This window comes from Procambarus clarkii, chromosome 2 (assembly GCF_040958095.1).
Source record: "Procambarus clarkii isolate CNS0578487 chromosome 2, FALCON_Pclarkii_2.0, whole genome shotgun sequence".
In the NCBI taxonomy this organism is placed as follows: domain Eukaryota; kingdom Metazoa; phylum Arthropoda; class Malacostraca; order Decapoda; family Cambaridae; genus Procambarus; species Procambarus clarkii.
This window is the reverse complement of record NC_091151.1, coordinates 29,394,250-29,466,338: the sequence shown is the minus strand read 5'-3', so window position 1 is coordinate 29,466,338 and position 72,089 is coordinate 29,394,250.

Here is a 72,089-nt window from a genome sequence, read left to right as displayed (position 1 = left end):
CCGCAAGTCTCCCAGTGCTGCTGGCTCCAGAAGTTGTGTTTCCCGCATTCAGTAAAAATGCCTACTGGCTTTTCCTGAGTGAATGCTTAACTTAAGGATGCTAAATGCTATTTAAATGCAGGTAGTGATTCGATTAGATAGAAGAAAATTGAAGTCTGGTATGCAATGAGGCTCGTACTCAGAGTCCAAACTAAATTAAAAGATCTATACCAGAGGCTATAGTCATTATTTGTTATGAATATAGAGACACGCGTGTAAGTTCCCCTCCCCCTCCCCCCCCCCACAACCTCGGAAAGGGAAAGTAAACAGACTTGAGGGCTAGGTGTATGGCGAGGGGGTGGGGGGCCTGCTGGTGCGTGAGTATAATGTGCAATATCGCTTCATTTAGCCCAGTTATGTGTCAAACTCCCAAGAGGCGAGCCGCCCCCCGAAGGCTCGCTCCCCACCCAAATTATATATAAAGGGTTTACGCCTTAACTACTTATTGACTGATGAAAGACATACACGACCACAGGCTGACACGTGCCCCTCTCCTACTTACCCACATATATATTGCTTTAAAACACAACAGTAAATATTCACCACAACATAATGTTTAAGTTCTATCTGTTGTGAGACAGGACTGACTATCCTTTCAAAAAAACAAGACCGATCAAACGGTCAGACCGCCCAAACGCTACCTATACACCTCTGAGGGGCGTCAAGTGATGTGGAAGGGGGAGAGGGGGGGGCCGGACTGGGTATGGTAGTGCCTAATGTTGTCATTCACCGCAGTTGCACCTCAACCTTCAAAGAGGTAACCCACCATGTCCCATGTGCTCATGTCAGCGATTTGCTGAGACACTCTGTTTAATGCTGGGTTGGAATGTATGTATGTAGGTCCTTAAAACTAGACTACCTAAATAGCTTGAAAGTGTAAACTTAGTAATATTATTGGATTCGTGATAAAAATGTAGACGGACTAACCCAAAACTTTGCTTTTTTTTTATTTTATCTTTGTCCACCCTGTCATTTTCCCTGAGAATTTTGTAGGTGGTCTGGCATAAGTGGTATACAGGGTCCTGAACGATTCCTTACACATGTTTCTATAGGCAGTTCTTATGTTCGCTCAAACCTAGCATATGCCGCTGATGATATCCTTTTGATGTGGACCTCTGGGGATAGGTTCCGTGTGATATCAATCCCATATTATTAGTATTATCGTTTAAATGTCTTAGAGTTTAATAAAATAATAAAATTTATATACAAATGTGTTTACACCCTTTTACTACTACTAATTTTGTTCTGAATACAGAGATGAGATATTTTAAATGAATACAGAGACATATATAAGGTGTTTAGCGAAATTAAAAAGAACTCTTAACTCAGGTTATAGTCATTTATTTGATATGAATACAGTGACAAATATATGTTATGTGTTTACTATTTTTTTGCCTCGTTTATGGAGGACGGGGAAATGTGAAGTGGGGAATTGTCGACTAATTGATAACTGTCACCTGCATGGGAGGGAGGGAGGGGAGGGGGAGGGTGTTACACACGACACCTCCTCAACGTCAACACAGTCCACTCCTGCGCTGGCCGTTAAAGACCACACACACACAGGGACGCGCGACATGGAGGGGAGGGGTGGGCTGGGCTGGCTATGGTAGAGCCTAATGTTGTCAGTCAACGCAATTGTGTCTAGACCTTCAAAGAGGTGACCTGCCATGTGCACATGCATTCATGTGCTCATGTGAAGAGTATGTCCTGCCACTCTTTACCACTCTGGAAGCAAGGTGTGGGTTGGCCCTCCTCCACTCCCCCCTCCCCTCTTTACTGAAACTATTATGGGTCATTCCCACCATTCATTTGCTGCAGTGACGTCCTACCGTGTACACCCCTCGACTCCAACTTGAAAATTAATCACCTGTGGATGAAGATATTGGAGACCCACTCCACAGGCAGATAATTGGTAAAATATATACACTTCACTACATAAAACAGAGACCTGCGCTGTCAGTCAGAGCTTCCAACCGCTCCCCTCCATTCCCCTCTCCCCTTAACATCCTTCACATGCCCTACCCCGAACCACACATCTTAAAAAGCTCAGTCTCCTACCCAGGCATGGGTAGGGCGCCCCCCCCCTCTACATCCCCAAAACATATCCTTCCAACATACTGTTATTTAACTATATATCAACACACGATTAACTCTACGGCACATACTCATACATATTCATCTACTAAAACTACTACTACTATTGCTCACCTGTTCACCTGTTCCTATACTTACAATTTGCCCCCCCCCCCCCCCCCCACAACTCTCTAACTCCCACGAAACAACGACCCCACGCTTCCAGACACCCGACACCTCCCACAATTACACCACGCGACAACGCACGAGCCCCCCCCAGGGCCCCCCCCCCCCCCCGACCCCTTTGAGACTACGGACGTGAGAAACACATGTGCAGGGGCCTAATTGGGTCACCTGCTCAGGATAATCACAGTATAACAAACGACGGGTGAACAGCCACAATGGTACAACTCAAAGTCTCCACTCACCTGTTCCTGAAGAAATTAAATGCCCGTTGATAGTATACATCTTTGACAGGACTTTGCCCATAAAAATTTTGTACGTGAACGAGGTAGTCGGTCCTTCGCACGTGGACGGTGACTATGGTGGCGTTGCTCATGGTGGTGTTGTTCAGGGTTTTAAGAGCGGCAGCAACCTGGGCCTTAGCTTCACTGAGAACCCGCTGGTTGAAGGTGAACTCCTGGCGAAAGTGATCTCTCATAGTGATGAGAATGTGAGAAGGACAGGGGAAGTCGTTGATGTAGACAGACTGCTGGAGCGGGTACGGGTAGAGCTGGGTGTCGTAGAGCGCTCGATCACTTCTGCCTGCGCTCTTGGCAAACAGCTTCATGTATAAGCTTGCGAATGATTCCTGCTGAGTGAGTCGAGGATAACACGCGCCGGCAGCAACTGGTAGACTCAGCTTGGGGAAGATCGCCACCAGGGAAGCATTCATGTCTTGAGCAATGGCCGCCTGAAGGAAACACACATAGGTCTTAGTATTGGATATACTGCAGTGTTAGACTCACTCAATGTACACTGGTCCCCGTTCTTAGTGATGGGACACAAACATTTAGACGTACGGACCAATGTACACTGGTCCTCGTCCTTAGTGATGGGACACACACATTTAGACGTACAGAGCAATATTCACTGTCCCCGTCCTTAGCGATGGGACACACACATTTAGACGTACTAAGGAATGTTCACTGTTCCCGTCCTCAGTGATAGGACACACACACATTCCATATTCGTTCATCATAGTTATCAACTATATATAAATGAGAGTGAAATCTCTCTGGATCCAGTTAACTATATATCTTCAGAGATATTTATGTTATATATAATGTTTTGAATATAAGAGGCCTATGGCAAGTTTTCCTCCAGTAGGTCAAAATGGAAGACCTATAATTATTATTATAATATAATTCGTCTTGTTGGAGACAGAATGCTGGTGTATATATATACTTTAAGCTTGTATGGAGGTCTTCCCCAAGGTTGAACTGCTATTCAGTCCCATACCAGTTTTATATTTACTGCTAGGCGAACAGGTGCATTAGCTGGAAGGAAACGTGCCCAACCATTTCTGTCCCGGCCGGGAGTTGAACCCACGATCCCTTATTGTTAGTCCAGAACGAAGCCGCCTGTAGTACGTATTTGAATTATATAGTGAAGAGAATGAACATTTCACACAGTATAATAATATAATGGTGCCAGCAGCCAACCCCTCTCACGCTTCGAGCAGTTCCTAATTACACACTAGTCATTTCATGCATTTAATTATTATGCGCCCCATACCCATCCCGTGGGTTTGGAGCATTCCATTATGTAATGACGCAAAGTATGCGAATACTTTTGCCTACAGAGTTTACATTTAGTCAAGTTTATATCAGCAGATGATGCAAACTCCCAGAGGTACTTGCAGCCGAGCCTAAGTCTAGCAGTCTTGGCTCTACGGCACCTAAAATTGAAGAACGTTGCGAAAACAATTATATCCGAGAAAATACAGGGAAGAAGCCTAAATAAACTGTCACACACAAATGACCTATGGATGTGCGACAGATTTGCACCAAACCATTATTTGCTGGTTTTGGGTCAAAATACATCATTTGGGTCCAGTAGACTCAACTAGAAAAGATAACACACTAGACCTATTTTCACAAATAACGATGAACTGAACAGGAACATAATGATTACAAATGTAATCTTGTTACTAGTTACTCAGATCACAATTTAATTGAAGTTCAGGCAAGTATGGGCAGTAGACCTATGCAACCAGTCCCGAATTCTAGAGGTGGAGAATTTAGCAAATTTAATTTTACTAATAAACAGATTAACTGGGAACAAATAAACCAAGACCTCACAGATACAAGCAGGGAAGAACAAGTAGAAAATACAAACCTGAACCACTGAATAAGCTCGAAGGCACTAGAAATGTGTTCAAACCGCAAACCTCTAAGAAAAAAGAAGAAGAGATATAGACTGGAACGGGAATGACGTTCACTCTATAGACGAAGAAAACGAATCGCAGAACTACTTGAACGCCCCCCCCCCCTCCTTATCTCAGTATAGCTGTGTTAGTGCAACAATGTACTCATGAATATGTCACATTGCTGGCAAAATGTCGAACAAGGAAAATGGAAAGATTTAGAGATCTTGTGTGTCTTCATCCTCCATATGGTAGAAGACATTTCCGTAGAATGCAAAATATCCTACAGAAAATTAATATTAGTCACAATGGATGTGTGTTTAAGCTCAAACACATTCGTCCAAATATGAAATATAGTGAAAACTGTTAAACAAATCTCACGTTATTTGTCATCAGCGTCGTGAAAATTTCATCCCAATATGTTAAGAAATTGATTGTATACGAATTAAAAAAAAGTGTGCAACCAGTACTGATAATAAAAATAACACCTCTTAGCGGAACTCATGGATAATACAGGGAATAAAAGATGCAAGCACCTGTCTGACGCACAAAGAAGAAGAGTAGTAGTGACCTCGAGTTTGCCCTCGATTTTGGTTAGGTATAGGCACGTTGATGATATTTTATGCCTGTGGCCGGTTAACCATGACCAAACTGATTTTCTCCATCAACTTAATTCACTGTTTCCAGCAATTAAATTCACAATTAAGAATGAAATGAATGGTGTCCTGCCTTTTTTTAGACATCATGATTCATTGAATTGGTAGGAGTTTCAAATTCAGTGTGTATAGGAAACCTACCAATGTGTGCTCGTATGTTCATTTTGACTCAAATCGTCATATTCAGGTTAAGCGGGCAGTTTTTTCGGCTATGTTTCTTAGAGCCTTGAGGGTTTGCAGTCCGGAATTTTTTGATGAAGAAATAGCAAATATATTTGAAATTGGGAGGAAGTTAAAATACCCCAAATCGGTCTTGGATCTTGCGTTTGGTCAAGCAAAAAGGACGTCCTACAAACAAAATCCCAAGTCTAAACCAGAACTGAAAAACTCGTTGCTATTACTATATTTTGATGGTCTAGTACCCCAGCCCTGAAAAACCTTAATATTAACCCATTGTTCAAAAACGATAATACAATTAAGTCCATGTTAATAAAGAACCCGGTAGGGCAGGGGCTCCATCAAGGAACATATAATCTCCTCTCACACCCAGACCTCACCAGAGAAATCTTAACAAGCAATACAGAAATCATCGATAAATACAGCGATAACAGGAGACGCGACATCAGCGAGGCACTACACATCAAAAAGTCAACACCAGCAATCAACAGCCAATTAATGCACAACTATATTCTATCCACTTCAAGATCCCGAACCAACATAGAAGCAGCAGGAGGAAGTATGGAACAATATACCTTCTGCAATTACTTCCATTCTTATGTTTTCATACCTATTGATTCGTGTTCTGGCATAGCTCTGTCACCTCACCCAAAACGAGTATAAGTATGATGTATTTTATGTGTAAACTAGTATTTGAAAATGTAATATGCATTACGAAACGCGTTCAGGTGTCAGACCAGAAATAAAGAATGAATTTTGGAGAGTTGCTTTTTCAATTACCCTCGACAGTGAAGAAAAATGTAAGAAATGTTGAGAAGATTCGTGTTAGAATTATTAATCCTACCCTTTCGGTCATATTCAGCAGCATATGTTTACAAGAAAGACTGCTACCAATATATATATATATATATATATATATATATATATATATATATATATATATATATATATATATATATATATATATATATATATATATATATATATATATATATATATATATGTTATTTTCTTGATTATCTTGGTTTCGGTGCTATGGTGATGTCGATCTATGAGGATGTCGAAGTGTTGCTCGATTCGAGTACGGAGGTTTTCATTGATGTTGCTGTTTTTCCATTGGATTGTGGCGTGAAGTAGTTGCATTTTGTTGTCTTTGATTTCATTTTCTGCCTTGTGTATCTGATTTCGAAACAGATCTTGGCGATATTTTATCGTGAAGGCTCAATTTCTTGCTGCTTGGTCGTGCATTTTAATATTAGTATATTTTGGTAGCAGTCTTTCTTGTAAACATATGTTGTTAAATATAACCGAAAAAGTAAAATTAATTAATTAATAATTCTAACACGAATTTTCTCAATATTTCTTATTTAGCTGAAGGAGGCATTCGAGCAGAATTCTGTGATGAATTTCACTTAAGAGATGGAGAAGGATGGGAAGCTGCCTTTTCTAGATGTAACAGTCACGGAAAGGAGCGGAGGTTTCCACACTGCAGTCTACACTAAGGAAACAAACATAGGAATGTGCCTCAATGCTAACAGTGACTGCCCAGACAGGTACAAGAGAAGTGTTGTCAACACTTACGTCGACCGTGCTCTCAGCCACAGTTAAGGATGGAAGCAAGTCGACGAAGTCACTCTTGTCTTGTTGTAGGGTAAGGCAGGTCTTAGACAACAACGGCATCTCCAATGGTTTCGTTGAAGACATCATAAAAAGGAAGGTGAAACGCCATGCAACCTCTGAAGAGACAACTAACACAACACCTCTACCCCCTATTAGACTATTTTACAGGAACTTCTTTTCCACAGCTCATAAAATGGAGGAAAGGGTCCTGAGAGATATTGTTATCCCTACAGACAAAAATCAGAAGAAACAATTGACCATTTATTATAAAACCAAAAAAACGGCCAACCTATTCATGAAAAACTCTCCAGACACAAAGCAGAATGCTTTAAAAGAAACCAACGTCGTCTATGCCATCAAATGTCCACTTGGGGACTGTGAGCCCCAAAGAACTCAGTATATAGGCAAGACAACAACTTCTCTTTACAGGCGATTAACAATGCATAAGCAACAGGGCTCCATTAAGGAACATATAATCTCTTCCCACAACCAGACCATCACCAGAGAAGTCTTAACAAACAACACAGAAATCATCGATAGATACAGCGATAGCAAGCGGCTTGACATCTGCGAGGCACTGCACATCAAAAAGTCAACACCATCAATCAACAGCTTACTAATGCACAACTATATTCTACCCACTTCAAGACTCTGTACCAATACAGAAGCATCAAGAGGAAGTATAGGCCAATAGGCCCTTTGCAGTTACTTCCATTCTTCCCTTTCATTTATCCAATTTATACCCATTGAACCGTCTTCTGTCATGTGTTGGTCAAAAGTTTGTTAACCTCATCCAAAACTGTTTCAACATATCACCTCACTCAAATGCGAGTATATAAGACAAGCTGTTTAGCGTTAGAATTAGTAAAACTCTGTTAAGTGTTTTCAGGTTACAAGTTGTGTGTGTGTAAACTAAAGTCTTTGAAAATGTAGTACATTATTACGAAACGCGTTCAAGCGTCGCGTCAGACTAGAAATAAAAATGAATTTTGGAGTATTGATTTTTCAATTACCATCGACAGTACAACAAAACATAAGAAATATTGAGAAAATTCGTGAATATAAATTTATATATATATATATATATATATATATATATATATATATATATATATATATATATATATATATATATATATATATGTCGTACCTAGTAGCGAGAACGCACTTCTCAGCCTACTATGCAAGGCCCGATTTGCCTAATAAGCCAAGTTTTCCTGAATTAATATATTTTCTCTAATTTTTTTCTTATGAAATGATAAAGCTACCTATTTCATAATGTATGAGGTCAATTTTTTTATTGGAGTTAAAATTAACGTAGATATATGACCGAACCTAACCAACTCTACCTAACCTAACCTAACCTATCTTTATAGGTTAGGTTAGGTTAGGTAGCCGAAAAAGTTAGGTTAGGTTAGGTTAGGTAGGTTAGGTAGTCGAGAAACGATTAATTCATGAAAACTTGGCTTATTAGGCAAATTGGGCCTTGCATAGTATGCTGAGAAGTGCGTTCTGGCTACTAGGTACGACATATATATATATATATATATATATATATATATATGTCGTACCTAGTAGCCAGAACGCACTTCTCAGCCTACTATGCAAGGCCCGATTTGCCTAATAAGCCAAGTTTTCATGAATTAATTGTTTTTCATCAACCTAACCTACCTAACCTAACCTAACCTAACTTTTTTGGCTACCTAACCTAACCTAACCTATAGAGATAGGTTAGGTTAGGTTAGGTAGGGTTGGTTAGGTTCGGTCATATATCTACGTTAATTTTAACTCCAATAAAAAAAAATTGACCTCATACATAATGAAATGGGTAGCTTTATCATTTCATAAGAAAAAAATTAGTGAAAATATATTAATTCAGGAAAATTTGGCTTATTAGGCAAATCGGGCCTTGCATAGTAGGCCAAAAAGTGCGTTCTGGCTACTAGGTCCGACATATATATATATATATATATATATATATATATATATATATATATATATATATATGTCGTACCTAATAGCCAGAATGCACTTCTCAGCCTACTATGCAAAGCCCGATTTGCCTAATAAGCCAAGTTTTCATGAAATAATTGTTTTTCGACTACATAACCTACCTACCCTAACCTAACCTAAGTTTTTCGGCTACCTAACCTAACCTAACCTATAAAGATAGGATAGGTTAGGTTAGGTAGGGTTGGTTAGGTTCGGTCATATATCTACGTTATTTTAACTCCAATAAAAAAAATTGACGTCATACATAATGAAATGGGTAGCTTTATCATTTCATAAGAAAAAAAATAGAGAAAATATATTAATTCAGGAAAACTTGGTTTATTAGGCAAATCGGGCCTTGCATAGTAGGCTGAGAATTGCGTTCTGGCTACTAGGTACGACATATATATATATATATATAACTTTTTAGACACTCAACCCACCAGGGGACTCGAACACTGGCCAACAAGGTGGCAGTTGCATGCTGTATCCACTACGCTATACTTCAAAGCCATAAGAGAGGTAGGAATTCTGGGGTATTTCTCTCTTCCTCTCTTATGGCTCTGAAGTATAGCGTAGTGGATACAGCATGCAACTGCCACCTTGTTGGCCAGTGTTCGAGTCCCCTGGTGGGTTGAGTGTCTAAAAAGTTATAAACTTCAGCTACAGGAATAGGGTAGTCTGTGCATATATATATATATATATATATATATATATATATATATATATATATATATATATATATATATATATATATATATATATATATATATTAGCATATTTTGGTAGCAGTCTTTCCTGTAGACATATATTATTAAATATGACCGAAAAAGTAAGATTAATAATTCTAACACGAATTTTCTCAATCTTTCGTACATTACGCTTCACTGTTGGAGGTAAATCAACTCCTTCAAATCAAATCCTTCTTATGATGTCTTCACATCATAAGAAGACATCATAAGAAGGAAAGTGAAAAGCCATGCAACCTCTGAAGAGACAACTAACACAACACCTATACCCCCTATTAGACTATTTTACAGGAACTTCTTTTCCACAGCTCATAAAACGGAGAAAAGGGTCCTGAAAGATATTGTTAATAGAAACGTTATCCCTACAGACAAAAATCAGAGGATACAACTGACGATTTACTATAAAACCAGAAAAACGGCCAGCCTACTCATGAGAAACTCTCCAGACACAAAACAGAACGCTTTAAAAGAGACTAACGTTGTCTATGCCTTCAAATGCCCACTTGGGGACTATAAGCTCCAAAAAACCCAGTATATAGGCAAGACAACAACATCTCTTTCTAGGCGTTTAATGATGCATAAGCAACAGGGCTCCATTAAGGAACATATAATCTCTTCCCACAACCAAACCATCGCCAGAGAAATCCTAGTAAACAACACAGAAATCATCGATAGATACAGTGATAGCAGGCGGCTTGACGTTTGCGAGGCACTACACATCAAGAAGTCAACACCAGCAATCAACAGCCAATTATTGCACAACTATATTCTACCCACCTCAAGACTCCGCTCCAATATAGAAGCATCAAGAAATATGGACCAATAGGCTTTCTACAAACACTTCTATTCAATACCCATTGTTTGTGTTCTGTCTTGTGTTGATACTTTTAATACCCTATTAATATTCCCTCTTTTTCTGTCTTGTGTTAATGCCACATCACCCCTCCCACCTCACTCAAATGTAGATATAAAATCGGAGATACGTAAGTTCTATTCAGTTGTGTATTTGTGAACTAAAAGTCTTTGAAAATGTAATAAGTTTTACGAAACGCGCCCGTGTCGCGTCAGACTAGAAATAAAAATGAATTTTGGAGAATTAATTTTTGATTTACCTCCAACAGTGAAGCGTAATGTACGAAAGATTGAGAAAATTCGTGTTAGAATTATTAATCTTACTTTTTCGGTCATATTTAATAATATATATATATATATATATATATATATATATATATATATATATATATATATATATATATATATATATATATATATATATATATATTTATATATATATATATATATATATATATATATATATATATATATATATATATATATATATATATATATATATATATATATTGTGACGATAATCTCCTTCAAGAGATTGAGCCTGCTCTTCCCTCCAAAAGACGTCGACATAAACATCTATATAAAACAAGTATGGAAGAAAAATCCAACAACGACAACACTAGCAAGGTTTGCCAGAGCGCAAAACGTATGCAGCCAGGAACACCTGCTCCACCTCAAACCGCCAAACTACCTGTCTTGTCGCCGGCTCCTCGCTGATTGGCCGCCGGTCCAGCTGCTACTGCACTCTACCCACCATACTACTTGATGTCTGGGGCCGCCACGACCTCAGTCTTCAGAATATTCAGTGCTTTCATAAGGTTAACACGTCTTCTTGGTAGACTAAGCTGTGGCTTACGTGTACTAAGAGAGGTGATAGCTTAAAGCCAATATTCCTGCACCTCTCATTTGATTGTATATTGCACAGCTTGTTATTACTCACTTGTCTAACGTAACTTTTCATTTGGTCATTTGATTATTCTTATTATTTTGATTGATTGATTTTATTATATGAATTTGTATGTCCATTTTATTCATGTTTTGATTTCTTTAACGTAATTAAAATTTCATTGTTAAAATTTACTTGTGTTTTCTGTGTCTTCTCCTTACCTTACCACAGACGAAGTTCCAGATTTTCTATTTTTTTTTCTATATGTGACGAGGCCATACCCCTAGCTTTTGAACAGCCGAACACCAACGCGTTACCGTCACAATATATATATATATATATATATATATATATATATATATATATATATATATATATATATATATATATATATATATATATATATATATATCTTGAAGACCTACCATATGACAGAGAGAGACAGGTATTGTGTGATCATTTATGAAGAGAACATTACAACTCACCCGTACACCGAAGACCTTCCGTATGACAGAGAGAGACAGGTATTCCGTGATCTTGTTGCCCAATCTTCCGGCCGAGTTTATAGAGACGTAAGGCAGCGAGCAGTCTGTAACACAGTTATGGGCTGATGACTCGCATCTGGGCTGACACTTTTATTATTTCGGGTCCTGACACTCTATTCTTCCCCCAGCTGACTGACACTGTACTATCATCCCAGCTGGCTGACACTATACTATCAGCCCAGCTGGCTAACACTATACTATCAGCCCAGCTGGCTGACACTATACTATCATCCCAGCTGGCTGACACTATACTATCATCCCAGCTGGCTGACACTATACTATCAGCCCAGCTGGCTAACACTATACTATCAGCCCAGCTGGCTGACACTATACTATCAGCCCAGCTGGCTGACATTATACTCTCACCACAGCTGGCTGACACTATACTATCAGCCCAGCTGGCTGACACTATACTATCAGCCCAGCTGGCTGACATTATACTCTCACCACAGCTGGCTGACACTATGCTATCAACCCAGCTGGCTGACACTATACTATCAGCCCAGCTGGCTGACATTATACTCTCACCACAGCTGGCTGACACTATACTATCAACCCAGCTGGCTGACACTATACTATCAACCCAGCTGGCTGACACTATACTATTACCCCAGCTGGCTGACACTATACTATTACCCCAGCTGGCTGACACTATACTATCAACCCAGCTGGCTGACACTATGCTATCAACCCAGCTGGCTGACACTATACTATCAACCCAGCTGGCTGACACTCTGTTATCACCCCGGCTGGCTGACACTATACTATCAACCCAGCTGGCTAACACTATACTATTACCCCAGCTGGCTGACACTCAGTTATCACCCCAGCTGGCTGACATTATACTCTCACCCCAGCTGGCTGACACTCAGTTATCACCCCAGCTGGCTGACATTATACTCTCACCCCAGCTGGCTGACACTATGTTATAACCACAATTGGCTGACACTCTGCTATCACCTCAGCTGTCTGACAGTCTAGTCAGACAGACATACTCCAGCTGAGAATTTGAAGCAAGGAAGACTGTGAAGCAAGAGAGACTGTGAAGCAAGAGAGACTGTGAAGCAAGAGAGACTGTGAAGCAAGGACTCACTGTGCTGGTTGTCAGGTGGCAGAGGCAGGTATCGTGGCTGAGGAAGGCACAAGTTGGCCTTCGTCAGGGACGGGATGAAGCCGGCATCTGTTACACAAGTTACGATACTCTAAGATGCATGTTTACGCAATGTTAATGGTTCTCTAAATCCTAACTCATACTGTGACATTCGTTTCTGGGTCTGTACACATGCACCTTCACACTGTGTGTACAGGTCTGTATACATGAACCTTCACACTGTGTGTACACACTACACCTGTAACAGCCAATACAGGTCTATGTCTCTACACTTACTGCACTTGTACTCGGCGTTTACAGGCCGATGACTGCACATAAACTACATCTGTACACAGTCTATACAAGCCTATGATTATACATATTCCTCAGCTTTACACAGCCTGTACAGGTGCAAAATATTACGCCAGGATCTAGTCACGAGTGATCCCAGAGTGCTACAACTGTGTCACTCTGGACACCAGTCTATGATCCCAGAGTGCTACAACTGTGTGACTCTGGACACCGGTCTGTGATCCCACAGTGCTACAACTGTGTGACTCTGGACACCAGTCTGTGATCCCAGAGTGCTACAACTGTGTAACTCTGGACACCGGTCTGTGATCCCAGAGTGCTACAACTGTGTGACTCTGGACACCGGTCTGTGATCCCACAGTGCTACAACTGTGTGACTCTGGACACCGGTCTGTGATCCCAGAGTGCTACAACGGTGTGACTCTGGACACTGGTCTGTGATCCCACAGTGCTACAACTGTGTGACTCTGGACACCGGTCTGTGATCCCACAGTGCTATAACTGTGTGACTCTGGATACCAGTCTGTGATCCCAGAGTGCTACAACTGAGTGACTCTGGACACCAGTCTGTGATCCCAGAGTGCTACAACGGTGTGACTCTGGATACCAGTCTGTGATCCCAGAGTGCTACAACTGTGTGACTCTGGACACCGGTCTGTGATCCCAGAGTGCTACAACTGTGTGACTCTGGACACCGGTCTGTGATCCCAGAGTGCTACAACTGTGTGACTCTGGATACCAGTCTGTGATCCCAGAGTGCTACAACTGTGTGACTCTGGACACCGGTCTGTGATCCCAGAGTGCTACAACTGTGTGACTCTGGACACCGGTCTGTGATCCCACAGTGCTACAACTGTGTGACTCTGGACACCGGTCTGTGATCCCACAGTGCTACAACTGTGTGACTCTGGATACCAGTCTGTGATCCCAGAGTGCTACAACTGTGTGACTCTGGACATCGGTCTGTGATCCCAGAGTGCTACAACTGTGTGACTCTGGATACCAGTCTGTGATCCCAGAGTGCTACAACTGTGTGACTCTGGACACCGGTCTGTGATCCCAGAGTGCTACAACGGTGTGACTCTGGATACCAGTCTGTGATCCCAGAGTGCTACAACTGTGTGACTCTGGACACCGGTCTGTGATCCCAGAGTGCTACAACTGTGTGACTCTGGACACCGGTCTGTGATCCCAGAGTGCTACAACTGTGTGACTCTGGACACCGGTCTGTGATCCCACAGTGCTACAACTGTGTGACTCTGGACACCGGTCTGTGATCCCAGAGTGCTACAACTGAGTGACTCTGGACACCAGTCTGTGATCCCAGAGTGCTACAACTGTGTGACTCTGGACACCGGTCTTCAAACCATCAATAGGAAGCGGTAAGATGCTTGTTGTGGTGTGATTGGATCTACTCATAACTTATTGTGTTATTTATCACTCCAGCTTTCAGTTGAAGGTTGTTATGAAGTTGGTCCCCGAGACCATAAACAGTTAGTATCTCCTTTTATTAGAGTTTGATTATCATAGTATTTAAGATTCTTGTCTGAATATGTTAAATTACAGAATTGTCTGTCATGATTGAATCTTTTCATGCATCTTAACAATAATTAAGCAATAGTTATCAAGACTTTATAATTGAATATCATGTTACAGCTATCACTATATAATTTTAATGATAGTTTAAAAACAATCAACTAATATTATCATACAATCAAATAATAATGATATAATAATAATGATATACAGCTAAGTCATTTGACTGACATAATTACCGTTAGTTTAATCAAATATTTATAAAGTAACGCAAGAACAATAGTAAGGCTATGGCTATGTTAAGCTGAGGCAGGTTATGTGAACCAGTTTAACTACCTATATTTGGACTTCTAATTATTATAAATAAAATAATAATAAATCATTGTGTCGGGGGACAGAAGCCAGAGTGTAGTTATACACGCTAGACTTATACCGAGACCCCCCCCCCCAGGGTCGGTAGTACTGACCCCGCCCAGGAGGCAACCCCACAACAAGTTGACTAACTCCTGAGTACCTACTTACTCCTGGGTAAACAGACGCATTAGGTGAAAGGAAATGATTTTTTTCTCGCCTGGGACTCAAACCCAGAATTCTTGATAGTGTGTCGAGAACGAATCCGAGTGTACTACCGTGACCCTAATTAATTAATTTTATTTATATATTGTATTAATGTGGTCAACCTGCCACAGGTAAATGGAAGCAGCTAGAAGCAGCCTGTATAACACTTCACTTCCAGGTCCAAGCTGAAGGCTTGGCTCACCCAGACCGTCTTGACAACACTCCATAGCTTATCTTACTTATGTTTTGTATATACTCTTTTTAGTCCATGCTAATTAAATTTCCATTTTAATTAATTTGGTTGGGTAGCGATATATTTATACCATTGAGCTAATAAAACGGGGAAAGCAGATTTTTTAATCTAGAGCGAGATTTTCTTAATATATTTTGGTCAACATAGGAAATAACAGGCATAAAGCTGAAGAACCCTTAGACTTTAGCAAATAGTATCGACATATGCAGAGAGTTAGATAATAGTGTTAATAAAATAATTAAGATTACCATAGTATGGAACTGGTGAAGTTTCTGGGGTGGATGGTTATATCCTTCTGTTGACGTGGGGATTGTATGGGGTGGATAGTTAGACCATTCTGTTGACATTCGGATTGTATGGGGTAGTTAGTTAAACCATTCTGTTGACATTCGGATTGTATGGGGTAGTTAGTTAAACCATTCTGTTGACATGGGGAAGTTTTGGGATGGATGGTTAGACCATTCTGTTGACATGGGGAAGTTTTGGGATGGATGGTTAGACCATTTTGTTGACATGGGGAAGTTTTGGGATGGATGGTTAGACCATTTTGTTGACATGGGGAAGTTTTGGGATGGATGGTTAGACCATTCTGTTGACATGGGGAAGTTTTGGGATGGATGGTTAGACCATCCTGTTGACATGGGGAAGTTTTGGGATGGATGGTTAGACCATTCTGTTGACATGGGGAAGTTTTGGGATGGATGGTTAGACCATTCTATTGACATGGGGAAGTTTTGGGATGGATGGTTAGACCATTCTATTGACATGGGGAAGTTTTGGGATGGATGGTTAGACCATTCTGTTGACATGGGGAAGTTTTGGGATGGATGGTTAGACCATTCTATTGACATGGGGAAGTTTTGGGATGGATGGTTAGACCATTCTGTTGACATGGGGAAGTTTTGGGATGGATGGTTAGACCATTCTATTGACATGGGGAAGTTTTGGGATGGATGGTTAGACCATTCTATTGACATGGGGAAGTTTTGGGATAGATGGTTAGACCATTCTGTTGACATGGGGGAAGGGATGTGAGTAGTGTGAAAGGAGACGTCGACTATGTTTTTTTAAAGGTCTGTCGTTGTCTCCATTTTTTCGTGAATAGCGTCAAACGCCGGTCGTGGTTTCCAATTAAATTTCGATCCCTTAACAATGCTCATATGCTGTAGGCAAATATTTTTCAGTTTATTTTCAAAGATTGCCAAATTTTTGCCAATTATTTCTTTCTGGCTAGTTAAAGATTAAATAATTGAATGAAATATTTTTGTAATGACTAACCAAAAGATAGCTTATTTGTATCACTTAACTACTACCATTCATTAGCAGCTATAAGCTATTATGTTTTTGTAGTCTTAATATAGATTTTACTAAATGGCAACTTCCACCTCCTCCTGGTAGTTTAACATTTGAGGCAGGTAATTAGTGCTAATTTCTTCCCTATAATTTAATCTCTCTTACCTAATTTTACATTTCATCATTGTCCACAGCTACTGGGTTGGTTACCATCTAGAGTGCCCCTTGTGCATATGATAGCTAACACTTTATCAGCATTGACCTGAGCTATTTGGTTATAATCACCCATAGCTCTACTGTTCAACAAATCTATAGAGTGTCACACCTTCCCTGATTTCCTCAAAAAAGCAGGAGTAACGCCAGTCCATAAAGGTGGCAATCCGGCGGACATAAACAATTATAGACCAATATCAAATCTACCCATTCTACCAAAAATATTTCAAAAAAATTATTTACAAACAGCTCTATTCCTACCTCGTAAAATTCGACATACTCAGCCCCTGCCAGTATGGCTTCCGGTCCCAAAAGAGCACCAATGATGCAATCATTAGTCTCCTTGACGTAATCTACTCAGCCCTTGTCAAAAATGAGTTTCCAATTGGACTCTTTATTGACCTAAGAAAAGCCATTGATACTGTTAATCACAAGAACCTCACTTTAACTCCAGCTTTATGGAATCCGAGGCCTTGCCCTTGGCTACATCCGATCCTATCTTAGTGACAGACATCAATGTGTAACCATCAATGATACAACTTCTTCCACTCTACCAATTACTGTTGGAGTGCCACAGGGCAGTATCTTAGGACCTCTTATATATATATATATATATATATATATATATATATATATATATATATATATATATATATATATATATATATATATATATATATATAAATGATCTGCCTAATGTCTCTAATATTCTTAAACCTATATTGTTTGCTGACGATACTACCCTTATCTATTCAGACTCCAACCCACATACACTAAATAATGTTGTGAATAATGAATTAAAAAAGTCCACTTATGGATGTCAACTAACAAACTAACATTAAACATAGAAAAGACTTACTACGTCTTATTTGGAAGCAAATCATCTAATGCAATTCAGCTACAGATAGACAACATTAACATCAGTAATAAAAATGATGGCAAGTTTCTTGGCCTATTCCTAGTCAAGAGACTCAACTTCAGCACCCACATTCAAAACATAACTAAGAAAGTCTCTAAGACAGTTGGTATACTCTCTAAAATAAGATATTATGTTCCTAACTCTGCTCTTCTCTCACTATATTATGCACTAATCTACCCCCATCTTAATTATGGTGTCTGTGCATGGGGGTCTACCACTGCAAACCACCTTAAGCCCATCATCACCCAGCAAAAATCTGCTATCAGAATAATAACTAACTCTGCTTTCAGACAACACTCAGCTCCCTCGTTTAAATCCCTAAACTTGCTAAATATTAACTCCCTCCACACATTCTCTTGTGTCAACTACATTTACAAAACCCTGTTCTTAAATGCAAACCATGCTCTGAAACTCTCCCTGGACAGATGTAATAAAACCCACTATCACCACACCCGAAATAAATATCTCTTTGATATCCCCAGGGTCAAACTTAATCTGTGTAAACACTCTATGCAAATTAAGGGACCTAGTCTATGGAACTCACTCCCTAGTGAATTGAAAAGCTGTCAAACTTTTGCCTTATTTAAAAGCAAAACCAAAAAGTACCTAATTTCATCTTCTTAGTTTCCTACGCTGAGCTTTAAATTTGCTCTGTACCTAGTGTTACCCAATCTCCCAATTTTTATGTACTTAACCCAAACAACCTTATCATTGTGTTCATTGCTGTCTTCTTTTATGTGCTAGCCATATGCTGTATTGTGCCTACCAATTTTTGTCAACTACCATTCACGCTGTCATTGCAATTAATCTGAACTACCTATGTGCTTTAATATCTTGAGAGGTTATCTTGAGATGATTTCGGGGCTTTTAGTGTCCCCGCGGCCCGGTCCTCGACCAGGCCTCCACCCCCAGGAAGCAGCCCGTGACAGCTGACTAACTCCCAGGTACCTATTTACTGCTAGGTAACAGGGGCATTCAGGGTGAAAGAAACTTTGCCCATTTGTTTCTGCCTCGTGCGGGAATCGAACCCGCGCCACAGAATTACGAGTCCTGCGCGTATCCACCAGGCTACGAGGCCCCCTACCTACAATTTTCTCTCATCTTTTTTTCCTGCTTGCCTTGTAACTGTTATCATTTTTTATAAATTTTGCAAGTATTTACCTACTTAAAATTTTCTTAGATTAAGGACCTGCCGGAAACGCTGCGCGTAGTAGTGGCTTTACAAGATTGTAATTACCATATTATGTATCCTCACAATCCCAATGTACCGTCTTGTATATACATAAATAAATAAATAAATAAATAAATCAGTATTACCTCTTTTATATGTATTAGCTCTCCCTCTACTCTGGTCAGCGATATTTGGTAAGTTATCCTCTATGTGTGCTTACCAGTCGTTCACCACAGTGCCCCTTACACGGACTGATCATGGTTACATGATCAGATATCATCACTATAGCTTGTCTTCTTCATGGCCTAATCATAGCTATATGATCCAGTATAATCACTATAGCTTGTCTTCTACATGGGCTGATCATAGCTATAATATCAGGTGTCATCACTATTGCTTGTCTTCTACACGGACTGATCAGAGTTTTAAGGTATTTATTACCACCGTCACTTGTTCTCTGCAGAACTCAATGGACACAGTGTCCAAGGGCAATGCCAATTAAACGGCGAATTAACGTCATCAACGTTGAAAACGTTGAATCAAAGTCACATGAACGCCACTCTAGGATATTGTACCCACTGGTAAAATGACACTAACAATGAAACAATGACACTAACTCAGATACAATGTAAAGCTCACCTTTCATTTCTGAGTCGTTGTAGAAAGGCTTCATTTGCCGACAGGACTCCAGATGAGGCGAGACGGAGACTGGGTGAGACGTCTGGGTAACCGAGAGAAATGTGTTACCAACCGGAGGAGGCCGCCTAGGAACCCCGAAAAAACTGTAATTGTTCAGCTTTATGCAGTAGATGAAGACGGAGGCTAAGGCAGCCATCATCAGCACCAGCACGCACACATTCTTGGGCGTCATTTTGGAGCACCTGCGGAATATTTCAGGGATTTGATGTTTGTCTGTCTTGCACAGGTACAGGTGTAGACAATTTCTGATTCATATTAGCAACCTCTGATGTAGTGGAGCTGTACCTACAGGTGAATAATCATTCATATCATATAAAGACTTCAGTATACAGAGTTTTATGTATACATTCTTTAGGAAACTAATTTTAAAATAAGCATCAGAGGAGCACATATTTCATAGGCCTTTGTTGTGCATGTGCGAGGTGACAAACAACTAGAAATCGGAAGACCTTGGTAAATAGAAATATATTTTGCCATAATATCGTAATGAAATTATTCAGCGAATATGTAGTGCTTGAAAATGATGGAAATATGAAAGCCCTATGAACTAGCTAATAGGGGATACTTAAGTAAATAGAGTAAAGATGACGCATGCATTGGAGCCACACAGTTGACATGAAGGGAGAGGAAGCCGGCGATGTCCTAACAATGGAGGCAGGATGGGACTCACAAGATCCCAAGTTATGTTCATATTTTCAAGAAGAGACTCGTCTCTTCCCCAGTCCACGGGGTCTGGTGCAAATTCAAATTCATAACGTTGGTGCTTCTCATTTATATGCCTTAGATTATGGTAAACAGTCTATGATTTTAAACTTTTTTGTAGAAGGCAAATCATTGTTCCGTGTTACACACCTGGAACCTGCCCCCCCTTGTTACACACCTGGAATGTTGCCTCGTGTTACACACCTGGAACGTTGCCCCATGTTAAACACCTGGAATGTTGCCTCGTATTACACACCTGGTGCCCCATGTTACACACCTGGAATGTTGAATCGTGTTACACACCTGGAACTTTGTCCCATATTACACACCTGGAACATTGCCCACAGAAAACAAGCACTCAATTGAAGCATCATAGTTGTGCAGTTGCTCAGGAGAGTGAGTATCTAGACCTCCTGGAGGGGGACGCCCTAACGGCTTCTTGTTGTCTTGCTCGCCTAGCGGCTTCCATCTCTGAGGTCAGTGGTTCTACGGCCGCTGACACTGTCTTACTCTCATTCTCTCACAGGAGTAAGAGTTGAAATTCAGGGAGTGCCTGAGGTACGGGATGTCATTACAGACAGTGAAATGTGTAAAGTGAATGGTACATATGTTCAACCTTACTGGCATGTAGTGCAGGATGGTACTGTTTCATTGTACGTTGCAAATACTAGCAGTGCCGACATCCGTCTCCAATCAGGCACCCACGTTGTAGATTTTGACCATTACTCTTTACCGGAGCGAGTGGTGGATGATGTCTCTGTGGAGCATGGTGTGTGTGTGTGTGCACTCACACCAAGAGAGCGTGGATCTCAGCAAGAGGTGCAAGCACAACACCTCAATCCTACTGATTTCCATGACTCCATGGTTCAACATTTGGAATTTTTGAAACAATAGAGCAGTTGTAGCTTTACCAGGAGAATAGTTTAATCTTACACATCTTATTACACATAAAACTCCCATTGAGCCAGGAACTAGGCCAATTTATGTACCAGCTTACCGTTTACCACATTCTCAGAGAGCAGACGCTGATTAACTTAGAGGAAATGCTAGAGGATGATGTAATAGAGTCAAGTAATTTGCAATGGAACGCTCCACTGATTCTTGTCCCAAGACGAGATGGGATATGGAGACCGGTAATAGACTACTGGAAGGTGAACAGTGTAACTATACCTGACCGTTTCCCACTTCCAGTCGTAAATGATTTGTTGCAAAGCATAGGTCGAAAGAAGGAATTCTCAACTTTAGATTTGTTGCAAGGATTCTGAGAAAAAAAAACCGTGTTAAAGAAAGTAGACAGTTGACAGCCTTTAGTACGCCTAACGGCCATTTTAATTTCAAAAGAATGCCATTTGATTTGCGGAGCAGTCCTATAACCTTTTCCAGGCTCGTGGCGAACCTCTTTCATAGATTGATTGATAGTACTCTTCTGGTGAACCTTGATGATCTCATAATAATGTAGCAAGATGTTCAGACTCACTACTAGAACCTTGAGAAAGTACTTGCAAAGCTTGTGGAAGCAAACTTAAGGATAAATCTCTCGAAGTGCTCATTTTTAATGGGGAAGATTAACTTCTTAGGTCATACAGTTACCCCCTTCAGGATTCACCTGAATGAATACAAAATTATTGCTGCACGTTATTCTCCAACACCATGTAATGCAGAAGCCGTAAAACAGTTCAAAACGTCTTGTAGGATTTATCGAACATTTATTGCTGGTTTCTCTATCATGGCAGTCACACATTACAAGTTACAAAGAAAAGATGAATTCTTTGTTTGGGAAGATGGTCAATAACAGACATTCAGTTAATTCATTGCAAAATTGATCTCTTCACTGGTTCTTAGGCACCCAGATTTTCTAAACCTTTTGCGTTCATCACAGATGCTAATGATGTAGGCTTTGGTGCAGCATTACTTCAAACCAATGTTCAAATAGATCATGCAATAGCTTATGCTTACCGCTCATTATCTGAAGAAGAGGAAAAATTATTGTGCAACAGAACGTGAAGCTTTAGCAGTTGTATGGGTTCTTAAACAAATCAGGGATACAATTTATAATTATCCTGCCAATGTTCTTTCAGTTTATCAACTATTAATTTTTCGAAAGATTATTTGATATTTGCTCACAACTCAAGAGCTCAGTCACACATTTGGTTATATTCCAGGAAAGCAAAATGTTGTAGTAGATGTTTTTTCTCGAAACGTAGCTGCAATTTATGTAGATTATCCATCATTAGATGCTACAGAAGTTCACACAAAAGAGAGAACAACAGTTAGAGTAGTGTAAATGGAGACTGCGACCGTCCCAAACCCGAAGAGAATCTCGGGGATCGAACTCGGTAATAGTCAAAAAGTGAGACTGATGTCCGTAGATTGAGACGGTTGTCGTCCAGGGGGACGTTGAGGGTCACAGAGGGTAAAATGGGTAAGAGGGGGAGGAAAGGATAAGTATGTGGGCAGGTGTACATCATCAAAGTTGATAGTGTGAGGGAGGGAGGGTACCACCTAGTGTGTGACGGTCATCGGCAGGCCGGACATTGTGGGTCATGTGGGGGTAGAAAGGGTAGAAGGGCTATGTAAGGGAGAGTGTGTACAAGTTGAGTAATTGTAAGATGAAAAATATGAGTATGTGCCGTAGAGTTAATTGTGTGTGTGTGTGTAGATATATAGTTAAGTAAGAGTATGTTGGATATGTTGAGGGACATTGATGGGACCCCCTCTCATGGCTGGACCAGCCCTAGGAGATCGGGCTTAAAAGATGGGTGGTTAGGTGGACAGGTGTACATCAACAAAGGTAGAGAGAGAGGGGAGAGGGAATGGTCGCACATGAGGCGGGATGGGTGACGTCCCCCGAGACGTTGAGGGTCGCTGAGGGTAAAAGGGGGAAGCAGTGAACTGAACAGGTGAGCAATAGTAGTAATAGTAGATGAATATGTAAGAATATGTGCCGTAGAGTTAATCGTGTGTAGATATATAGTTAAATAACAATTTGTAGGAAGGATATGTTGAGGTGGGCCTTGAGGGGGCCCCCTACCCATGGGTGTGTGGGGGTAGGACACCGAGCTTTAAAGATGGGTGGTTATGGGGTAGGGCATGTGAAGGAGATTAAGGGGAAAGGGGAAACGAGAGGAGTGGGCGGAAGCTCTGACTGATAGCGCGGGTCTCTCATTCTCATGTCTGTTTTATGTAGTGAAGTGTATATATTTTACCAATTCTCTGCCTGTGGAGTGGGTCTCCAATATCATCATCCACAGGTGATTAGTTTTCATGTCGGAGTCGAGGGGTGTACACGGTAGGAGGTCACAGCAGCATATGAGGGGTGGGAATGACCCGTAATAGTTTTTGTAAACAGGGTGGGTGGGCCTCTCCCCTCACTCCCCTTCCCTAGCTTGCTTCCAGAGGGGTAAGGAGCGGCTGCACATAGCTGCCTCATTGGCCTGAGGGGGCATAACCACATGCCCGCATACCCACATGGATGTACTCACCTATTTGTGTTTGCGGGAGTTGAGCTTTGGTTCTTTGGTCCTGCCTCTCAACTGTCAATCAACTGGTGTACAGATTCCTGAGCCTACTGGGCTCTATGATATCTACATTTAAAACTGTGTATGGAGTCAGCCTCCACCACATCGCTGCTTAATGCATTCCACCTGTTAACTACTCTGACACTGAAAAAAGTTCTTTCTAACGTCCCTGTGGCTCATTTGGGTACTCAGTTTCCACCTGTGTCCCCTTGTTCGCGTACCACCAGTGTTGAATAGTTTATCCTTGTCTACCCTGTCAATTCCCCTGAGGATTTTGTAGGTAGTGATCATGTCTCCCTTCACTCTTCTGTCTTCCAGTGTCGTAAGGCGCATTTCCCGCTGCCTTTTCTCGAAACTCATGCCTCTTAGTTCTGGGACTAGTCTAGTGGCAACCCTCTGAACTTTTTCCAGCTTCGTCTTGTGCTTTCAAGGTACGGGCTCCATGCTGGGGCCGCATACTCCAGGATTGGTTTTACGTATGTGGTATACAAGATTCTGAATGATTCCTTACACAGGTTCCTGAAGGCTGTTCTGATGTTGGCCAGTCTCGCATATGCCGCAGACGTAATTCTCTTTATGTGGGCTTCAGGAGACAGGTTTGGTGTGATATCAATTCCTAAATCTTTCTCTCTTTCCGTTTCATTAAGTACTTCATCTCCTATTCTGTATCCTGTGTCTGGCCTCCTGTTTCCACCGCGTAGATTCATTACTTTGCATTTACTCGGGTTAAACTTTAGCACCCATCATTGGGAATGTTGGACCATTCACTCAGTTTGTCTAGGTCGTCCTGTAGCCTCCTACAGGACGACCTCCTATCCTCTGTTTCAATCCTTCTCATAATTTTTTGCATCATCAGCAAACATTGAAAAAAAACGAGTCTATACCCTCTGGGTGATCATTTACACATATCAGAAACAGTATAGGTCTGACCCCTGCGGGACTCCACTCGTGACGTCACGCAAATCCGAGACCTCATCCCTCACAGTGACTCGTTATCATCTGTTGCTTAGGTACTCCCTTATTCAGCGGAGTACCTTCCCTTTCACTCCGGCCTGCATCTCCAGCTTTTTCACTAGCCTCTTGTGTGGTACTGTATCAATGGCTTTCTGGCAATCCAAAAATATGCAGTCTGCCCACCTCTCTCTTTCTTGCCTGATTTTTGTTGCCTGGTCATATAATTCAATTAGCCCTGTGAGGCAGGACTTGCCATCTCTGAACCCATGTTGATGCTGTGTTACAAAGTTCTTTCGCTCCAGATGTTCCACTAACTTTCTTCGCACAATCTTTTCTATCAGCTTGCATGGTATGCAGCTTAGGGACACTGGCCTGTAGTTCAGTGCCTCCTATCTATCCCCTTTCTTGTATATCGGAACTACATTAACTGCTTCCCAAATTTCTGGCAGTTCCCCTGTTGCCAGTGATTTATTATACACTATGGAGAGTGGTAGGCACAGTGCTTCTGCACCTTCCTTTAGTATCCAAGGGGAGATTCCATCTGGGCCTATAGCCTTTGCCACATCCAACTCTAGTAAACACTTCCTTACTTCCCCACTGGTAATTTCAAACTCTTCTAATGGTTCCTGGTTAACTATTCCCTCTCCTATCTCTGGAATCTCTCCTATCTCTAAGGTGAAGACCTCCTGGAATTTCCTATTCAGTTTCTCACACACTTTCTTGTCGTTTGTAGTGAATCTTTCTGCCCCTATCCTTATTTTCATTACCTGTTCCTTTCCTGTTGTTTTTCTCCTTATGTGGCTGTGCAGCAATTTAGATTGAGTCTTTGCCTTGCTTGCGATGTCATTTTCGTATTGTCTTTCTGCCTCTCTTCTCATCCGGACATATTCATTCCTGGCACTCTGGTATCTTTCTCTGCTCTCAAGTGTCCTGTTATTCCTATAGTTTCTCCACGCCTTTTTACTTTGCTGCTTAGCTAGCCTACATCTCTGATTGAACCATGGGTTTCTCATCTTCATTTCAATGTTTTCCTTTTGGACTGGGAAACACTTGTTTGCTGCTTCCTTGCACTTCTGCGTGATGAAGTCCATCATGTCTTGGGCCGTCTATCCCCTGAGCTCTGTTTCCCATGTTATATCTGTTAGGAATTTTCTTAACTCCTCATAGTTTCCCTTTTTGAATGCCAGCCTTTTGTTTTCAGTACCCCTCCTCGAGTTTAATAACCCTTCCTCAACCAGATACTCAAACGCCAGTACACTGTGGTTGCTCATTCCTACTGGGGCCTCAAAGCCAATTTCCCTTATGTCGGAGTCGTTCAGAGTAAAGACTAGGTCGAGTGTCGTTGGTTCATCGTTTCCTCTCATCCTAGTGGGTTCCCTGACATGTTGGCTTAGAAAGTTTCTTGTTGCCAGATCCATTAGTTTGGCTCTCCATGTACCCTCTCCTCCATGCGGTTCCCCGTTCTCCCAATCTATCCTTCCGTGATTGAAGTCTCCTATGATGAGCAGATGGGATCTATTTCTACAGGCAGCAGAGGCTGCATTCTCAATTATAGTGTTAACTGCCATGTTGTTGTTGCCATACTCTTGCCTTGGTCTTCTGTCATTTGGTGGAGGGTTATATATATTACTGCTAGTACTACTTTAAGACCTCCCATTGTCATGGTGCCTGTTATGTAGTCTCTGAATCCCTCGCAGCCCGGGATGACCATCTCCTTGAAACTCCATTCCTTTCTCATTATTAGGGCCACTCCACCTCCTCCCCGTCCTTCCCTCTCTTTCCTTATTTCAGTGTAGTCCTTGGGAAACACTGCATTTGTCATGATACCTGAGAGTTTTGTTTCTGTGAGTTTTGTTTCACTTCTTGTGTTCTTTCCCGTAGTTCACTTGTCTTGCCTGTGATCCCATCTATGTTCGAGTACATCACCCTGAAGCTGACTCTCTTCTGTCCTTTCTCAGATCCTATTGCTTCCCCTGAAGCAGGGAAACAGGGAGGGACCAAGATGGGAGGGCCAATGAAGGGGGACCTGGGGGGTCTGGTGTGTGCGGGGCCTGGGAGGATCTTGTATGGAGAGGGTGGTGTAGGAGGAAGAGCTTGGAAGGGGGGGTTGGGGAGAAAAGAGGGCTTCGGGGGTGTGAAGACAGGGAAGGCTTGGTGGGGTGAGAGGGGGAGGCTTGGGGGAGTAGATGAGAGGGGGAGGCTTTCGAGAGTCTGGGAGAAGGGGAGGCTTGGAGGAGTATGGGGGGAGGGAGGGCTTGGGGGAATGGGGAAGGGGAAATGGGGGACTTGAGGGGGGCATAAAAGGAAGGAGGGCTTGGGGGGGGGGAGGTTCGGGGATAGGGAGTGCCGAGGGGGACGAGGAAAAAGGGAGGGCTGAGGAGAGTGGGGGAGAAGGGATGGTTCGGGAGAGTACTCACCTAATTGTGCTTGCGGGGGTTGAGCTTTGGTTCTTTGGTCGTTGGTTAGGGTGGAGGATACTGAAGGGTTTAAAGAGGGTGGGGGAGAATGGAGGGCTCAGGGTTGGGGGAGAAGGGAGGGCATGGAGAATTAGGGAGGGTTTGGGGGCTGGGGGAGAAGGGAGATCCTGGGGAGGGGGGAGGGTGCCCAAGGTGGTCACCTTGGGCACCAGGGGCTGGGGCAGGTAGGCCGTCTATTGGGTGGAGGATGGGGGAGGTGCTTCTCTCACTGTGTCTGTTTAACTGCTTGTGGAGGGTTCCCCGCTCCCCTCTGGGATTGTAGGGCTCGGGGTTTTGGCTCCCTGATTCCTTTCTTTCTCTATGTGCTCCCTCCTCGCGGCTGCTGCTGATGTGTGTGGGAGCGAGCGTTAATACTCGCTATAGCATAGCTCACATCGCCACATAGCAGCAGCAGCAGCAGCACTTAGTCTAGTGATTTTTCCACCACCACATGGTAGCAGAACACTCAAGACCGGTGTGTGGTCTTTGACGGCCTGCGCAGGAGTGGATTGTGTTTGCGTTAAGGAGGTGTCATGTGTCACCCCCTCCTCCACCCCCTCATTCCCCTCCCATGCAGGTGGCAGTTATCAATTAGCCGACAATTCCCCACTTCACATTTCCCCAGTCCTCCAATAAACGAGGCAAAAAATAGTAAACACATTATATATATCACTGTATTCATATCAAATAATGACTATATCCTCAGGTAGAGATCTTTTAATATCAGTAAACACCTTATATACATGTCTCTGTATTCAGAACAAAATTAGCAGTAGTAGTAGTAAAAGTGTGTAAACACATTTTTATATATTTTTATTATTTTATTAAACACGAAGACATTTACAACGATAATAATAATAATATGGGGTTGATATCACACGGAACCTGTCCCCAGAGGTCCACATCAGAGGATGTCATCAGCGGCATATGCTAGGTTTGGGCAAACATAAGAAAGAAACATGTGTAAGGACTCGTTCTTAAACATGCCTAAACATACGTTCTAAAGGAAACATGTGTAAGGAATCGTTCAGGTCCCTGTATACCACTTATGTCTGACCACCTACAAAATTCTCAAGGAAAATGACAGGGTGGACAAAGACAAAATAAAAAAAAGCAGAGTTTTGGGTTAGTCCGTCTACATTTTTATCACGAATCCAATAATATTACTAAGTTTACACTTTCAAGCTATCTAGGTAGTCTAGTTTTAAGGTCCTACATACATACATACATACATACATACATACATACATACATACATACATACATACATACATACATACATACATACATACATACATACATGCATACATACATACATACATACATTCCAACCCTGCATAAAACAGCGTGTCTCAGCAAATCGGTGACATGAGCACATTAGAGATGGCTGGTTACCTCTTTGAAGGTTGAAGCCCAACTTTAGTGAAAGACAACATTAGGCGATACCATTCCCAGTCTGGATCCCCAACACTTCATGCCCCTCGGAGGTGTATAGGTAGTGTTTAGGCGGGCTGACCGTTAGATCGGTCTTGTTGACCAGACCACACACTAGAAATTGAAGGGACGACGACGTTTCGGTCCGTCCTGGACCATTCTCAAGTCGATTCAATCGACTTGAGAATGGTCCAGGACGGACCGAAACGTCGTCGTCCCTTCAATTTCTAGTGTGTGGTCTGGTCAACATACTTCAGCCACGTTTTTGTGACTCATCGCCTGCATCGGTCTTGTGTTTTGAAAGGTTAGACTGTCCTATCTCACAACAGATAGAACTTAGACATTATGAAATGGGTGAATAATTACTGTTGTGTTTTAAAGCAATATATATATATATATGTGGGAAAGTAGGAGAGGGGCACGTGTCAGCCTGTGGTCGTGTATGTCTTTCATCAGTCAATAAGTAGTTAAAGGCATAAACCCTTTATATATAATTTGGGCGGGGAGCGAGCCTTCGGGGGGGGGGGCAGCTCGCCTCTTGGGAGTTTGACACATAACTGGGCTAAATGAGGGGATACTGCACATTATACCCACACACCAGCAGGCCCCCCACCCCCTCCCCCTATACCTAGCGTTCAAGTCTGTTTACTTTCCCTCTCCGAGCTTGTGGGGGGGGGGGAGCTTACACGCGTGTCTCTATATTCATAACAAATAATGACTATAGCCTCTGGTATAGATCTTTTAATTTCGCTTGGACTCTGAGTAATGAGCCTCATTGCATACCAGTCTTCAATTTTCTTCTATCTAATCAATCACTGCCCGCATTTAAATAGCATTTACCATCAGTCAGTAAAGCAGTCACTCAGGTAAAGCCAGTAGGCATTTTTACTGAATGTGGGAAACATAGCTTCTGGAGCCATCAGCATTGGGAGACTTGCGGGTAAGTGTTTCCACTACTGAATGGCTATATGTAATTTAGATCTAACCCTGGGAGCTTCGCCATTACACACATCTGGGGAGGAGGTTTAAGGTGTACTGAGATGAGGGGAGTTATTGGGATGATCATACCCTCACCCCCATTCACCCCCATTCATTTGTTCTGTGCAAAAAGCCTTTAGTATTATTTCTGATCATATGTTGAGTAGTGAACCAGTTCACAAACATACCACTAGGGTTGGAGACTTAAAACATTACATTAAGCGACGGAAGACTGTCAGGACTCCATTGGAACAAGCACAGATGCCAGTCTATTCCAGCCGTGTTTAGGTTTAAAGGTCCCCGTTCGCTCTCTTCCATAGGTGAGCCATGTTCCCCACATACAAATTCCAAGCATCGCACTGTTAGCAAAGTAAATACTTCACAGGCTTTTAAACTATTACAAGTTTTTTTCTAGCAAATAAGCTTCCTTTAAGCAGTTCAACACATCTAACATAATGAGTGCAGATATAGTTTTTTTCACATTTCTTACCGAGTGTGTAGATTTAGTTTAAACAAAGGTGTGCCACTAGTCCATAAACTATGAAGGGTGAGTTAGGAAGCACGACTTTGTGAAATATGCACCACACCACGATGGAAGACAGAAGAGTTTGGGGAGACGTGATCACTACCTACAAATTCTAATATTTGTTTGTTAACTGTGTGATAACAATACATACTTCAGTCTCTTCTTCTGCCTCTCACTAGTCAATAAACACAATTTTTGTATCATTTCTTGACTAAAATAGAACTCCAATACATCTTTGCTCATCTTCATTTTCATTGACACGTGCACAAACCGTCAATTACGTTTCATGCCATGAAAGGGAATCTCACTACTGCATGGATGTCTTGTGTTAAATAACCCATCTTTACCTAGCTTATCATTCCTTTGAGAAACTTATATGTGGTGATCATATCTCCGAGTCCGCACAAAACTCTCACAACATGCAAGTTTGTTTTCATATCTCATCCAGTTATTTTACTTTGTATAAAAGAGAGAAATATAGTGAGCTAAAACATAGCTGATGTTTTTTTATTCAATGCAAACTTAATGCAGTGGCTTTTCACTTTATGTAAGTTAAATTCATTAATGAGGGAGATGTGTGTTTCTTTATTCAATGTAAAACATACCATAGTTGAGAAAAGTATTTTTTCCAAGTAGCCTTAGTTTTAAAGATTCTACACATCTCAATTCGGCTTATTCAGAGGAACAATCTAACGATGAATAAACGCTCGGTCTTGTCTCTCCTTATCGCTGAGTTGTCACACAGCTCCACTATTCTTGCATACCCACATTAGTGGTCGAACCAGCAGGTGACTAATCTTCACCTTAGAAATTCTCAATGGAATAGTCAATGTGTGTTGTTAACAGAGGAACATAGTTTTTAGTTTAAAATACTTACAGTTGATAGCCGTTAACTACGTAGGATTGGATAGACCGGTTGTTCTGTGCAAAAGCCTTTACATATGATCAGAAATAATAGTAATAATACTAGAGTAGGGACCCAGTTCACAAACGCACCATTAGGTTTGGAGACCTAAAACGTTACATTAACCGAAGGAAGACTGACATGTCTCTATCGGAATAAGCACAGAGACCAACCCATTCCACACGTCCTCAGCAGGGGATGGAAGACTAACGACAATTTTCGACCCCCCCCCCCCCCGCACTCTTGGCCTTTTAACCTTGAAACGGAACGTGACCAACATGGTAACATTATTCTTCGCCCAAATAACATTTTAAGAGTAACGAGTGTCGTAAGGTGGTCTTCAATCTTATTATTATAACAAATCAAAATCACTGTTACTATGTGTTTCATACTTTGTAAAGTAACATGACCAACATGATACTGTGTGTTTTACACCTCGTTACGTAACATGACCAACTTACACTCATCATTCTTTCTCCAAATAACTCCTTTTAAGAGTAACGAGCGCCGTAAGCCAGTCTTCAATCTTATTCTACATATAAATATTACTGTGTCTGTTTTAGGCCAACTGTAACACGCACAATGTAATTTAACGCAGAAATCCGCGTTCTGTCGTCCAAATATATATAATTTTGAAAGGTAAAGTGTATCTACCTAACGTAACGTGACCAACATGCAAACATCATTCGCTCATTTTTTTACTCTGTGACTGTTTTAGACCTTGTAAGACACAATGTAATGTAAGGTGTAAAATGATAGACTCGATATTATATTTTAAAACTGGCTTGTTCATTATCTCTGAGTACAAGCCATTTATGGGGTTTTATTTCAATGAGTAGCTGTTTGTCGCTGACTGGTGGTGGTTGCTCGTTGCTGTGGGGCGCCAGCTGACTGAGGCGGAGGTCAGTAATATGGCGGCGGCTGGTGGTGGCCGCATCCGCCGTGTGAATACTGCTCGGCTGGAGTTCTCTGCACCGGTGGATTGGGAACTAGTGGCGGCTGCGCTTTTGGATGTCCTTCAGGTGGATATTAAAGATCTCCTTGGTCTCGAGAAATTTTCTCCCACTCGCGTGGCGGTGACGTTTGCCACGTCACCTGGATACGAGCGGTTTGTGGGGTGTTGGAACGAGCGGACGACTCCCCTTCCTCATTCGGCTGTGTCTGTGACTGTCTCTGATCCGTGGGGTCCACTGACCTTTGTGAGCGTGCACGGGGTACCTGTTACGTTTCCAGAGGTGGAGCTTTCTTCTGTGTTTACGAGGTATGGTATGGTGTTGCGTCATCGGTACAACTTGTTTAGTGCCGGGCGACTGCGGGGCCTCCGGCTGGGTACTCGCACGCTGCATATGCGCCTCAAGGAGCCCATCCCCTCCAAGGTTATGTGCTGTGGTCTTCCGCTCCGAGTTTTCTATCCAGGGCAGGCCCGCACGTGCTTCCGCTGTGGGGAGGAGCGCCATGACGCTGCCCAGTGTGAGGTTCCTCGACTGGAGACTGCTTCTGTATTCAGTGTGGGGGATTTCCCCCCCCCCCCCCCCCTCCGTGAGGATGGTGCATCCCTGGCTGGTCCTCGGCGTGGGGGTGTGAATGGTGGGGCACCTGTGACTGTTGTGCCTGGTGGTGCACCTGCGACTGTTGTGCCTGGTGGTGCACCTGCGTCTGCTGTGCCTGGTGGTGCACTTGCGACTGCTGTGCCTGGTGGTGCACTTGCGACTGCTGTGCCTGGTGGTGCACCTGCGTCTGCTGTGCCTGGTGGTGCACTTGCGACTGCTGTGCCTGGTGGTGCACTTGCGACTGCTGTGCCTGGTGGTGCACCTGCGTCTGCTGTGCCTGGTGGTGCACTTGCGACTGCTGTGCCTGGTGGTGCACTTGCGACTGCTGTGCCTGGTGGTGCACTTGCGACTGCTGTGCCTGGTGGTGCACCTGCGTCTGCTGTGCCTGGTGGTGCACTTGCGACTGCTGTGCCTGGTGGTGCACCTGCAACTGCTGTACCTGGTGGTGCACCTGCGACTGTTGTGCCTGGTGGTGCACCTGCGACTGCTGTGCCTGGTGGTGCACCTGCGACTGTTGTGCCTGGTGGTGCACCTGCGACTGCTGTGCCTGGTGGGGCACCTGCGACTGTTGTGCCTGGTGGTGCACCTGCGACTGTTGTGCCTGGTGGTGCACCTGCGACTGCTGTGCCTGGTGGTGCACCTGCAACTGCTGTACCTGGTGGTGCACCTGCGACTGCTGTACCTGGTGGTGCACCTGCGACTGTTGTGCCTGGTGGTGCACCTGCAACTGCTGTACCTGGTGGTGCACCTGCGACTGTTGTGCCTGGTGGTGCACCTGCGACTGCTGTGCCTGGTGGTGCACCTGCGACTGCTGTGCCTGGTGGTGCACCTGCGACTGCTGTGCCTGGTGGTGCACCTGCGACTGTTGTGCCTGGTGGTGCACCTGCGACTGCTGTGCCTGGTGGTGCACCTGCGACTGTTGTGCCTGGTGGTGCACCTGCGACTGTTGTGCCTGGTGCTGCACCTGCGACTGTTGTGCCTGGTGGTGCACCTGCGACTGCTGTGCCTGGTGGTGCACCTGCGACTGTTGTGCCTGGTGGTGCACCTGCGACTGTTGTGCCTGGTGGTGCACCTGCGACTGTTGTGCCTGGTGCTGCACCTGCGACTGTTGTGCCTGGTGGTGCACCTGCGACTGTTGTGCCTGGTGGTGCACCTGCGACTGCTGTGCCTGGTGGTGCACCTGCGACTGTTGTGCCTGGTGGTGCACCTGCGACTGCTGTGCCTGCTGGTTCGTCTGTGCCTGTAGTGTCTTCTGTGCCAGCTGTGGTGGAGGACGTGGCTGCTCCTGATTCCCGTCTTCTACTTCCGGTGGATGTGGAGGTGCATCCTGTTCCTGGTGCTTCGTTGGTGAATGGGCGTGGTGTTGGGAGTGTCGTCTCGGTGCCTCCCGTTGTAGGCGATGCTTTCACTGAGGGTGATGGAAGCGTCGTCGTTGGTGCCGGTGTTCCTGTTGCATGCATTGCGAGTCCGCTTTCTGCTCCCCCTGCGGGTGCGTGCCATGAGGGGGCGTTGACCTCCCTTGCTCCTCGCCGGAAGCGCGTTGCGGGGGCGCGCTCACGCAGTCGAGAGCCCCCTGGCAAACGGATTGAGGCTTCGTGGAGTTGTGCCTTGGGTGGTGCCCCCCCTCCTCCTAATTCTCCTGTGTCTGATATGGATTCCGGAAGTGATGCAGTGCCGGTTGGCAGCAAGAATTCGTCGTCGGTGGTGGACGTTGGTGATACCTGGTCAGTGGCAGCGGGGTCTCGACGTGCTTCGCTGGGTGATGCCGGCACTGTCCGCCTCCTGCGGGATCAGAGGCCTGGCATTATGGTGGATTCCCCGACGGTGGGGCGGCGGCAGTTTGAGCCTCAGGATGGTGACGGCGCCTCTGCAGTGGGTGGCTCTGTGCCCTCTGGTGGTCCTGGAGGGGCTGGGGGTCATTAATGGGTCCGATGGCGCCTGCTATTGTTTGTGCGTCTTTGAATGTTCGTGGTCTGAATGCTTTGGCGGTCCAATTGGGCCTTGTGGATGTGCTTCGGGAGCAGCGGGTGGATGTGGCTCTGATCCAAGAGCACAATGTTCGGGATGTGTCTGTGTTGCAGGGGTTGTGTGCTGAGTATCATGTTGTGTTGAACCCGCCGAGGACGTCCTTTGGGGGAACGCTGATGTTTTTTTTCGCGGAGGGCATCCATTTCCGTGCTTCACACGGAAATGGATGAAGAAGGGCGGGTCTTGTTTGTTCGGGCTGAGTATTTGGGGGTTGTGATTCCGTTCTTGACAGTGTACGCCCCTTCTGGGGTGGCGCATCGTCAGGACCGGGAGCTGTTTTTTCGGGAGGGGCTTTTGCCATACCTGCGGCATGATACGCGGGATTTGATCTTTGGGGGGGGATTTTAATTGTTACGTGTGTGAGGGATTGCTCTAGTGCTCACCCTCGGAATGTTTCGGCCGCTTTAATTGAGGTTTTGCGTGCGTGCGGGTTTCGCGATGCGGCTGTTTTGTGTGGCGGCTCGTTGGAGTATACCTTCGCTGCGCGTGGGGCGAGTTCTAGGTTGGATAGGTTCTATGTTTCTGGTGGGGAGTGTTCGGTTTTTTATTTTCGCACGGTCCCGGTGGCTTTCTCGGATCATTGTTTGGTGGTTGTCCGGGTTGGTGTCCGGAGTCAGGTGCGGGTGGGGCCTGGGTGGTGGAAACTCAATTGTCGGTTATTGCGTTGTCCACGTATTTGTGCGCAGTTTCGGGCCTGGTGGGTTGGCATCGTTGCCCAGAAGGCTGATTTCTCCTCTTTGTTCGTTTGGTGGGAGTGGTGTAAGGTGGAGTGTCGGAGGTTTTTTGGGATTGTTGCTAAGCGGGAGGCTGCCGGGAGGTTTGGTCTGCTGCGGTTCCTTCAGGCGCGTTTGTCTTCTTTATATGTGCGGTTGAATGCTGGGGTTGACTGCTTTAGTGAGATTGCTGAGTGTAAGGAGCGTATTTGTGATTTGCGTGCGGTGTTGGCTGACGGTGTTCGCGTGCGTGCTCGTGTAGCTGAGCGGGTGGATGGGGAGAGGCTCTCTCCCTTTCTTTTAGGGAGGGAGAAGGCTGCTAGGGGTTCCGTTCTTCTCAAGGGCCTTCGGCGGCCTGATGGGTCTGTGATTTCTAGCACAGAGGGTGTTCTGCTTACCGCGCGGCGGGAGTTGGAGGCACTCTATGGGGAAGTGCATGGTGATAGTGTGCTCGCGGGTTCCTTTTTGGACAGGTGCTTCCCCGGTTTGTCACGCTCGGAGTGTGACCGGTTGGTGCAGGATGTTTCCACGGTGGAGCTCCTGGAGGTGGTTCGGTCGTTTCGTTCTGGGAGAGTGCCGGGTGCGGATGGCCTGCCCATTGAGTTCTACCTTACCTTTTGGGATGTGTTGGGAGAGGTGCTTTTGGAAGTGGTGCAGGCGTGTTTGCATTTGGGTGCTCTGCCTGATTCCTTTTGTGACGGGATCGTGCGGCTACTCCCGAAGCCGGGCGATTTGCAGTTGTTTTCCAATTGGAGGCCTATTACGCTCTTAAATGTTGATTATAAAATTCTTTCTAAGGTTTTAGCGCGTCGATGTCGGGGTGTCGTTGCGTCGGTGGTCTCTATGGAGCAATTTTGTGGTGTGCCTGGCCGTGCCCTGATGCATTGCAATGCCTTACTTCGTGACGTGCTTCTCTATGCGTCCGAGTATCGGCTTTCGGCGGCTATAATCAGCTTGGACTGGTCCAAGGCCTTTGATCGGGTGTCTTTAGAGTTTGTTTTTAGTGCTATGGAGAGGCTTGGTTTTCCGGTGGTGTTTGTGGGGTGGGTCCGTTTGTTGTATGTCCGGAGTCGCAGTCGCGTTTGTGTGAATGGGTTTTTTAGCTCATTTTTTCCTATTTGCCGTTCCGTTCGTCAGGGGTGTCCCATGTCCATGCTTTTGTGTTTGATTTTTCAGGAACCTCTTTTCCGGGCGGTGAAAGCGTGTTCCTTGATCGTGCCTCCTTGTCTGCCGTCCGGTCTCCGGCTACCCGTTTGCGGGTATGCTGACGACACCATTCTATTTGTAGCTTCGGAGGATTCTGTTGAAGCTGTCCAGGACGTTCTCCTGCGGTTTGAGTCCGCTACGGGGGCCGTTCTTAATCGGGCGAAGTCGGGGTTGATGGGGATCGGTGAGTGGGCCTCCCGCCTGGTGTGGGATAGGTCGTGGTTTCCGGTGGTCTCCTCGATTCGGGTTCTTGGGGTTACTTGGTTTGCCTCCTATGACCACTCCTTGGAGTGGAATTGGGGTGCTGTCTCTCGGTCGGTTGGTGTTGCAGTTGGCCTTTTGTCGCGTCGTCCCTTGACGATTTATCAGAGGGGACTGCTTGTTGCGTGTAAGGTCTTGTCGCGTGTCTGGTTTGTGGCTCGATGTTTCCCGTTGGATCGTCGGAAGGCCTTGAGTTTGGAGAGTGTGGTGTATAGATATGTATGGTGTGGGCGTTATCAACCGGTGCGCCGTTCAACGTTGGTGTTAGGGGTGAGAGATGGGGGTGTTGGCATTCCTGACGTCTTCACGAAGGCCAAGGCCCTCTTCTGGGTCTCGTTGCGTCGGGGGCTGGCTCTCGGTGGGGGGTTGAATACGCTGGGTGTTTTTTTCTGCTCGCTTCGCTTCAGTTTTTTGGTTGATTTGGGGGTTTGTCAGGAGGTGGCCTTGTTTACCCCCCCTGTTTATTCTTGGGCCGTGGGGATTCTTCGGGAGCTCTGCCGCCATCCTGGGTTTCTGTCTTTCTCGTGCAAGGCTGTGTATGGGGTGTTGTTGCCCCGGGTGCGGCCTCGAGTGGAGGGCTTGTTCCCGTGTTGGGATTGGGGTGGTATCTGGTCGTGTTTGGGGGCACGGTTCTTGGCACCTCAGCAGCGTGAATTGCTGTTTCGGGTTCTGCATTTGTCGCTGGCGACAAATGAGCGGTTGTGTATGCTTGGCTTGCGTGATTCTGGGGCGTGTGTTCATTGTGGTTTATGTGAATCGCAAGTGCATGTATTTTATTTTTGTGTCCGGTTACAGGGGTTGGTGGACTGGTTTCGGGATGTCCTGGAGGTGTTTTGTGGTCCGGGTTGTCGGGGTGATGTTTTGCAGTTTTTGTTTTTGTATTTTCCGGCTTATCCGCTGCGGGTGCGTAATACATTATGTGTTTTGGTTGCTGATTATGTGTTTTATGTGTGGGTTGGGAGGCGGGAGGGTTTTGGGATTGCCTGAATTTTAGGATTTTTACGGGGGCGCATGCGGTTTACCTGGTGGTGGTTGCAGCGCGCTTTTCCGGAGGAGTTTGGTCGGTGGTTCACAGATGCCTATGTTCGTGGGGTTGCCTTTGGGTCGGCGGGTGCCTTGGTGGCAAGGTGATGTTCTCGTCTTGGGTGGGGTTGGGGTGTTGATGGGGGGTTTAGAGGGGTTGGGGGGTTTCGGGGTTTGCTTTGCTATGCGCTCCCTTTCCGCTTCTTGGGGTGTCCTTGGCGGGGGTTGCGTGTGTTTGTGTGTCTCCCCCCTTGAGATGCTGCTGCTCCTGTGTGTGTGTGGTGTGTTTCCGTACCTCCGGGTGCCGGTTGTGTCCGTATGCGTGTGGGTGTGTGGTTTTGAGGGGGGTTTTGGCTCCTGCGTGGGCCTGGGTTTTCTGCTGTACTGTTTTCTACTGTTCCTTTTGTGGCCGTGTTTCGCTTTGGCCTGTAACCCATTATTTTGCGTGCTTGGGTGCAGTGTGGTGTGCCGTGGTGGTGTGGGTGGTATGAGTGTGTTTGTCTTGTTGTTTAGAGTGTGTTTAGTGTGTGTGTACATAATTTCTTCTCATTTAGTGTATGTCATTTTCCTGGGTAGCGCGTGTATGGTCCTATGCTCCTTTGTTCTTCTGTGTGTGTGGTAGGCGTGGTTTTGTGCACGTGATTCTATATCCACGTCTGTGTATGTTTATGTTATTGGTTCCAGGTGTGTTTAAATGTTATTTATGTACTTTATTGTTTTCTTTATTTTTCATGTAATTTTCTTGGCCATGTTCTGTGTTGCTATGTAGATATGAACTGTTTAGCCTATTGTTTCCATGTACTGGTTTAGCACTTATTTCCCTGTACTGTTTAGCCCATTGCTTCAATGCGTTTTTATTTTGTTCAGCGCTTGTGTTTGTTTTGCGGTTACTGTTATTGTTTAGTGTACAGACTGTTTATTCCTGTGTACTGTTCCTTCATTGGTGTACTTGATGTGTACAGGTTTGCGTTGTTTTGTGTGTTCTTGTATTTGTGCAATTTATAAAAAAAAAAAATAAAAAAAAAATGTGTTTCATACTTTGTAAAGTAACATGACCAACATGATACTGTGTGTTTTACACCTCGTTACGTAACATGACCAACTTACACTCATCATTCTTTCTCCAAATAACTCCTTTTAAGAGTAACGAGCGCCGTAAGCCAGTCTTCAATCTTATTCTACATATAAATATTACTGTGTCTGTTTTAGGCCAACTGTAACACGCACAATGTAATTTAACGCAGAAATCCGCGTTCTGTCGTCCAAATATATATAATTTTGAAAGGTAAAGTGTATCTACCTAACGTAACGTGACCAACATGCAAACATCATTCGCTCATTTTTTTACTCTGTGACTGTTTTAGACCTTGTAAGACACAATGTAATGTAAGGTGTAAAATGATAGACTCGATATTATATTTTAAAACTGGCTTGTTCATTATCTCTGAGTACAAGCCATTTATGGGGTTTTATTTCAAGGCTCGCTTCAACATTAGTTGAAGCAAGTATTTACACCCCTCGTTTTCATATCTACCAACCCAGCTGACGCATTAATGAAATAGACGGTTTAAATTTTTTTCCTAGGATCAACACGTCAAGTCCTTATATGTTGTCTCTTAGAAAGTCACTCAGTTTCAGACCGTTGGACCTTGACTCCCATGATGATGGGGAAGACAACCTTGAGGCGTTTAGCACCGTGTGTTTGACATTTGGCTCGTTAGCCTTCGACGTCATGGCTTTACTGTCACCGTCTAATCAGCGGTTGTCTCTCCCACCCCCACTCAACTTACGCGTTAACAGTGATATTAAGGGGATAGACTACATCAATCCTATGTGGGAGGATGTATTACCTACAGAATATGTACCACTCTTAATACTTTATTCGTCCAAATATCATTTTAAAGTAAACCTGTATAGTCCGTCTATATGTTGTTGTCAAATCTTATTCATTTATTTTTACTTTGTATAAAAGAGAAATATATCGAGGTAAAAATCACATTGCTGATGTTTTTTTTATTCACTGTAAACCTAAATGTGGCAGTCTTTCACTTAATTTAAGTTGAATTCATCAATGAGGGGATGTTGGTTTGTGTTTCTTTATTCAATGTAACACATAACATAAAGACCCAATGTATCAATAACTGAAAACTTCCACCAAACCACATGTATATTGAGAGGGAGAGAGACAGTGATGCTTGACATAAATATTGTATTTGGTTTTAAAAAGGATTTGAATAAGAAGTCATATTTCATAAAATTCCTACATCCACCATTATCTATGAGCAATAAGAGGAGGACCTGTTCACCACACATAAAATTCCATGCATTACACAGCAATGTAAAACATAACAAAGTCAAAATGTAGCAAAACGCTAGTAGTGTAAAGTGCGACTAGAACCGCGTGCACCACCTGCCAGGTGGCACTCAGGTGAGTGCCACCCAACAGGTGGCGCGCGGGTGTCTAGTCGCAAGGGGGGGTTTTGGGGGATTTTCCCGGAAGTTTGGCGCGTTTCGGACGCGTATGAGCGTCCTGTGTTGGGGTATGTGGTCAGGAAAGAGAGTAAGTTATGTTGTAGGATGGCTAGTTGGTGCGCGTCGTTGCCGTTGCGGCGCGTCGTCGTCGTCGCAGCGCGTCGTCGTCGTCGCAGCGCGTCGTCGCAGCGCGTCGTCGTCGTCGCAGCGCATCGTCGTCGTCGCAGAGGGTTTGGGAGGGGAATTTCCCGGAAGTTTGGCGCATGTCGGACGCGGTCTTGAGTGGTGGGTGAGCAGGTGCAGCCCCTCGCTCTAGTCACAAAGGGAATTTCTGGGAAGACGTATGAAAATAGAAGGATAAGAGTGGGATATGAGGAAGGAGTAAATGAATATGTATGTGTGTGTTTGTCATAGACTTAATCCTGTGTGACGATGATCGTGAGTAGAGGATGAGAGGGGATCCAACATAGTGGATATGTTGTTTGGGGAGGGGGGAGGGAGAGGAGAACCTCCATACCTGAGAGGAACGCCAGGAGGTCCATTAGCTTCCCTTACAGGAAGTCGTAAGTGTCGATGGGTAAGAGAGTGAGAGAGCACCCTCCTGCGGAAGTGACCCATTTCGTCTTAAAGGGTTTTCAATGTTCATCCCACGGCGGGTCCCCATACACTGTGGATTCGTTAAGGAGGGGCGAGGTACATTGACCCACAATGGATTGGCGATGGACAGACAGACCCACACCTGTCACCCATCAATCACTTCTCATTTGACCCGGGTCGTTTCACTCCCCTCACACACAAACGCGCCGCCAGTTCCCTGCGAGACTTCATCCGCTACACACGCGTCATACAGCTCCATGTCATGGAAAGGCGAAGCTCTACAGCATGCATGAAATGCGGAGTGTTTTATATTCCATCACCGAATCAACTGTGTCGGCTGCAATGTGCAAGCTGTGAAAAACCGCCCCTAGGACATTACGACATCAAATGCAAGCGATGTCAGCAGATTTTCTGTGATAACCGTGAGTGTTATTCATATTTAATATTCCACAGTTCATTTTATGGCATCCACAGGTGAAATATCGCGTGTGTAAACTACTATAGTGTGAGAATATTTTCTCATTCGGGCTATTACATTCCACACAGTTAAATATGTTCTTTCCAATTTCAGTTTACAAAACCGTGAAGTGTCCTTATTGCTCACCTGCCCCGCGAGGAGGTCATCGTCGGAATGAAACTTCACATAAACGTAGGTAGCATATAAAATACACTTCTCATATCTGTATTTCATCCACTTGCAAGCGAACACTCATGCATAATAAACATATTTTCCCCATTCACCCATGCTGAATATCATTTATTCCATTTCAGGTTATAATCCATACCTCAATCGACGGAGGGAACAGATCGACGTCATCGAGCCTATACCCCATTCCTCACACACTGAGCTAAGGAGAGCACATCTCACTCGCCAGGAGTCACAGCCCCTTCATCAGGCTCAGCCACGCCGCCAGATGGGGGGGCTACGAGACCATATCTTATCCTGTTAACACGATGTTACGAATTCATACCCACTCACCTGCTCAACCCCTTCACCAGGACATAAGTAAGTTATTACTGTCTGATTTCAGTCTATTTCCTAAACATATTAATTCCCACTAGTCTGTTCCCTAACCTCATAATATATAATATATATATATATATATATATATATATATATATATATATATATATATATATATATATATATATATATATATATATATATATATATATATATGTATATATATATATATATGCTTTCTAGAGATAATGTTTTTCTTTTTTTTACAGACGACACACCGCTGTGCATAGATTTGACATCCAACAGCATCAGCAGTGGCTGTGAGAGTGACACAGCAGGGCAGACAGTGCCCACATCCGGGAGGGGAGGACTCATTCACGCGCTCACTCAACCCCCCGTTCCTCCCCCAGCCCCATACCCCAATCAATCAGTGACAGCTACGACAGCAGCAGCAACAGCATCAGCAGCAACAGCAACAGCAGCAGCAGCAACAGCAACAGCATCAGCAGCAGCAGCAGCAGCAGCAGTGGTGAGAATCGTACCATTTTCATCTCAGACAGTGACTCAGACGACAGCTCAGTAGACCGTGACCTTGACCCGCAAGCGTCTGTCAATTCTGACTTGTTAGCACCGTCTGGCGTAATAGCTGACCCTGCGGCCTCCCCCATTCATCTCGGAGGGGGAGGGTTATCACCACCCCCCACCCCTCCCAGCCCTATCCCATCACCCCCGCCACCTCTTTCCCCCTCTCCTCCACATGCTCTAGAAATTCAACCTCAGCTACTGGATCGAATTGATAACTATAACGGTAGTTATGTCCGGCTTTCATTCTCCATACCAGAACATGTTAACACCTCCCCAGGAGTATATCTGAGAACATACAGGGATTTTTTCATTAATGAGATACGCACCCTCTTCTCTCCACAACACCCATTCCTCCTAATTTACCCAGACGTCACTCTAATTGTGCGGAATTTAAATGTACAACAAGACGGGGAGGATAATCTATTGGATCCTATAAATAACGACGGCTTTCCCATACGAGGTGAGGGGCGAAGAATTACTCTAGAGGAAGTAGAAACTCTTATTGATTTTTGGGCTGATGAATTGACAGAGAAAATATCCCAGTACCTGGAAGCGAAGGAAGGGTCCAATGTCTTGGTTGAGCGGCTCACCGGGTTTTACATTAACTGCGGTCGGATTGAACACCCGATAAGATTAGGCGCGCATGTAGACTATCCTAAAGGCTTGCGTGGGAAAAAATTGGTTTTCAATCCAGAGGGAGAGGCTGATATTTGCCTTATGCAGTGTGTTGCAGCTTATAAATGTTTAGCTAAGGGGATGCACCTAGATAATATTCGCGCTAGATCTGTGAATGCTAGTTGGTGTCTCAAACACATGAAATGGCCAGCAGATGTCAATTCTGCAGTAACATTCGAGGATATTCACAAGGTAGAGAAAATGAATAAAGTCAGTATATTCATCTATTCACTAGAAAGAGATGAAAATGCTAGACGACAACGGCACTACATTACACTAGCTAGGAAGGGAAGAGGAGGATATACAGATGTCATACCATTGCTGATGTTGGAAGCTCAACACTTAGTATTAATTAAGGATTTTAACCAATATGTACGTAATATACGAGATCATGGTGATCGCATCCCAAGTCATCAGAGCTTTTGTCATTGTTGTTTGATATCACTCCCAGCAGATAGCATGCAGAGTCATGAAAGTACATGCAAAGTACATCAGACTCTCAAATTCTACCCAGCAGAGAGGAAGATTACTTTCCATAACTATGGACGGGGGTATGGTCCTAGTCACATGTGCTTTTATGACTTTGAGTGCATGTTAGACCGCTCGAACCCTAAGGGAATGATAGAAACACGTCACAACGCAGTGGCGTATGCGTACATTATCATTGACAGACAGAAGAATATTGTTGAGAAAGATACTTATTTGGGTAAAGATGCAGCCAATCACTTTGTAACCACGCTAGAAGCGTCATGGGCACGAATCAAGAAGGGGTTAGTATCCTATGAACTTCACATGTCTCAGCAACAACAGACACTATTTGAGACAAAAACTGCTTGTGAACTCTGTGATGTACCTTTTAACGGAGAAGATGTAATCAAAGTCCGTCATCACGACCACACAGTAAGATTCCACAATTATCAAGCAGCTTACTGTGATAGATGTAATTTGCAATGTATAAATTCATACAAGTTCCTATACACTTTTTCACACAACGCTTCCTATGATTTAGGAGTAATCCTAAACGAGATGAGAGATAGACCAGGGAGTGAAATAGATATATTAGCTAAGGATGGATTTAAATTTATGAAAGTCGATGTGAACAACTTAAGATTTTTGGATAGTTTAGTCCTTCTCAACGGCTCGCTAGGAAGAATAGCCAAGGATCATATTGATAGTGGGAAACATTCACTTTGGCTATGTTAAAAGGGGTAAATAAAGCGGCCATCCCAAAACTACTCAAGGGTAAACAATCATTCTGCTATGATTATTTATCCTCTATGTCTGTGTTAGATGAACCACAACTCCCTTCTCGTGATAAGTTTTACAATACACTAAAAGACGAAGAGTTGTCAGAAACAGATTATAAACAAGCCTTAGAAATTTTTGATTTGGCTAAATGTCGCAACATAGGGGAGTATCTGCTCCTTTACCTCAAAGTGGACACAGGTTTGCTAGCTGATGTGTTCACAGTCTGGCGAGACACCATGCTTGCTCTCTACAAATTAGACATTTCACACTACATTTCTTTACCCTCATTTGCTTGGGATGCGTTCTTGCTTAAATCGAAAGTTCAACTTGATGTTGTGTCAGACCCATTGTTATATGATTTACTTCGTCGGAATCTCCGAGGTGGGTTCACCAGTGTGACGAGACAGTACACGAATGTGGAGAACAGGCACACAGGCTTAGATCTAGGGGAAGATAGTAGCTACATCATTTACTTAGATTTTAATAGTCTTTACGGGGCGTGTATGACTGAACTGCTCCCTCGTGGTGGGATTCGGAAACTGACACACAATGAGCGTGACGTACTGCTGGAGCAAGGCTTGGAGAATATCCCATGTGACGGGTCCAAGGGATATTGGGTGTTGTGTGATACACTACAGGTCCGACCTGAGGTAGCTAGGTATACAGATGAACTGCCCCTAGTTCTTTCACATACGTGCATTACTGAGGAACACATTTCACCCTACAGTAAGAATATTCTTACAGAAGAAAGTCGCGGGCTGCCTAAAAAAACACTAAATTAATTGCTTCTCACCTTCCTCAGAAAGACTACCTCGTTAGTCTGGACTTGTTACAGTTGCTCATGCGCATTGGATTAGAAGTGGCTAAAGTTCACGACATCTACGAATTCGAGCAGGAGACCTACCTTAAAGACTTCATTGAAACCAATGTTCGTGAACGTGCCAGCACCAAATGCGCGATAAAAAAAAGGCTTTCAAACTTGTATCAAACTCTATATATGGAAAGAGTCTCACAGATGTATCTAAATATGGGAACAAACACTATTTGGTCACAGATCGTAGTCGTTTCCTGAAACACGCTCGAAACCCGTTCTTCAAGCGGAGTCTTTTGTTAAGTAAGGATCGAGTGATATGTACTATCAAGCAGAAGTCTCTCCTAGTCAACACTCCTACGTATCTGGGTTATCATATACTTCAAATTGCTAAGAGGCGACTCTATGAGTTCTGGTATGATGTTGTCAAACCTGCGTATGGGGATAAAGCGAGTCTGTTATATACAGACACAGACTCTTTCATCATTAAACTGGACTGTCAGGATGTGTTTGAAGAGTTGAATAAGTCTCCTCTCTTCGACTGTATGGATTTTAGTAATTTTAATGGCACACATCCATCCTACTCTAAAGCGCGAGAAGGTGAACTAGGATTGCTCAAGTCTGAAATAGGCTCTAAGATTATTAACCAGTTAATTGCTCTCAGACCTAAAACATATTCGTTCACCACACATGATGGGGAGCACACTTGTAAGTGTAAGGGCGTACCATACCATCTACAAGAGAAACTCTCACATGACTCATTTCAACACACTCTTGAAACAAACACTTCAATCAGGTATGTGTCGAGATCTATACGCAACGTGCAAGGAAAGATTTGTACATGTCGCAGTACCTGCAGAGGATTGTCAGCATTTGACGATAAACGCTACATTTTAAGCCCCACACAGTCCCTAGCGTATGGCCATCCTGATATTCTCAATAACAATGATGATGATGAGATGGATGTAGAAGTGAGAGAGGAGGAGGAGATGGAAGAAGAAGTGTTTATGGAGGAGGAGGAAGTAGAGCAAGCACAGAGACTCTACCCAATATTCCGTCCCTGGAGCAAACGCGATGCTACAGCTCAGAAACTATTCAACCCTCGCTAGATTTTATGTTGTACAATTGTTAGGTAGTATTAAGATGGAGGCCTCATATGACTAGAACTTTGTATACTAAATGAATAGGATGTTTAATATTATTGTTTGTGAACTGTAAGAACTATGTTTAGTTTTAAAAATGATGTTGCTGTACATAAAATATGTGAATAAACACCTGTAAATGACTATGTTTGTATAAATACCACCTCAGTTCCTTAGTTTTTAGCAGTCTTAACGAAGCATTAATCATGGACAGTTCCTATGATATAATCCATGCGGAACATCTAGATATTTTCAGAGAACCATCTCGTGTTATTATTGCTGGTTATTCAAACAGCGGAAAATCCTACTTGTGCAGTAAACTTGTAAGGAAGTATCAACACAAGTTCTCCTCAATAATCATATGCGGAGGAGGTTACTCTGAATTACGATCAGATCCACAAATTGAAGGGAAGCTGATCGAGCATTCAACCATTATTGATCCTGTGGAAGAGCGAGTAGATAATGACTCGCATATCTTAGTAATCTATGACGACCTTTTTACAGAGTCTGCGAATTCAAAAATCGTATCAGACATGTTTACTAGGGGCAGACATTTCACGGTTTCCGTCATATTGATTACTCAAAATATATTTTTTCCTGGTAAATATTCTAGGAATATTAGTTTAAATGCTTCTCATTTCATATTGGTTAAATCACGAGACCTGTCACAAATTGAAACACTCGGACGACAAATATTTGGGAAAGTGGATTCAAAGAAATTTGTAGAGTTATATAAGCAAGTTATTAGCCAACCCTATGGCTATTTGCTAGTAGATCTGGGCTCGAACACTCCATCTACGATAACATTACTCGGTAATATTGTTCACGAACCGCCCTATGAGATAGTTTACCAATGGTGAGCAAGAAAGATGTACTGGAACGAGTATATAACGACCCCTCATCTAGCGGAGGGCTTGGAGGGGTACAGAGATTGTATAAGGCCGCCAAATTAATTAACTCTAGTATAACTCTAGCCGATGTAAAGGACTATCTGAAAAGCTCTGACTCGTATACGTTGCATTATTTACAACCACATAAATTCCCTCGGCGTCGGGTGTTAAGCCCTAAACCACGACTATTTCAAGCTATAGACTTGGCCGAGATGAGTTTATTGGACAAACATAATGACGGAGTGAAATATTTACTCGTATGCGTAGATATTTTCTCCAGGTACGCCCAAGTAGTACCCTTACGCGCTAAGGATGGGAAAAGCACCACTAATGCTCTAGCTTTAATTCTAGATTCACCTCATTCTAAGGGAGTGCGCAAAATTAATTCTGATCGAGGTGGAGAATTTTATAACGCCACTATGAAAAAAATGCTGGCAGCAAGGAAAGTACAGTTATATAGCATATTTTCTCAGGAGACTAAAGCTTCAATTGCTGAGCGGTTCATACGTACTTTAAAAGGTAAACTTTACAAGTTTATGACGGCGCGCAACACTTTAAAATACATGCAGGCTCTACCAGATATTGTGAAAACATATAATTTAACCCCACACAGAGGATTGAAGGGGAAGACACCTGCGGAGGTGCACGTTCTATCCTCGCCCAGCGAACACGCCAAACAATTTGATTTAATGTATAAAAGCCCGAGCAAATCAAAGAGAGCTGTCATTCCTCGATTGAGTGTTGGTGATACAGTACGCATCACTCTATCTGATCGCATTTCCAAGTTTAAGAAAGGGTTTAAGCAGCAGAACACCCGAGAGATCTTTACAGTTACACGTATTGATCGGAGACAACACATCCCTTTATACTTTCTAAAAGATCTGAATGGGGAAGAAATTGATGGTGGCTTCTATAAACAAGAATTAACACCAACACATTTGCCTCAAACCTTTAATATTGAGAAGGTATTGGGACAACGCAGAGTCTCTGGCAAACTCCAGTATAAAGTTAGGTACGCAGGTTATGATCGATCATTCGATCAATGGATTGATGCTGCTGAGATATTACATTTATAATGAAGAAGCCCTTAGTTTATAAATACAAGGAATTGATCCAACTATTATCAAAACTTCAGTATTCCTCGAGAAAGCAGTTGATTGAAAAATTGAAGAAACCACATATAAATTGTTTATCAGAAATTTTTAATAACTTTTAAAAAAAAAAATTGCCCGTGCCTGACAAGGTCGTTAAAAAGTTGAAAAAATATAAATTGCTTATTCGGTCACTAGCCTGTAAGAAACCTTCTGTGACAACTAAGAAACAGATATTAACCAGCAAACGAGGAGGCAGTATTTTATCCATTATTTTACCAATAGCAGCTAGTTTAATTACACGGTTGTTCAGTAAGTAAAATGAAAGCCTTTTATCTCGTACCGCGTAAAATAGTGGACAACCGGAAAGCTGCACACAGCCCTGCTTACCCCACTATGAAAGCGGATGCTCGTCATCTTACTGTCAAACCACCTCCTCCTCCTCAGCTGCATACCAACCCTTCCATAAAACATTTAATAGATTTGAAGTTGAAAGTGAGAGATCACGAATATGCAAGATCCTTGCTAAACCATTATGATGCTACCGGAATCGTTCGTTGGGATCTGAATGGAAACGTATTGGCTCCAGTATCTGGCATACTTATAATTAATGACATTATACATAAAATGACTGTGCTTAAATCTGTTTTTTTACCGGATAAACTCCCCATTGCTCAACTGTTTTTCACACTAACATCTACATCGCGAGATTTATTCCGTAATACTACGGCAAGCAGTCAAGTGTATGAACCTCCATCTGTTAAGAGAAAGGCAACTGTCAAGATTGATCCTCACAGTAAAAGGAATGCTTCCTGGATCGTATATTAGCAGGTGAGTGTATATAAATGAGCGTGTAATGTGTAGATGGCTTTACTAGACAAAAAGCAGTCTAAGGAGATAGAGCGATGGACACTCACGTGATATACGCCACCAGCGTATCAGATACGCATTTATTCCCCAATAACATCCCCGCATCTTTCCAAAATCGATTGTTTAACCAGCTAGAATTAGATCCCAGGAGGAGTTATGAAATGTGTCTACAAAAATTACTCCTCCCCACTTCACATTACGTTATTAAGCGTGATAATCCCGAGGCATATATACGTGTAGGCGTTACGTATGAGAAAGTGAGCGAGGGGAAATACATGCATTCAAAGCATTTATTATCATCTGATGTTTTAGCTGGAACTATAAAAGAAATTAATACCACGATTAATACAGAAATAGAGGCCATATTTTCAAGTAATGCTAAACTGAGTTTTTTAGGAAAGTCATTAAAACAATTTTCAGCTAAATATGGAACGCATTTTATTAAATATGATTCTTCCTCCAATCGAAACAAGTTCACTACTGTGATTAGTGATGAGAATATTAGCTCTGCAACGGGGCATAAAAACATCAGTAGAGTTACATTATCATTTGGAACCGCTTTTGGGAAAGTGTTGGGCGTAGTTCCAGAAATAGAATATGACATATTCGCAAAACGTCAGTATGCCTCGAGTGTAGTTAACACATGCCTATTCCCACCAATGCCTAGAGGAGGAGTTGATATTCTGTGTGTTTATTGCGATAGAATCTCTTCTACTAGATATGGAAACCAGTCTGTAAATATTTTGGATGTAATCTCCCTAAATGGAAGTGATAACAGCAACAATAAAAAACTATATGTGCGTCTTAACACTAACATGATAGATAGCGTCAGCATCACTATTAGGGATCAAGATGGTAACCCAATACATTTCGATGAACGTGGGTGCACCATAGCAGTCTTGCATGTACGCCCCGTTGCAGGAGGTATATAACACCAATGCTTTCCCGCCACTCCTCATTCGTCTGAAACAAGCGGAGAAATGCCTGTTCACTTTATTCCCCCCTCTGTTGAGGAATTATACATTCTGTTAACCCCTCCTAGAGGTGGTGGGACTGATGATATACAGATTTTCAACAGCAGTAGACGTTATACGCGAGGAGGAGGAATATTTTCCTTTTTAAGCGGGATAGCGCGTCGAGCTGCGCCCTTTATCATGAGGACTCTGGCCCCGGCTGCGCTTAGCTTGGGGCAGAACGTACTAGACGATATTAATAATGACAAACAAACTTTCAAACAATCTCTTAAGAAACGCGGAATTGAAACATTGAAAGGAGTAGGGAAGCAAATGATAGGCGGAAGAGTGCAGAAAAAGAATAAACAAACAAAAAAATTAGTAAACATCAAACGTTTTACTAAAGCGAAATATAATGATGTGTTGTCATAACTTCTTCTCACTCGGTTGGTGTTGTCTAAAGCGCGAACATGGCCGGATATAACGCTCTGGGCCTCCAGGTGCCATTAGAACATTATACAGCCGCTGTTAGTGAAGCCTTTCCTAAAGTATTTTCCCCTCGATTGGTAGAATCAACAATTGCCAGCAGACAAACGGTGGATGTATTACCTGTGAATTCTGGGGTCAATAATAAGTTTACAGACACTTATCTGGAATTCATCATCAAGGGAGTGAATGGTCAACTGGTGGATTTATCATCTATAGCTTTGGAGTTGTCTATTGATCTAACCGAAGAAGATGGAATAACGCCTTTAGGAGATGCTAAAAACGCATCGTTGGTGAATGGATTATCGCAAACTCTATTCAAATCCGCTATTGTGTATTTAAACGAAACAGTAGTTGAAACCAGCTCATTATTCTCATTCTGGTCATACGTAAAGTTATTATCTACGATTTCTGGGTGTAAGGCTAACCGCTATGATAAACTGTCACTGTTTTTTAACCGAGTCGATCCTGGTAAAATTGAAGCTGGTTATTTCACTAATGCCTCGGCTAGTGAGAAGCAGCGGATGACTGATATGAAAACGAGTGGTGTGAATACTTGTTTTAAACTAATGCTAGATGTCACATCCGTTAGTGAATACGTTTTGGATAATGTGGACATCAGGGTGAGGCTCGAACTTCAACCTGATAAGTGGCTTATACTCAGCGATAATGAACACGCTAATTTTAAATATAATATCAAGCCTACACGTCTATGGGTGGATCGGGTATTGCCATACCCTGAAGGATTAGTAGCCATTAATAAAGCCATGGTGCAGAACAACTCTCCTATTACGTATACTTTTAATAAAACTTTATACGAAACGTATATATTGGGCACAGGTCAGCGCTCTATAACAATGGACCAGCCGTGGGGGACTATTTTACCAGAACATTTATATATGATCATCCTTGATATGGAGGCAGTGTCTGGTGCATATAATCGCAACCCGCTTTATTTAGAAAACTGCCAGCTTAGTAAAGTATTAATATCGCAGAATAGCACTAATATTGTCAATATTGGGTGCGACTTCCCTCATAACTGCGCCAAGTTGTATTACACAGCATTACAAGCCTTAGGCTTCGATAAAGACAATATATTATCTTATGACATATGTGAATGGTGGAACCATACTGGCCTTTAATTTACAACCCGAGGATATCGATGACACCATCCCGATTGAAAAAAGTGGTAATCTGCGGATCGCTATGGAATTTAAACGCGGAGTGGCTAGAAATAAAGTCATTCTAGTTTACGGCTCTACAACAGGTGTGATCAGCATTAACGCGGATCGTCGCGTTATTTGCGATACGCGAGGATAACATACTAATATGAATTGTTTGGAAATAAATGAGGCTATCAGAAGTAATTTAGGTGCTAGGGTAGACTATCTAGGATGTTTCCTAGCTGATGACGTACGGAAAATAAGGATAAAAATACATAAAAAAAGACCTGTGGTGTTCATAATGAACACTCTGGACTCTGGTTCTCGTAATAAAATGGGCCATTGGATAACATTCTATGTAAATAAGGATGAAGGTAGACGCGAGATAGTTATACTAGACAGCTATGCCAATCCTGCAATAGGATCTTATTCAAGATATTTCAAAGAGTTTATGTCTTACTTCAAAGACTATACCCTATATATTATGAAGAAAAGGATTCAATCCTTGAATAGTTACTTCTGTGGGAATTACGCCGTTTATTTTGCATATCATTTTTGCAGACTAGGCTTAGAGGCGGCCCTGCTTCACTTTGATGAAGCGTTTAAATATGGTCAATTTCGCAAGAATGATGAAAAAGTGTTGAAATTCAATTACGCTCAGATGAAAATGCCTGTGTGTAAGCAAACATTCTGCTTAAACGGTAGTGATGCTGAGTGTGAAACGCTGTGTGACGAAGTTGGCTAGGATGATAGTGCGGTGAGTAATACTTTATGTTAGGATTGAATGATGAACATAATAATGTCTGTATTTATGTTTACAACATTGTCAACAACAAAACTTATAACCTTTTCCCCTTTCTACAGATTGACTGATTGACTAGCGTGTCGGGAAGGTTCGATGGACTGAATGAAAGCCTTTCTACATCTGTCTGCTAGCTAAACCAGCAAGAAGAAGTCTTATTATTATTATATTATTATTATTATCGTTGTAAATCGCTTAAGTGTTTAATAAAGAAATAAATTTATATAATGTGTTTACTTTTCCCTCGTTATTGCTCTCACCATGTTAATCACATTACAATATAGCTTACACATACTAAAAGGGAATGCACAGAACAATGGTTGATGGTATGGGAGCGGGTGGGTGTGAGGGGTGGGAGTGATTGATGGCTGACAGGTGTGGGTCTGTCGTATGTACTTCGTTCCCCTCCTTAACGAATCCACAGTGTATGGGGAGTCGTCGTGGGGCGAACATCTCCACTCTGAAGACAACGAAAACCCTTTAGACAAACGGCCCCACTTCCGCAGGAGGGTGCTCTCTCTTACCCTCCTCTCACACTTACGACTTCCTGTAGGGGAGCTAATGGATGTCCAGGCGTTCCTCTCAGGTATGGGGGTTCTCCTCCCCCTCCCCCTCCTCCTACACCCCAAACAACATATCCACTATGTTGGATCCCCTCTCATCCTCTACTCACGATCATCGTCACACAGGATTAAGTCTATGACAAACACACATACATATTCATTTACTCCTTCCTCATATCCCACTCTTATCCTTCTATTTTCATACGTCTTCCCAGAAATTCCCTTTGTGACTAGAGCAAGGGGCTGCACCTGCTCACCCACCACTCAAGACCGCGTCCGACACGCGCCAAACTTCCGGGAAATTCACCTCCCAAACCCTCTGTGACGACGACGACGCGCTGCGACGACGACGACGCGCCGCAACGGCAACGACGCGCACCACCTGCCATCCAACAACATAACTTACTCTCTTTCGTGACCACATACCCCAACACAGGACGCTCATACGCGTCTGAAACGCGCCAAACTTCCGGGAAAATCCCCCAAAACCCCTTGCGACTAGACACCCGCGCGCCACCTGTCGGGTGGTGCGCGCGGTTCTAGTCGCACTTTACACTACTTACGCTACTAGATAGACAAAACATATAACATGGATTTTAAACTATTACAAGTTTTTCTTCAAGCCAATGAGGTATCTTTAAGCTGCTCAGCACTTCAAACATTTGTTCTGTTCCATAATGTTGCTAACTTTCACCAAACAATCACCCAACACCACTCATTCACATTCCTTAACTAAAATTATTCCTCAATCAGGTGAAAATAGTTCATTATTGCTGGATCTTCACTGTTTATATAGACAGATCAAACATTCATTAATTTCCACCGTAATGAGTGTAGATTTAGTTTTTCACATTTCATATCGTGTGTGTAGATTAGTTTAACAAAGGTGACCCTCTAGTCCACGAACTAATAGTCGGCGTTAGGAGGAAAGGTTTTTGGTGAAATGTGAACCACACAATACTGGAAGACAGATAAGTTGGGGGAGACGTGATTACTACCTACAAATTCTAATATTTTTGTATGATTTCACTATGCACCTCATAGTCTTTTTCTCGCACTAGGCAATAAACCTTCGTTCAATCATTTCTAAACTAAAATACCATTCCAAAACATCAGTGCTCATCTTTATTCTCACAATCACAGTCTTAGTCAGCATTATTTTATTTTCACTACTGCGTGGACGTCTCGTGATAAATAACTGAACTGTCTTTAACCATCCTACAGATTTCTCAGTGTGCACAGTTTTAAGAGAGATCACAGTGTATTAATTACGGACGTGGCTATGTTTTATGAAGATAATTGCTTGTTATTTTTACTGATTTTCACTGTGTCATGCATTCAGTCTTCTCATATTCTTTCTGCTTGAAAATTGCTTGAATTTATAATTGCAAATACCATTCGTCTTCATCTTGAAAAACGTACATTGATAAATAATTTACAACATGGTTTTACCTGTGGCCGTTCATGATTAACAAATTTGTTATCATTTTATTCCAGCACAGTTGAGGCAGTTGATAGTGGTAAGGTTTATGATGTGGTGCATCTTGACTATAGCAAAGCTTTTGTAGTACTCAGGATGTACTACACAGGGTGTACTATTCTGGGTGTACTATTCTGAGTCTACTACTCTGGGTGTACTACTTAAGATGTACTACTCAGGGTGTATTACACCGGGTGTTCTTCTCAGGGTATACTACTCAGGGTGTACTACTCTCGGTGTACTACTCAGGGTATACTACTCTGGGTGTACTTCTCAGGGTGTACTACTCTGGGTGTACTACTCTGGGTGTACTTCTCTGGGTGTACTACTCTTGATGAACTACTCAGGGTGTACTACTCAGTGTGAACTACTTTGGGTGAATTATTCAGGGTGTACTACTCTGGGCGTACTACACTGGGTGTACTACTCAGGGTGTACTACTCTAGGTATACTACTCTGGGCGTACTACACTGGGTGTACATCTCAACGTTTATTACTCAGGGTGAACTACTTTGAGTGTACTACTCTGGGTGTACTACTCAGATTGTATAACTCAGGGTGTACTACCCAGAGTGTACTACTCAGGCTGAACTTCTCTGGGTGAACTACTCGTGGTGTACTACTCAGGGTGTACTACTCAGGGTGGACTACTGAGGGAGTACTACACTGGGTGTACTTCTCTGGGTGTACTACTCAGGGTTTATTACTCTGGGTGTACTACTCATGGTGTGCTACTCAGGGAATACTACTCTATGTATCACTCTGGGTGTACTACTCAGGGTGTACTACTCAGTGTGAACTACTTTGGGTGAATTATTCAGGGTGTACTACTCTGGGTGTACTACTCAGGCTGAACTTCTCTGGGTGAACTACTCTGGGTGTACTGCTCAGGGTGTACTTCTTAAGTAATTCACCTTGAGTAATGCACCCTGAGTTGTACACCCAGAGTTGTACACCCTGTGTAGTACACCCTGAGTAGTACACCCAGAGTAGTACTCTATGAGTAATACACTCTAAGTATTATACCCTAATAGTACACCCAGTGTAATTCACTCTGAGAAGTACACCCAGAGAAGTACACCCAGAGTAGTACACTTTGAGTTGTTCACCCAAAGAAGTAAACCCAGAGTAGTGTGCCCAGAGTAGTACACATTGAGTAGTTCTCCGAGACTAGTTCCTCCTGAGTAGTACACCCAGAGTAGTACATCCAGAGTAGTAATCCCAAAGTAGTACACCCAGAGAAGTAAACCCAGATTAGTTCACGTAGAGAAGTACACCCTGAGAAGTACTCCTTGAGTAGTACACCCTGAGTAGTACACCCTGAGTAGTACGCCCTGAGTAGTACACGATGAGTAGTACATCCAGAATAGTACACCCAGAGAAGTACACCCCGAGTAGTACATCCTGAGTAGTACACTCTGAATAGCACACCCAGAATAGTACACCCTGAGTAATACACACATAATTGATCACCCAGAGTAGTACTCCCAGAGAAGTACCCTCATAGTAGTTCACCAGTAGTAATACACCCCGAGTTATACACCCAGACCAGTACACTCTGTGTATTACACCCTGAATAGTACACCCAGAGTAGTTCACCCAGAGTAGTACACTGAAAGTAGTTCACCCTGAGTAATAAACCCTAAGATGTACACCCAGTGTAGCACACTCAGAGTAGTACACCTAGAGTAGTACACCCTGAGTAGTACACCCTGAGTAGTACACCCAGTGTTGTTCACTCTGAATAATACAGCAATAATAATATAATATCAATAATAATACCATATAAATAATATCAATAATAATATATCAATAATAATACACCCAGAGTAGTACTCTGGGTGTACTACTCAGGGTGTACTATGGGTGTACTACTCAGGGTGTACTCTGGGTGTACTACTCAGGGTGTACTCTGGGTGTACTACTCAGGGTGTACTCTGGGTGTACTACTCAGGGTGTACTCTGGGTGTACTACTCAGGGTGTACTACTCTGGGTATACAACACTGGGTGTACTCCTCGGGGTGAACTACTCAGGGTGTACTACACTGGGAGTACTGTTGTGGGTGTACTACTCAGGGTGTACTATTCTGGGAGTACTACTCATGGTGTACTAATATGATTGTACTTCTCAGGGTGTACTTCTCAGGGTGCACTACTCTGGGTGTGCTACTTAGGGTGTACGTCTCAGGGTGTACTACTTAGGGTGTACTGTTCAGGATGTACTACTCTGCGTGAACTACTCTGGGAGTAATACTCAGGGTGTACTACTCAGGGTGTATTTCTTAGGGTGTACTTCTCAGGGTGTACTACTCTGGGTGTACTACTCATGGTGTACTACTCCGGGTGTACAACTCTGGGTGTACTTCTCAGGGTGTAGCACTCTGGGTGTACTACTCATGTTGTACTACTCTATGTGTACTACTAAGGGTGTACTACTCAGGATGTACTACTCTGGGTGTACTACTCTAGGAGTAATACTTAGGGGATGCTACTCAGGGTGTACTTTTTAGGGTGTACTTCTCACTGTGTACTACTCAGGGTGTACTACTCAGGATGTACTACTCTGGGTGAACCATTTAGGGTGTACTACTCAGGGTGTACTACTCAGGATGTACTACTCTGGTTGTACTACTCTGGGTGTGCTACTCTGGGTGTACTTCTTAGGGTGAACTACTCAGGGTGTACTACTCTCGCTGTACAACGTATGGTGTACTTCTCAGGGTGTACTACTGAGGGTGTACTACTCAGGATGTACTATTCTGGGTGTACTATTTAGGGTGTACTACTCAGGGTGTACTACTCAGGGTGTCCTACTCAGGATGTACTACTCTGGGTGTACTACTCTGGGCGTGCTACTCAGTGTGTACTACTCAGGGTGTACTACTCAGGGTGTACTACTCAGGATGTACTACTCTGGGTGTACTACTCTGGGAGTAATACATAGAGGATGCTACTCAGGGTGTACTTTTTAGGGTGCACTTCTCAGGGTGTCCTACTCAGGATGTACTACTCTGGGTGTACTACTCTGGGCGTGCTACTCAGTGTGTACTACTCAGGGTGTACTACTCAGGGTGTACTACTCAGGATGTACTACTCTGGGTGTACTACTCTAGGAGTAATACATAGAGGATGCTACTCAGGGTGTACTTTTTAGGGTGCACTTCTCAGGGTGTACTACTCAGGATGTGCTACTCTGGGTGTACTACTCTGGGTGTACTATTTAGGGTGTACTACTCAGGGTGTACTACTCAGGGTGTACTGCTCAGGATGAACTACTCTGCGTGAACTACTCTGGGAGTAATACTCAGGGTGTATTTCTTAGGGTGTACTTCTCAGGGTGTACTACTCTGGGTGTACTACTCATGGTGTGCTACACATGGTATACAACTTTGGGTGTACTTCTCAGGGTGTAGTACTCTGGGTGTACTACTCTAGGTGTTCTACTCAGGGTGTACTACTCAGGATGTACTACTCTGGGTGTACTACTCTGGGAGTAATACTTAGGGGATGCTACTCAGGCTGTACTTTTCAGGGTGTACTTCTCAGGGTGTACTACTGAGGGTGAACTACTCAGGATGTACCACTCTGGGTGTACTATTTAGTGTGTACTACTCAGGGTGTCCTACTCAGTATGAACTACTCTGGGTGTACTACTCTAGGTGTGCTACTCAGTGTGTACTACTCTGGGTGTACTACTAAGGGTGTACTACTCTGGGTGTACTACTCTGGGAGTAATACTTAGGGGATGCTACTCAGGGTGTACATTTTAGGGTGTACTTCTCTGGGTGTACTACTAAAGGGGGTACTATTCAGGATGTACTACTCTGGGTGTACCATTAAGGGTGTACTACTCAGGGTGTACTACTCAGGGTGTACTTCTCAGGATGTATTACTCAAGGTGTACTACTCAGGGTATACTACTCACGGTGTACTACTCAGGGTGTATTACTCAGGATGTACAACTCTGGATGCACTACTCTCGGTGTACTATTCAGGGTGTACTTCTCTGGGTGTAGCACTAAGGTTGTACTATTCAGGGTGAACTACTCTGGGAGTAATGCGTACAGTGTACTACACTGGCTGTACTACATTTCGTCTACTACTCAGGGTGTGATACTCATGGTGTACTATTCAGAGTGTACTTCTCTAGAAGTAATACATGAGGTGTACTACTCAGGGTGTACTACTCAGGATGTACTACTCAGGGTGTACTACTCTGGGTGTACTACACTGTGTATACTACTCTGGGTGTTCTACTCAGGGTGTACTACTCTGGTATTAATACTTAGGGTGTACTTCTCAGGATGTACTACTCAGGGTATACTACTATGAGTGTACTACTCAATGTGTAGTATGTACTCAGGATGTACTACTTTGGGTGTACTAATCAGGATGAACTACTTATGGTGTACTACTCAAGGTGTACTATACTCAGGGTGAACTACTCTGGGTGAACTACCCAGGGTGTACTACTCAGGGTGTACAACTCAGGGTGAACTACTCCAAGTGTACTACTCAGGGTGTACTACTCAGGGTGTACTACTCATGATGTACTAGTTTGGGTGTACTTCTCAGGGTGTACTATTCAGGGTGTACTACTCAGGGTGTACTTCTCAGGGTGTCCTACTCAGGATGTACTACTCTGGGTGTACTACTCTGGGTGTGCTACTCAGTGTGTACTACTCAGGGTCTACTACTCAGGGTGTACAAATCAGGATGTACTACTCTGGGTGTACTACTCTGGGAGTAAAGCATAGGGGATGCTACTCAGGGTGTAATTTTTAGGGTGTACTTCTCAAGGTGTACTACTCAGGATGTACTACTCTGGGTGTACTACTCTGGGTGTACAATTTAGGGTGTACTACTCAGGGTGTACTACTCAGGGTGTCCTACTCGGTATGAACTACTCTGGGTGTACTACTCTGGGTGTGCTACTCAGTGTGTACTACTCTGGGTGTACTACTTAGGGTGAACTACTCAGGGTGTACTACTCTGGCTGTACTAAGTATGGTGTACTACTCAGGCAATACTACTCAAGGTGTACTACTCTGGGTGTTCTACTCTGGGTATACTACTCAGGATGTACTACTCAGGGTGTACTACTCAAGCTGTACTACTCTGTGAGTACTACTCATGGTGTAAAAATATGAGTGTATTTCTCAGGGTGTTCTTCTCAGGGTGTACTACTCTGGGTGTACTACTCAGGGTGTACTTCTCAGGGTGTACTACTCAGGGTGTACTGCTCAGGAAGTACTACTCTGCGTGAACTGCGTGTACTTCTCAGGGAGTAATACTCAGGGTGTGCTACTCAGGGTGTATTTCTTAGAATGTACTTCTCGGGGGTGTACTACTCTGGGTTTACTACACATGGTGTACTACTCAGGGTGTACAACTCTGGGTGTACTTCTCAGGGGTGTACTACTCTGGCTGTACTTCTCATGGTTTATTACTCAGCGTGTAGTACTCTGGGTATACAACACTGGGTGTACTCCGTAGGGTGAACTACTCAGGGTGTACTACACTGGGAGTACTACTGTGGGTGTACTACTCTGGAAGTACTACTCATGGTGTACTAATATGAGTGTACTTCGCAGGGTTTTTTTCTCAAGGTGTACTACTCTGGGTGTACTACTCAGGGTGTACTACTCAGGGTGTACTGCTCAGGATGTACTACTCTGCATGAACTACTCTGCGAGTAATACTCAGGGTGTGCTACTCAGGGTGTATTTCTTAGGGTGTACTTCTCAGGAAGTACTACTCTGGGTGTATTACTCATGGTGTACTACTCAGGGTGTACAACTCAGGATGTACTACTCTGGGTGTACTACTCTGGGAGTAATACTTAGGGGATGCTACTCAGGGTGTACTTTTTAGGGTGTACTTCTCAGGGTGTACTACTCAGGGTGTGCTACTCAGGATGTACTACTCTGGGTGTACTACTCTGGGTGTACCATTTAGGGTGTACTACTCAGGGTGTACTACTCAGGAGGTAGTTCTCAAGATGTATTACTCAGGGTGTACTTCACAGGGTGTACTACACATGGTGTACTACTCAGGGTATACTACTCACGGTGTACTACTCAGGGTGTACTACTCAGGATGTACAACTCTGGATGTACTACTCTCGGTGTACTATTCAGGGTGTACTTCTCTGGGTGTAGCACTAAGGTTGTACTACTCAGGGTGTAATACTCAAGGTGTACTACTCTGGGAGTAATACGTACAGTGTACTCCACTGGCTGTACTGTATTTCGTTTACTACTCAGGGTGTGATACTCATGGTGTACTATTCATAGTGTACTACTCTAGAAATAATACTTGAGGTGTACTACTCAGGGTGTACTACTCAGGATGTACTACTCAGGGTGTACTACTCTGGGTGTACTACTCAGGGTGTACTACTCAGGATGTACTACTCAGGGTGTACTACTCTGGGTGTACTACACTATGTGTACTACTCTGGGTGTACTTCTCAGGGTGTTCTACTCAGGGTGTACTACTCTGGTATTAATACGTAGGGTGTACTACTCAGGGTGTACTACTCAGGATGTACTACTGAGGGTATACTACTATGTACTACTCAATGTGTAGTATGTACCCAGCATGTACTACTCTGGGTGTACTATTCAGGATGACGGACTTATAGTGTACTACTCAAGGTGTACTATACTCAGGGTGAACTACTCTGGGTGAACTACTCAGGGTGTACTACTCAGGGTGTACAACTCAGGGTGAACCACTCAAAGTGTACTACTCAGGGTGTACTACTCAGGGTGTTCTAGTTTGGGTGTACTAGTTTGGGTGTACTACTCAGGGTGTACTTCTCAGGGTGTCCTACTCTGGATGTACTACTCTGGGTGTACTACTCTGGGTGTGCTACTCTGGGTGTACTACTCTGGGTTTACTTCTTAGGGTGAACTACTCATGGTGTACTACTCTGGCTGTACTACGTGTGGTGTACTACTCAGGGTGTACTACTCAAGGTGTACTACTCTGGGTGTTCTACTCAGGGTATACTACTCAGGATGTACAACTCAGGGTGTACTACTCAAGGTGTACTATGGGAGTACTACTCATGGTGAAATAACATGAGTGTATTTCTCAGGGTGTACTTCTCAGGTGTGCAACTCTGGGTGTACTACTCTGGGTGTACTTCTCAGGGTGTACTACTCAGGGTGTACTACTCAGGATGTACTACTCTGCGTGTATTACTCCGGGAGTAATACTCAGGGTGTGCTACTCAGGGTGTATTTCTTAGGGTGTACTTCTCAGGGCGTACTAATCTGGGCTTACTACTAATGGTGTACTACTCAGGGTGTACAACTCTGGGTGTACTTCTCAGGGTATACTACTCTAGGTGTACTTCTCTGGCTGTACTTCTCATGGTGTACTACTCAGGGTGTAGTACTCTGGGTGTACTACTCATGGTGTATTACTCTAGGTGTACTACTCAGGTTGTACTACTCAGGATGTACTACTCTGGGTGTACTACTCCGGGAGTAATACTTAGGGGATGCAACTCAGCTTGTACTACTTAGGGTGTACTTCTCAGGGTGTACTACTTAGGGTGTACTACTCAGGATGTACTACTCTGGGTGTACTACTCTGGGTGTACCATTTAGGGTGTACTACTCATGGTGTACTACTCAGGGTGTACTTCTCAGGGTGTACTACTCAGGGTGTACTACTCTGGGTGTACTACACATGGTGTACTTCTCAGGGTGTACTACTCAGGGTGTACTACTCAGGGTGTACTGCTCTGGGAGTAACACTTAGGGTGTACTACTCAGGGTGTACTACTCAGGATGTACTACTCAGGGTATACTACTATGAGTGTACTACTCAATGTGTAGTAAGAACTCAGGGTGAACTACTCTGGGTGAACTACATAGGGTGTACTACTCAGGGTGTACAACTCAGGGTGAACTGCTCCAAGTGTATTACTCATGGTGTACTACTAAGGGTGTACTACTCATGGTGTACTAGTTTGGGTGTACTACTCAGGGTGTACTACTCAGGGTGTACTACTCAGGAGGTAGTTCTCAAGATGTATTACTCAGGGTGTAATTCACAGGGTGTACTACACATGGTGTACTACTCAGGGTATACTACTCACGGTGTACTACTCAGGGTGTACTACTCATGATGTACAACTCTGGATGTACTACTCTCGGTGTACTATTCAGGGTGTACTTCTCTGGGTGTAGCACTAAGGTTGTACTACTCAGGGTGTAATACTCAAGGTGTTCTACTCTGGGAGTAATACGTACAGTGTACTCCACTGGCTGTACTATATTTCGTTTACTACTCAGGGTGTGATACTCATGGTGTACTATTCAGAGTGTACTACTCTAGAAATAATACTTGAGGTGTACTACTCAGGGTGTACTACTCAGGATGTACTACTCAGGATGTACTACTCTGGGTGTACTACTCAGGGTGTACTACCCAGGATGTACTACTCAGGGTGTACTACTCTGGGTGTACTACACTATGTGTACTACTCTGGGTGTACTTCTCAGGGTGTTCTACTCAGGGTGTACTACTCTGGTATTAATACTTTGGGTGTACTACTCAGGGTGTACTACTCAGGATGTACTACTGAGGGTATACTACTATGAGTGTACTACTCAATGTGTAGTATGTACCCAGCATGTACTACTCTGGGTGTACTATTCAGGATGACCTACTTATAGTGTACTACTCAAGGTGTACTATACTCAGGGTGAACTACTCTGGGTGAACTACTCAGGGTGTACTACTCAGGGTGTACAACTCAGGGTGAACTACTCAAAGTGTACTACTCAGGGTGTACTACTCAGGGTGTACTAGTTTGGGTGTACTACTCAGGGTGTACTATTCAGGGTGTACTACTCAGGGTGTACTTCTCAGGGTGTCCTACTCTGGATGTACTACTCTGGGTGTACTACTCTGGGTGTGCTACTCAGGGTGTACTACTCTGGGTGTACTTCTTAGGGTGAACTACTCATAGTGTACTACTCTGGCTGTACTACGTATGGTGTACTACTCAGGGTGTACTACTCAAGGTGTACTACTCTGGGTGTTCTACTCACAATATACTACTCAGGATGTACTACTCAAGGTGTACTATGGGAGTACTACTCATGGTGTACTAATATGAGTGTATTTCTCAGGGTGTCCTTCTCAGGTGTACAACTCTGGGTGTACTACTCAGGGTGTACTTCTCAGGGTGTACTACTCAGGATGTACTACTCAGGGTGAACTACTCCAAGTGTACTACTCAGGGTGTACTACTCATGGTGTACTACTCATGGTGTACTACTCATGGTGTACTAGTTTGGGTTTACTACTCAGGGTGTACTATTCAGGATGTACTACTCAGGGTGTACTACTCTGGGAGTAATATGTAGAGTGTACTACACTGCGTACTACATTTGATCTACTACTCAGGGTGTGATACTCATGGTGTAGAACATAAGAACATAAGAACAAAGGTAACTGCAGAAGGCCTATTGGCCCATACGAGGCAGCTCCTATTCTATAACCACCCAATCCCACTCATATACTTGTCCAACCCGTGCTTGAAACAATCGAGGGACCCCACCTCCACAATGTTACGCGGCAATTGGTTCCACAAATCAACAACCCTGTTACTGAACCAGTATTTACCCAAGTCTTTCCTAAATCTAAACTTGTCCAATTTATATCCATTGTTTCGTGTTCTGTCCTGTGTTGATACTTTTAATACCCTATTAATATCCCCCCGGTTATGTCCATTCATCCACTTGTAAACCTCTATCATGTCACCCCTAACTCTTCGCCTTTCCAGTGAATGCAACTTAAGCTTTGTTAATCTTTCTTCATATGAAAGATTTCTAATTTGGGGAAACTGTCACGCACAACTCGTATAAACTGTCACGCACAACTCGTATAAACTGTCACGCCCCAGTCATATAAACTGTCACGTGCCAGTCATATAAACTGTCACGCACAAGTCATATAAACTGTCACGCCGAATTCAAATAAACTATCACACCCCAGTCATATAAACTTTCATGCACCATTCATATAAACTGTCACGCACCGGGCATATAAACTGTCACACCCCAGTTATATAAACTGTCACGCACAATTCATATAAACTGTCACGCCCCTGTCATATAAACTGTCACGCGCCAGTCATATAAACTGTCACGTGCCAGTCATATAAACTGTCATGCGCAAGTCATATAAACTGTCACGCGCCAGTCATATAAACTGTCACGGCCCAGACATATAAACTGTCACGCCCCAGTCATATAAACTGTCGCGCCCCAGTCATATAAGCTGTCACGCCCCAGTCATATAAACTGTGATATAAATATAAACCCAGTCATATAAACTCGTAGATTCTCTAGATGGGATAATGGTATAGTTGATAGCCTACACAAACAAATTAATGATTAAATCATTCAATTTAAGGTAACTGAGAATCCACGGTGAAGTGAATGTCCCCGGTCATTGTGACTTGTAACTGATTTGTTACGAGACATCACAACACGGTATCATCATAACTACCTAAAATAACACTGATACATTACTATTGTATCATAATACATCACTATTGTATACTAAATACTGTAACTATTAACTCTACTAGCTGTAGTGCTAACATAAATTAATTTTTCTTTATCTGAGCATTTTTTACTGAAATTCTCACGACATCGAGAGGCAAGATTTCGTCAGATATGGTCTATCTAAACATATTTATTACCAATATGTTAGATAATTGAATATGGTTCTCTAATTTATCAGTATTCCGTGCAATAATTAACTACGGATAATATAACTCCTAATGATCCAACAACCGAGAGTTATTAACTAAGATTATCACTAAATAACAGTTTTATCTGTTACATACGAATGCTATGGAGGAAATAGGAATTCTCTCCATTTCTCGATTAACACCATTTAACGAGAATATATTATTTAATTCCCTACAATTGCAACCCTGTTCTCATTAACGCATTACATCAGTAATTACACGGAAAAGAATTCTCCGTGATTACTAAATTCTATTGTGAGTGTGAGGGAGGGTTGAGGGAGACGCTGGCGAAGAGACGCCATTGCTCACTAGACATTGCTAGCGACGCCATCAAATTACAATGTGCGTCCAGGTAGAGTCGAATTTCCATCAATTCTACGCTAGGCCCTTGCAGTTAATCGGCCTAGGAGCATGCAATTGCTCCAGTAGCAATCTGAGGAGTGCTTCGGTGGACAGCCAACAGGTTAAGTGCTATAGTATTATTTATATTATGAGACCAGTCAAATGAACTGTGTCGCGCCAGTCATATAAACTATCACGCCCCGGTATATAAACTGTCACACCCCAGTCATATAAACTGTCACGCTCCAGTCATATAAACTGTCTCGCCCCAGTCATATACTTTCACTCCCCAGTCATATGAACTGTCACGCCCCCGTCATATAAACTGTCACGCCCCAGTCATATAAACTTTCACTCCTCAGTCATATAAACTATCACGCCCCAGTCATATAAACTGTCTCGCCCCAGTCATATAAACTATCACGCCCCAGTCATATAAACTGTCTCGCCCCAGTCATATAAACTATCACGCCCCATTCATATAAACTGTCACGCCCCAGTCATATAAACTTTCACTCCCCAGTCATATAAACTGTCACTCCCCAGTCATATAAACTGTCAATTACAATAAACGGGGATGATAACTTTCACTCACATGGGCCCTCGCAGCCTTTAACCACCGACCCCACGGACGGGAGACAGTCGGATACATAAGACACTGTACCCGGAGTAGGATACATGACACTATACCTGGAGTAGGATACATAAGACACTGTACCTGGAGTAGGACACATAAGACATTTTACCCGGAATAGGATGCATAGGACACTATACCCATAGTAGGATACATAAGACACTATACCCGAAGTAGGATACACAAGATGGTGTACCTGGAGTTGGATACATAAGACACCCTACTTGGAGTAGGATACTTAAGACACCTTACTTGGAGTAGGATACATAAGATACTGTACCCAGAGTAGGATACATAAGACACTGTACCCGTCCCTGGTACTCTACTAGGTCATCACACTCTTACTAATGACAATAAACACAAACTTCACTTGAGCAACTTACGCACTACGACCCACGTCTGTCTTCAGTAGACAATCATGCGAGACAATTTTTCTTGCAGTGATACAACTCCCAGCAGGACAATGGTTCACAAGTGTCGCAACACCTGAGGTGAGCACTCGCACCACAGGTGTGAGCGCTCACCGCTCCTCTCTATGCTCACGTTGCTACCACATTATTTGATTATCTTCGTCATCCTTGGATAGCTGCTCAGCGGCACCACAGCTGCTCAGCGGGACCGCAGCTAATTTATACTTTGGGGACCATAACGTATAAAGTGAATACATATTATTCAAGAGGACGCATTTTCTACCCTCACTTCATTTGTTCCAGCAGCATTTTTGTAAATTATTTACCAAATTACTGTACCACAAGCAATTCCTAGGATTACCAGAGTACCCAGCCTAGCCCAACACCCTAACACACCCTCATACACCCTTACTTAACACACCCTAATCTAACACACTGTTACGGACCCGAGTCCAGCATCGGAGCACGGAGCAGTGACAACAACGCCATCTGTGAGTTCGCTCCCGAAACCCCCTCCAAATGGACGACGCCATCTAGTGATGACGAGAGACGCCGGCAATACGTGCTGGATTCCCGTCTTAATTGGCTCGTGGAATAGCCGCTGCTGACCTCTGGTGAGGTGACGCATAGACAGCAACGCCATCTATGGAGTGAAGAGGTGGACGTTTGTGTCTGAGCTTGTAAGTGAGGTTCCCTAGAGCGTCCCAATATTAATGACGTGTCTGATTGCAGAGTCGACCTGGGACTGCTGTATTGGACGATGGATCAGTCTACCCAAGGCAACCAAGGTCTCTTCACAGTCTGCTTTGAAGAAGCTGTGAGTCACCCCCGGACGAACTCTGTTGAGAGTATTAGCCTGCCTGTGGCGTGGCAGTGTCGGGAATCGCCTTATCTGAGGCTGGCTGGTGGAAGAGACTAGCCACTGTGGTGCTTAGTGAGGAGAGTGATCAGCGGGATCACACGAGGCTCCTGCCTAGGGCTCGCAACTCTAGTATCGGTCGTGGAGTGGCCTACACAGCGGAGCTGATCGGTACCTGCCAGCTACAGGCTGGATTGTGGTTGAAGGCCTCCACGACGAAGCACCCAGTGAGACTGTGATTTGGCTGGCCTGTGGCCAGGGTAGATTCGTGATAGTCATAGTGGATTCATCATGGGCCATGGAAGAAGGAACCAGGGCTACCCAGAGTGAGCACCGTCAAGCATCCAGTGTCTTCGGAGGAAGACGAACCTGTACATAATTGTGTAGTTATAATCCCCGCGTGTGACTGTTATTTATTTATACATGGTGGTGGAAAATATATATATATAAATTGGAATATTTGTATCCCTCCCCCTTTAGTTTAACTTGCATTACGGAACACACCCCTTGAAAGCCTCTACTAACTTGGGGCCGGATTCCCAAACTCTACTAACATCAGAGAAGAACCCGGTTGCGTCCCAGTAGGGCCGTAACACACACCCTAACCTAACCTAACACACCCAAATACACCCTCATCTAATGCACCCTTCACTTAACAGACCCTTCTAAACCCTCACCTAATGTACCCGTCACTTAACACACCCCTAATAAACCCTCACCTAATGCACCCTTCACATAACACACCCTAATAAACCCTCACCTAATGCACCCCCTCACATAACACACCCTAATAAACCATCACCTAATGCACCCCCTCACATAACACCCTAATATAAATCACCGTAACCTAACACACCCTACTCTAAGACACCCTAACCTAACACAACCTAACCTAATACACCCTAATAGTGAACTGAACGGGAGCCACAGTCGGGGAGGTGGTATAGCCTTGTTGCTACAGCTATACAGGGTGAACTAAGCGAGAAGTGGTGTAGCTCTGTTGCTACAGATGCACAGGGTGAACTGAACAGGAAGTGGTGTAGCCCTGTTGCTACAGCTACACAGGAGATTACTACAGCTACACAGGGTGAACTGAGAGGGAGGTGGTGTAGCCCTGTTGCTACAGCTACACAGGAGATTATTGCAGCTACACAGGGTGAACTGAACGGGAGGTGGTGTAGTCCCGTTGCTGCAACTACACAGGGTGAACTGAACGAGAGGTGGTGTAGCCCAGTTGCTACAGCTACACAGGGTGAACTGAGTGGGAAGTGATGTAGCCCTGTTGCTACAGCTACACAGTAGATTAATACAGCTACACTCGATGAACTGAGCGGTAGGTGGTGTAGCCCTGTTGCTACAGCTACACTGGGTGAACTGAGTTGGAGGTACTCACCTAGTTATGCTTCCAGGGTTTGAGCTTTGTCTCTTTGGTCCCGCCTCTCAAGCCTCAATCTACTGGTGTACAGATTCCTGACCTTCTCGAGCTCCATCATATCTTCATTTTAAACTGTGTATGGAGTCCACCTCCACTACATCACTTCCTAGTGCATTCCATTTACTAACTACTCTGACATTGACAAAGTTCTTTCTAATATGTTTGTGGCTCATTTGGCTACTCAGTGTCAGGAGATGATTTTTTCCAGCTCCCTTGTGCACTGAAATGTGTGCACAGGAGGGGTGCACTGGAGCACAAGTTTAAGAAATACAACTCTTACACAGTCGTGCTGGGTGTCTACGGACATCCCATGACGAGTGACCTTGACATCAGTCGTCTAACGTGCCTTAGTTAAAAGGTACCGGTGAGAGACGAACTCATGAAGGTTTCAGTGTCGTATTGGAAACCTAGAAATCGTAATTCCGCGGAATTACCAGTGAACAGGGAAGGACTGTCTTTTTCACGTGCCGCGCTGTACTGCCACGTACTGTGCCGTATCGTCTCGTACCGCGCCGTGTTAAAGGCGTAGTACCATTCTAGCTATGTGAGGCTACGAGCCGCACCCGTGTCTCGCTCCTCCTGCCTAGCCTAAGGCCCGGGGAAGTACCGCCGCTACACCCTGGTCCGTGTTGAGACACCCATCCCATCGTCCTCCCAACCATTCCCCACTCCCCCATCTCCTCGTCCTCCTCACCATTTCCCCGTCCCCTTGTCCTCCCCACCATCCCCCACTCCAATGTCCCCTCATTCTCCCCCACCATTCCCTAGTCCACATCCCTTTGTCCACCCCACCATCTCCCACTCCCCCATTCCCTCATCCTTAGTACTATTTCCCCCTCCAATGTCCCCTCTTCCTCCCCACCATCCCCAACTCCCCTGTCCCCTTGTCCTCCCCACCATTCTTCATTCCCCCGGTCCCTCGTCCCCACCATCCCCAACTCCCGTCCCTTCGTCCTCCCCACCATTCCCCATTCCCTCGTCTGATGCATTCCTAAATGATCTGATGTTCCCATCAGAAAATTGTGAACATTAAATGATCTGATGTTCCATCACACAAAAATAAGAACAGTTAAAAAACAAAATGAAAAACAATGAAAAATAAATAAACTATACTCACGAAATGAATGGTTTGGTAAACAACAAAGCTCAATTCCAATGCAATGTTACAAAAAATAAGTAAATCAAAATGAAAATAAATAGAAATCTATGAAAATTCAGTTTATCAGTAGAATCAGAAACATTGAAGTGGAATCGTAACATATTTAGTATAGCGTGTGTTGCTCTAACGTGCAACAGATGGCATTGTTTTTTAAAAAAAAAAGCATGGTTTTACCCGTCACAGGTGTGGCATCTATACTTATACTCACGAAATGAACGGTATGGTAAACAACACAGCTCAATTCCAATGCAATGTTACTCAAAATAATTAAATCAAAATGTAATTAAATCAAAATCTATGAAAATTCTGTTTATCAATGCAATCGGAAACATTGAAATAAAATTATAACATAATTAATATAGCGTGTGTTGCTCTTACGTGCAACATATGACGCTGTGTAAAAAAAAACATGTTTTACCTGTCACAGGTGTGGCATCTATATAGTACGTATAAAAACACACATGTATTTGAATGGAATGTTGTGTTAAAATTTCAAAGCAATCGGTAAAGAAGTTTCGGATATTACAGAGTGTGTTGCTCTTACATCCAACAGATGGCTCTGTTTTTCAAAAAAACGTGTTTTTTTCCGGTCACAGATGAGGTATTTATATGGAGGGATATAAAAACACACACCTATTCGAATGCAACGTTTGTGTCAAAATTTCAAAGCAATCGGTAAAGAGGTTTCGAAGATTTCCCTCACATGAAAAACACAGTTTTTCAAATAAAGCATGTTTTTCCTGACACAGACGTGACATCTTTATAGTATGCATATAAAAACCCACTCGGGTGCGAATGGAATGTTGTGTAAAATTTTTAAAGCAATCGGCAAAGAATTTTCGGAGATTACCGATTTTGAACAAACGAACATTTACATTTTTATTTATATAGATTGGCCACCGCCTTTTTATACTGTTGTGTTGTGTTAAGGCCGTGAATTATTTTTATCATAATTTGCTGAGGAAGTGTTTTGCAAGTTGCCGTTGGCGGCAAAGTTGTACCGTGTTATACCGTGTGTACTCACCTAATTGTACTCACCTAATTGTGCTTGCGGGGGTTGAGCTCTGGCTCTTTGGTCCCGCCTCTCAACCGTCAATCAACTGGTGTACAGATTCCTGAGCCTATTGGGCTCTATCATATCTACATTTGAAACTGTGTATGGAGTCAGCCTCCACCACATCACTTCCTAATGCATTCCATTTACTAACTACTCTGACACTGAAAAAGTTCTTTCTAACGTCTCTGTGGCTCATTTGGGTACTGAACTGTTGACAGTTTGTGTCCTTGGTGTAATGCGTTGTATATTGTGAAGGATTCCGTGAGAATTTAATTCATTAACGTCACTGGGAAACATCAATGCTTAACGAGGGTGTTGCGTTGTTGAACAGCGTTGTAAGTAATGTAATTTGTGGGTGTA